The 70,315-nt window shown below is 51.4% G+C and overlaps 1 protein-coding gene across 1 annotated transcript; it reads left to right on the top strand.

Annotated features, from left to right (window-relative positions):
- Positions 1-15,246: 15,246 nt before the first annotated feature.
- ZBTB40 (zinc finger and BTB domain containing 40) lies at positions 15,247-44,622 on the top strand. The gene is given in 19 exon segments (XM_017831956.1): positions 15,247-15,652; positions 15,655-15,734; positions 15,736-16,007; positions 16,601-16,700; positions 16,702-16,729; positions 22,566-22,806; positions 23,326-23,468; positions 28,404-28,621; positions 29,138-29,172; positions 30,594-30,806; positions 34,764-34,861; positions 34,864-35,093; positions 35,095-35,174; positions 35,665-35,781; positions 35,784-35,933; positions 36,732-36,939; positions 37,981-37,984; positions 38,106-38,171; positions 38,173-44,622. Coding segments are annotated over 19 exon segments (2,973 nt in total). The 5' UTR covers positions 15,247-15,268; the 3' UTR covers positions 38,479-44,622.
- The last annotated feature ends 25,693 nt before the right edge of the window (positions 44,623-70,315 follow it).

Below are 70,315 nucleotides of genomic sequence, written 5' to 3'. Positions count from 1 at the left end.
CCACGTGAAAATATGATTAATTTTTGAGGGAATTCAGTGCCAGTGCCAACCGAGTCAGGATGAAGTTGCCCAGTAAGGTTGGTTGGTGGTGAGCTGGTTTCCCACATCAGAAAGAGCTGGGGGCTCCTCTGTGATGGCAGAGGGAGCTGGGGGTAACCCCTGAACACAGAAGATTGACTCCATCCTCCCATGCCCAGATTTCAGGTCATCCTTCCCCTTCCCAGAAGCATGTTTTCTTGGGGGACAAAGATGATTTTAATAATTTCTTTCCCCTCAGGGCCTTGTCATCCCCTCCACTGCTCCTATCCAGCTGACTGTGAGTGGTATAGAAAGCAGATGGGTCATCCCCACAGCTCAATCTTTAGCACAAACAAGGGTGTCAGCAGACCATGGGGACAGCAAGCTGTGGATGAGGATGGAGAGATGATCTTCAGCAACCCCATAAATTGATTTCCCCCGATAAAAAAAGCTTCCTTTGCAACACCACTTCCCAAAATGTCCTGCCTGGCATTCGGACTGGGATAGCCAAGGGGTGATATATGGGGTACAGGTTACTCTGCCTGTATCAGTTAGGGATGGGTCCCACCTCTCTAGATGCCAGCCAGCAGGACCTCTCCCACTTGGCCTCCATTGACCCTACAACAGGACAGGTCCCAGTCCATGAGAAAGGACCTTTGTGAAGTATTTGGGGCACAAGTCCTCTGTGATGGAGGCCTGGAGGAAGGATGCTTCCCAGGCAGGTGCACAGGGCACAGATTTATCTGCATGGCTGAGTGATGGAGAACATCCCCCTTGACAGGACAAGGGGGAATGGCCTTAAGCTGAAGGAGGGTAGATTTAGATTGGATGTTAGGAAGAAATTCTTCCCTGTTAGGAAGAAATTCTTCCCTGTTAGGAAGAAATTCTTCCCTCACCTTCCCAGGTGAGACCCTGGAATGGGTTGCCCAGAAAGGCTGTGGTTGCCCCATCTCTGAAAGTGTTTCAGGCCAGGTTGGATGGGGCTTGGAGCAACCTGGGATAGTGGAAGGTGTCCCTGCCCATGGCAGGGGGCTAGAAAGAGATGAGCTTTAGGGTCCCTTCCAACCTAAACCATCCTATGATTCTTTGCTCAAGCCCTTCTCTTTTCTGCAGCTCAACACTCCTGCCCAGGGAGGAGCTTGTGATCCAAACCATGATACTGCCTTGGAACCATCAGGGGACTGCAGGATGTTCCATCCCCCATTCCTCCAGCAGAAAAAGCAAAGCAAGGTGGTGGGAAGGCCGAGCACTCTCTTCCCTTCCAGCCAGCAGCAGGCACTGGTGTGCAGCTGCCTGCCTGTGCTGAGGGCCAAAAAGGGACAGAGAGGGATTGACCCCAGCAGGAACATGGCCCATGCAGCAACTGGGTTGGGACGTGCAGAGGGACATGTGCCATGGGGAGTCGTTTGGAGGGAGAGCAACTAAATCAGCAAGGCTGGAGCCCTGCCAGCACCTGCCACCTCTGGAAATAGCTCTTACAGAGCCCCGGGGTCCAGGCATCGAGCCCCCTTCCCTTGGGTTATTACGCAGCACAGGATACGTGAAACATGTTGGCAGCAGTCAGTCTAGGGAGAGCTGAGGAAGGGAGGGAGGCAGATTAATAGGAAAACAAATCAGCACCTAGAAACAGAGCAAATGGACAACATGTAGGGACTCAGACCACCGGGGATGCTGGATCGCAGACAAAGCCAGGCACACGCACGGAAGGGAAAACAGACTGTGAGCAGAGCTGACCACCTGGAGCAAAGGCAAGGAAATGAAAGGAAAACCTTTTATTATCTAAATGAGGACACAATTTCTGGAAGAACAGACTCTTCAGCTCAGGAATGGTGTTTGAAGCACTAGAACAGCTGAGAGAGGTGTTGATGGGTGCTGTCATGAGAAAAAATGAGAGTACAGAGATACTGGGCTTTACCTAAAGCCAAGGCACAGGAGAAAGAAATAGATACTCGATTCTGGAGCAGGGAACTCTGCAGCAGCATGGGCCTGTGGAGGGAGCAAAGCAGTGGAAGAACTGCATGTGCTCAGTGTCCAGGACAGTCTGCAGCTTGCAGATCTTGGAGCAGGGATCCTGCTAAGCCAGGATCTTGCTGCTCTGCTAACAGCAGCTATAGATAGGAAGGAGGTTGTGCTCAGACAGAACAGGAGCTGCTGACTGCGGCCTCTGGCCTCTGAACCCCCAGCTCACTGCATTGCAGATGCTGAGCGATCCCTGCTCACCAGGAAGCCCCTCCTGAGGAGCTTTGGAGATCAGTTCTGAGAGAAAAGAGTTCCAGCAGAGCTGGGCAACCCCTTCACCACACACGCAGATGGATCTGCAGGCTGTCACTTTGTGATAGCATTGGTGTGGCTGGAAGGAGAGACCCAAGGGGTGTCCCAAAGATCCCAGCATATGTGAGTACCATGGCAGGACAATAATTTGTACAGCAGGGTTGGTGAGATCACAGAAAATCAATGTGACAGGTACCAGTAGTTCCTACCAGCAGGTGAGGGGTGAGCTTTGGGTCGCATTTAGGGTGGGATTTTGCTTAAAAGAGGCCAGGCACTAATAGCAAGGGACTGGAGAGCTGACATCATGGACAGATGCCTAGGCATGCTGAGTGGAGGATGAAGGCATGCCTGGAGTGGTGCCAGGACTGGATATTGATGCTCAGCTGAAGACGAGTGCTGTGCCCCATTCTGAAAGGAATCTCTGCAGCCTCCTGAAACTCCAACCTGTCTGTGGAAAGACTGGAAGAAACCTGATCATGTTTAGGAATGGATCACAGATATGTGCTAGCTGCAATAGCAACCACAGAGCCTGGGAACCAGACTTTTCTAGAGGCCACAGAAGTCAGAATCTGATGGAGAAGGGGCAGTGCCCTTTGGAAAGCCTGATGTTCTCAACATGTTCTTCTCAGACACTGGGCCACCACACTCAGCAACAGTGGGCACAGTCCAGTATCCTGTGGGAACCTGGACACAAGACTTCTTTTCTCACATACCCCACAGAAGGGAGCAGGAATAGCAAATGCCACAGAGATGGTCTCCCTTGGGAATCCTTGCAATAAAAAGCAATGAAGTAAAAGCCAAGGAAATTGGTGGACCAGGAACTACAAGAGGGTATTACAAAGTCTGTCTGGGTGCCACCAGTCCACCTCTTCAGTGAAACCTCACTTTGGCTGGAGAGACACAGCAGTGAAGTATTCCAATCCCATTTACAGTCTCTTCCTAACGGGAACGTCCCCTTCCCCACATCATCCAACTCAGTTTTGAGGGCAATTTAGCTGGAATAACAGGGCAACTTACAGTCTCTGAGCACAACCCTGGAATTTGCTGGCGAAGGCAAGAGGATGGGGCAAAAGGGGAAATAGAGATTTCTCTGCCATAAAGCAGCTGCTCTAGTGGGAGCTCCAGGAGAGGGGAGGATTGGGGTGGGAGGAAATCTGGAGTTTGGTACAGGGAGAGTGCACTTTGCTTGGTAACTCCCAGCATGTCCGCTGGGACAGCTCGGAGGGGTTGTGCATGGTGTTCCACTCCATTAGCTATTACTTTATGCCAGCACATGTAAATAGTAATTCTGGCACAGGTTCCAGCAGAGAGCTGTGTGCACTGACCCTCAGCACACCCTGTGATTCCAGCTCCCTTGGAGACCAACACTGGGAGCAAGGAGATTTTTGGCCACACATGGACAGGCTGTGCCTCCTTGCATCAACAGTGCTTGGAAATTTAAAGGATCTGTGCAGGTGAAGTGTAATTTCATGTGATCAAACTCTCTGCTTCCTCTTGAGAACCACTGTGCAGCCCCGAGATCTGGCCCTCAAGAGAGAAGCCTTGGGGTTAAAAAGATGGAAGGGAGAAATGTTTACAGAAAAAGGAAGATAAATGAAGCCTGCGTGAGTCGATATTTTCTGTGAAAGGTTTTGCCCGAGATGGAGCGTTCAGGCCAAAGCTACGAACCCCTGAGAACAGCAGTGTTCCAATGGAAGCCACAAAACTGATGTGCCTCTGCATGGTGTGACACGAAACAAATCTTTCACGCACAAATCTGCCTCTTTCCGAACTCCAACAGTGCCCTCAAGTGCTCAAAGCAGGAGTCGCAAGCCAGGGATGGAGCTCGCTGCCACCCAGGCTGCGGCGCACAAGAGACTGTGAACGAGGAGGGGAGAGATGTGGTCGCACGGCCTTGAGCTCGGCTCGCTGCTGTCCCTGCCTGAACTAAGCTGAAATGTCTGTGTCTTTTCCTACTTCTTTTGCCCTGAATGGGCGAATCTGTGCCGTGTGACAGCCCATCTGTCACCAAGAGATGCTCCAAGAGCATCCAGAGCAGATCCAAAGTCTGCGTTGCCCGGAAAAGATGCACACATCACAGTCTGGTGAAAACAGCATGGTTTGGATTTCGCCACCGCAGTGATCCCACCCAGGAGACTTCCTGGACCCGCTCCCTCAGAAGACGTGACCTCTGGAGAGGAAAGGACTGCGCCCCAGTGTCCCAGCTCCAGAGGGGAGGTTGAGTTTCACCCCTTCTGACTCCCTGCCGTGAGCTTTTCAAGCTGTGTGGAGGCAGTTTTGGCAGCGCAAGGCAGGGCAGTCCTCACTCCTTCAGTGGGCTGGGTCTCAGCAAGAGGGGCTCTTTCCAGGGGCAAGAGATAAGGCCTGTTTGGATCTGTGGGAACTCTGACTCCACTCCCAGTAAGAGGGGGAGCTGGAGACATGCTCACCTGGGCTCCTTTGTGTGATGTTCAGGTGATCCTTGTCAGGATAGTGAACTCAAAACCAGCTCACCTCACTCAGGGCTTCCCCTGTGGGTTCCCTGGAGATTCATGTGGTACAGCTTTATCCCACAGTCCTACACTTTGGGGAAAGCAAGCACTCAATGCTATAGCTTCACTCACCAGGACTTGCTGCACAAGAATTAAGATGACTCCAAGGGACAACAGGGAGTTACTGTGGTGGGAATCGACAGATCTATACTGGGGCACTCTTCTTGTTTCCTGTTTCCTCACCCTTTTCCTTATTTGGGGAGGGTACTCCTGGATCATGGAACGGGTTTGATTTACACTGCATGGACCCAAATCCCATTGAGTTAAGCAGCAGAGGGGACAGAAACGGGGACATGGGGAAGGGAACTTCTGAATCTGTTTTTGTCCCTGCAGCCAGAGTGTCATGGTGCCCCTGACCACCCTACCCCAGCCCTTGGAGGAAAGTCTGCCCAGCTTCTCTGAAGGAATGTGTGTTGTTCTCTTCCATCAGTTCTCAACATGCCACTGTCTTGTCACCTCCTACACCACTGTCCATCCCCCACAAGGTAAAGACCACAGCTGCTCTCCCAGCAGGCTGCTGTCATCCCATCAGGCCACCCTGAATCACAGACACTGTCCAGCAAACAGCAATTTCAGCTGCAGAGCTGGTTTCAGCAAAGAGCCACCCCTTTATCACCTTTTGCTGCACCAGCTTGATCTGGGCAGGGATAGACATTCAGCTTTTTCCTCTCTCTAATGCTGGCGAAAAGCTGTTCCCACAGGTGCCTGCTCCAGGAGCTTGCTGGAAGTACCACAAAACAAAGCCACACACTACACAGGCAGGCTCACAAGCATGTAGCCAAAACCTCACTGCTTTTAGTGCCTGAACTGCAAGTTTCTCGCCCAAGGACCAAATCTCAAGGTACCAGAGACATCAGGACTCTTCTCTGCTATCAAGGATGGTCTTGCAGGAAAGGTTTTTCTGCTGCAGAGAAGGCACCTGATGCAACACACAGCTCCTGCTCATCACACCACAGACAGAATGAGATGGCCCTGCAGCAAGCACAGATCTGACAGTGATGGGGATGGTGTGCCTTGTGTAGCAGCCACTGCCCTTCGTCTCAGCAACGCTCCTTGTCCAGGGCCAGTCTCTCCCCACGGCAGCCTGGAGCAGGTCATCATCACAGCCAGGGCATCACCTCCAGGTCAGCTGCTGACAGCAGCCTCAGAGCAAAAGCCACTGGTGACTTCTCAGGGCTTCAGCATCCCCTTGCTTTGATCATCACCAGCCTGGGGATAAAAATAACCAGATGTGGGTGCAGCGCTTTCTCACAGGGATCCCTTCAGCATATAAAATAGGAACACTCAGGAGAAAACTGGTGGAGTGGGCACTGACAGCCGTAGCAGAGACAACTCAGTGCAGGAGACTGGCAAAGGACCGTGGTCTGAACAGGTCCCCAGGAACCTCTCTCCACAACTCCACAAGAAAACAGCCTGTCCTGCTTTTGTTGCATGCATCAAAAGTGACCTTGAAACCTACTGCTGCTATGCCATTTCTATTGTACTGGCAGAATAGCTGCTGTGCCACTCTCGGCCAAGAATCCTGGCCAAGAGGCATTTCCCTGGCAGAGAACAGAGGCCTCAGAGCAGAGCAGGTCTCATCATGACGTTGTGGGTTTATAATTAATACCCATTTGTCTGCAAGCTGATCTGCTTGACCACATGCCAGCCCCAGAATTTCATCTGCATCCCTGCGGAGAGGGCCTGGCAGTCGCCAGGACCCACAGTCCCAGGCCCTGCTGCCTGTCTGGTGCTCCTACACCAGGTCGAACACAGCCTAGGATATCACTCTCCACAACTCTGTGCACTTATCCTGCAATTAGCACTTGTTTATGCAAATGAGCGAGTTCATTAGCTCTCCTCCTCAATCTATCAGTAGATGGAGCAGATAACCCCCCTCCAGGCCTAGGAATGTGAATGGTCACACCTGAACCTGCTGCTGCTGCTGCCAGGCAAGGCTGGTTTGGGTTTTTTTTATTATTTTTCATGCAAAATACAGCCAAAATCTTTCTGCTTCCCCAGTGACACTAGCCAAAAACAAAGCTTCCCCAGAGCCCTGTCGCAGCCAAGCACAGAGGGACCGGCAGTTTTCAGGTGTCCAACCATGCAGAGCGCAGAGAATGCCCACTTGACGGTGGCACACGGGAGAGGAGAGGGGTCACATCAGCGCTGGCACAGGCACGGTCCCTGCAGAGCTGTGGCTCAGCAAGGCCAGCGGGGCGACTCGGTGGCCTCCGACTGTCCCCTGCACTGGCTGTTGGAGGCAGGGCCAGTTTCGCTCGCTGGGGCCATCTGGAAACTCTCAGACCTTCTGAAATGAAATTCACCCAGAGACCTTGTGTGAGCCGCGGGCCGGGTCTGGTTACTGACAGGGAGACCCGGAACATAAACACACCGAGGTCTCCAGGAGGCGCGAGGAGCACTCGTGCTATGGCAGAAATACAGATCGGGGTCTCAGGGAGGAACAAGGAGCGCCCGTGCTATGGCAGAAATACAGACCGGGGTCCTGTCACCCCTGCCCTGAGAGCAGGATGCCGGCGCACAGACTGGGAACAGCCTGTTCCCACCCTGCGTCCTGCTGCACGCCGACACACGGCTGACACGCACGGAACATTGGCAAGCACGGTGGTCTTCAGCATCTGAGGGCTCCTCTGCCCCTCGCACGCCCCGGGGGCAGCCATACACCCTGGCGTCCCTGCCTGTGACACACACACCCCCCTCACCACCCCAGGTTTAGGCCTGGTGCTGGGAAAGGCCTCTGGGATCAAGTCCAACCTGTGGCCCAACACCACCTTGTCAACTAGGCAGCGGCACTAAGCGCCATGTCCAGCCTTTCCTTGAACACCTCCAGGGACGGTGACTCCCCCACCTCCCCGGGCAGCCCGTCCCGATGTCTGTCCGCGGGGGCTGCCAGAGCGCCTGAGGCGGCGGGCACGGGGTGAGGGTGCGGCGGGAGGAGCAGCCACGGCTGGCGGGTCCCTCCAGGGGTGGTTGTTCGCGACTTCGGGAGCTCTCAAAGTACAGACACAGCGTTTCTAGCTCAGAAAGGAGCTTATGTTTATTCAGCTCAAGATGCAACGCGAAGGTTTCCGCAAACCAAGTACACCCAGGGCCAAAAAGCTACATCTTTTACACAGTAAAATTCGCATGGACCCGCCTATCTAACACATATTCTCCGCCTTCCTAATGCATATTTATTTGGGCGATGTGACCTCACGCGATGCTTGAAACGCAGAGTTCTTTCCCTCATTAAGCAACTTCTGTTGCAGAAGTTATCTGACTACATCAGTCGCCTTTACAAAAGGTGAGAAAAGTCAGCCTGGGAGGACAGAGAATTCCACTGAGGACACCGCGGGGAGGCGGTGGCTCCGCCGCGGCCTCAAGATGGCGGCGCCGTGAGGGGGGAGCGGGCGGGGCCGGGGGCGGCTGTTGCTGAGGGTGTTTTTGCTCCCTTCGCCGCCCGCCTCGTCCACCGCGCCGCTCCCAATAAAGGTAAAACCGTGGCGATGGGGCTCGGGGCCGCGACCTCGTCGGGCTGTCCCGGCTCCGGCCCCCTCCGCCCTCGCTACCCCAGACCCGCGCCGCGGGTTCGCCTCGTTCCGCGGGGCTGGGGGACGGGAGGGTCCCTCCCTCGCCCGCAAGGCCCCTGCGAAACCTTTCAGGAGGTTGAGGGGGGCCTGGGGGTGCCCCTGCCTGCATCCTGGCCGGGAGGGGAGACCCCCGCGGCCCACCCCTGGGTGCTGTGTTACATCGGAGTGAGCCTTTGTAGGTGCTCCGCGGGTGCCCAAAAAAACACTTTGCCTCTCATTTAAAACACTGCCCGCGTTCCCTCTGCCGAAGGGAGCTGGGCGATCCCATGTGGCAGGGGCTTTTCCTTTTGTAACCTGCCCATAAAAGATGCTCCCACCGGAATTTTGGCTCTACCTGCCCGCTGGGTACCTCTGACCCTCCAAAGGTGTTTGTCATTAGCTGTGCATTAGGGTGTCTTTGAGCTGTGACCCTCTCCAGGATGTTTTTTAAAGGTAGGCTTGGAAGGGGGTTTATCTTTTGCTTTCACACCTATGGCCACAGCACATTCCTCTCTAATCACATCCACTAATCACATCTGTTCTTTACCATGATCCATCAAGACCAGGCCTTCAAGAGACAAATAAATAGGTTTTTTGCACAATACCAAAGAGTGAGCATTCCATTTTTTCCTGTGTGATCTCCATCTCGACAAAGCTGCTACAGAGGAGCAGTGAGAAGAGAGCAGCAGGGCTGACCCTGTTCCCAGGTCAGGTTAGATGTCTTACAGAAAGGTGCTGTGGTGGGTTCTGGTCAGTGAAGCCCAGCTCTTCCCTACAGAGGGTGAGCCTGGGGGCAAGTTTCCTCTCCCGTGCTGACTCCCCTACATGACATAAGGCAGCAGGATTCTGTAGGGTTTTGATTAAGAGATGCCAAGCGTCTTGAGTTTGAGGAGGAATTTGGGTTAAAACCCCCATTGAAAGACCGGGTGATGCAGGAAACAGCCTGTCAGAGCACAGACTGGAACAGAGGTCCTCTCCCGGCCTCTCGGCCCTCCTCATTTGCTCATGTTTCATCTCTTTCCACTATATTTTAGCTGTCTCAACATACACTTAAAGAAGGTGCCAAAGATGAGCCCGTTGTCACCTGAAAAGCGGCTCAGCAGTTATAGAGTTCTTCCAGGAGGTGGAGGAAGCGCATTGGCTTCCTGGGGTAAACCCCACTTGGCTTTCACAGTGCTGGATCTTCCTCTGCTGGGTCTTAGAGCAGATTCACTCACGTTTGAAGAGCTGTTGAAGGGCCTTTTGTGTTAATGGAATTTTGTGGCTGAGAAGGTGCCTCGGATGGCCCAAAGCAGGTGGAGACAGCGATGGAAGTCCAAATGTCCATAGACTCAGCTCACAGTAATTGTGTGTACTTACTAAGAAGTCTGAGGGAATTGGACCTGTTTTGGGGTGACCACGCTTGAGAAATGTCATTTTCAAGCTTTTTTTTTTTTTTTTTTTTTAATTCCCTGTGTGCTTAAACAGGCCTTTGGATCAAGGCACCTCAGGGATGTGTTGAGCCATGTCTGCCCTTGGCTGTGGGAACAGATGTCTCCTGTGCTTCTGCTGATGCAAAATGGGTCCCAAAAACTGGTCTAGTGTCGTTTTGACAAGTCACAAATAAATTACAACACACAGTTCGCTGACGTAAACCTGCCTTACAAACAGCAGTTCAAATGTCCAGCTTCTGTTTTTTGAGGATGTTAGGGGAACCTGCAAAATACGATTAGCACTTTTCAGTGTTCTTGGGAACAGTGATCTGTGGCTGAGCAGTGACTGGAGCAAACTGGCATTTTTTTGGAGTTGTGCAGGTTTTCCACTGCGTGATTTTATTCGCTTTTTGAGGCAGCCCTCGGTTTGAAGCGTAACAGAAAACTTAACATTAAGAGTTGGATCAGAGCTGTTTGTTTTTCAATCTGTTTATATTTCTGTTCTGAGCATCAGTGCAGACAAAATGCGTGGGGTTCAAGCGGTATATTCTGCTGCCTTTAGAGACTGTGGAGCGCTGAATTTAGTCAAAGTGTTGCTTATTTTCCTCTGTTATCAGCCTGCACTGATGCTCTGAACTGCAACAAAATAGATTGAAAAACAAATTGGTGTGCCCTATCTCCTTGTGCTGGATTTCACATTATCCTCTGGGCGAGCTGCCTGCTCTGCCCCTTTGGAGCACCCCAGAGACAAGTAATGACCCCTCAAGCCTCTTTCAGCACTTCAAAGACTGAATTGCTTTTGGTGGGAGAGGTAAGAAAATTGAATTGCAGTCCTTGATTTTCTGGCTTTCCAATAACCCTCATTGTAAGATCATCATCTTGGTAACAAAAAAACAGGAAACCGGTAAACACACGCAGAAAATATTCAGATTGTGATTTAAGGCTGTCACTGCCCTTAACTCCTCAGGGATAAAAACAAAACATTGCCCCTCGTTTAGAGGCCAGTGTCATTCCCAGGGTCGAGGAAATGAGAGATGAATCCCAGCTTTCCATCCTGCTGAATTCACTGATTTCCATAAGAACTGTGAAATGAGCCTTTGAGTGGTTGCAAGTGGGCCGGGATGGGGTGAGCCCCTCTCACAGGGCAAGGAGCCTTTGTGGGCTGGCACCTGCTTCAGTGACCACTTCTGGTTTTAGCTCCCTGAGCAGAGGGTGCTGGGGAGCAGGAGGGTTGAGGGGTGCTCCTGTGAGCGCCTCCCGTCAGCTCCAGCAGAAGTGGCATTTCCTTAAGGCAGGGAAGTTGGATTCTTCCATTTTGCTTATCTCTTTCTGTCCACTTTGTGGTTTGTTTTGTTTTGTTTTCTGCCTGCTTTGGTTCAGCTTTTTAGAACTCACATAGGACTTGCTTTCTTCTACTTTCTCATCGGGTGTGCCGGCTGATTTTATGAAGCTTCATTATCCATGTGGGTGCTCCAAGTTATCCATCTCTGCCTGGCCCTGGGCTGTGCCGTGCCGGCAGCAGAGGGAGCAGCAGGCTGTGGGTTTTGTGCCTTTCAGAACCACTGTGCTGGGAGTGCTTCATTTTTTGGTAGTGTGCAGCAATAGTAGTTGGGTTTGGGTTTATTTTAAAGCTACAAAAAGCCTGCTCCAGGAGGAATTTCAGGCGTGGAACACATCCTCAAGCTGGCCACTGAGATCGATGCAGAAAGAGCTTTTGGTGTTATTAATGGCAGCAGCTGTGTTGACCAGCACCTTGCAAAAGTCTGTAGTTCTGGCAGTGAGGGACATACAGAATCCTTTTGCTAAGGCCACAGAGACATTAAAATTCTTTCTGTGCCTTGTGATGGGTGTTGTAAAGGTGTGGGTACTGTGGCAGCAGGAATTGTGAGGGAAGAGTGGTCTCATCCATGCACCTTTGGAGCACCTGTCTCTGCAGAGTCTTAATTGCTAAAGTGCTTGGTCCTAAATTTCAATTATCTTTTGATGAACCTGGTGATGTGGGTGGCCTTTGAATCTGTTGGATCTAGGTGGAAGTAATTATATGAATAATGAAGAGAAGTAATTTAATTGGGCACTCTTTTTTAGTTATTTGGATAGAATTGGGTGTCCATCTTTCCTCCTTCTCTGTGAAGAAAGGTTGTTGCTCTCAACAGATCTTTTTCCTGTTCTACTATAGCTTAAAGAAAAAGACACGATTCCTTCAAACTGTGGAGTTGTGTGAGGGCAGGAATACCTGGGAAAAGGTGGAATGAGCTGGAACTGAACAGTAGAGGGTGATGTTTGCTGCAGACCTGTTCTGGACCACCTCTGCTTGGGAGTTCAGAAGAAGAAGGGGCATTTTGCTGAAGTGGGTGTCCTGAGAGCAATCACAGATGGCAACTGCTGCTTAAGGATGACGGGGGACATTTATCGACATGTTGTCAAGTAGAGCCTTAGGAACTTTGGGCACTGTTGAAAATTTGGCTTAAATTGCTTATTTCACAGTCTCCCTGGAAGCTGGTGGAAGGAAAACTCTTAAGCCATCTTGGTGTTCTCCTTGGAAAGCTGGAAGGATGGGGTTTAAGATGTCCCATCAAAGGATTAATTTTGCAAAGCCCGTTTCTTGTGCAGGTCAGATGGGCAAATGCCCTGTCTCCTTTGTCCCCTTTGTGACTCAAGGGAGTCAGACTTTGTCTTGGTTTACTGGCAGTATGTCCCAGGAGGGCTGCAGAGAAGCAGCTTTAAGATGAAGACGTGACAGTTGGCTATTTCTTACCAGTGCTGCTGGCAGAGGCAGACAGCTCATGTTGTCAGCACTCATTGCTGCTGAAGGATCAGTTACCTGCTCTCAGAGATTCCCAGTTCCACCCAGTCCCCCAGCCAGCTCTCCCAGAAGTCATCCAGAGGACGGCTGGGAGATGAAGCCACACAAACTCAGGTGAGAAAGAAGACATGTAAATTAACAGGTAGAATAACTGTGGTGGTGGAGGGTCCTCCCCCTAAAAATCAGTTCTTATCATGACTAGGCACCTTGCTGGAAGAGAGGCTTTAGCCAAACCCAAGTTATGAGCCTGGAAATCTGGGAGGCAGTGATGGATGAGGAATCAGATTGCTGGTGTGGTCCCTTCTGGCTCTAAGCTTTGAATAAAAACCTGAAGTGTGCTCTAAGTAGGGGGCAGTTGCCTTGAGGCTGCTTGTTACAAATGCCTGTTCTCTTTGGCAGTACTGGGTTGTTGGGTCGCTATAATTAAAGAAGTAAAATGTATTTAAACAAATATGTCTGTGCTAATTGCTTAGGACACATTTTCCTGTGCTCTGAGTTGCTGTAATGAAGAAGGGGACACGCTGCTAGGCTGCTTAGAGCTTCACTGTTTCGAGCTGTCATGAGCAAATATGTCTTCTATATTCCTGCCAGGAATAGAGGGAGCAGACGGTGCTGCTGCTTCCTCCAGCTTGCCACGGTGCAAGCAATAGGTTTCATGCAGAAGGCTGTTCATGGCAAAGTGAGCAGACGTCTCTTCCAGGACATCAATGTTTCCTGCTTGTCCTTTTGTAGGAAGAGCCACAGCTATTATTATTTAACCAGCAGACCCGATTTCATCTCAGATACTGGAAGTCCTTCAGCTTCAGGAAAGAGTGGGTGGACTGAAAATGCTATTTACATTGAGCCTGGCAAAAGAGTCAGGTCTTTCTCTTCTCCCACGGCCAGCAGCGACTCTGCTCATGGCAGCTTGATGCCTCGTGATTTACAACAGCGTGGGAGGAGAGCAGAGCCCACATGTTGGATAGGCTGGGAGTGCAGGTGGCCAGCCCTGTGCATGGCTGAAGGGGTGGATCTGGTACAGCAAAGATGAGCTGCAAACCAGCCAACCTTTGGTAGCGGTGTGCCCGGAGAAGCTCTGTCTCTGAGAAGCAGGAGGCTGGGCTATCATTCCACTCAGGTTTTCCTGCCTTCCACAGAAGGACCTAACCACCGTGTGCTCTTGCTTCACAGCTACCCAGATGGGGAGCAGGACACCTCTGCTTTGAGGTGATGGCAAAACCATCTGGGATCTTCACCTGGTGATTGAAAAACGTGTTCCATAGCACTTCATCTTTAAAGCCTGTGGGAGTTCTTGGCCACTCAGGAGAGCTCTCCTGCGTGGCTGGGATCCACCAACCAGTTGCTCAGCTGTCTGTACCTCTGGAATGAGGTGATGCCTCTTGGCTTCTTCTGTCTTCCCACAGCCACCACAGGCAGTGCCACTCAGGACAGCTGGGGTCCTGCCTGCCTGTGGACAGGAAATCCTACTTCCCACAAAGGCTGAGCTCCAGAGGGGTTTGTGCCTTGAAGAAGCAAGGTGCCAGCTCAGCCTGTGCCCAGTGTCTGCTTGTGACTTGCAGTGCTGGGAATTGCTCCGAGCCTGCTTTCCTGAGAGGCAGCACTTTGAGGAGGAGTATGTGCTCCTTAAAGCTCATGGCCTGCTGACAGGCAATATTAGTCCTGTTCTCTGCAAGAGAGCAGGAAGCTGAGTGCAAAGATGTTAAGCGTTGAAGGTCATGTAAATTGTGTCCATCCAGGTGCTCTTTCTCTGGTGTTCATGCTGTTTTGTGGGCTGCACTAGTGTTAAGCATCCAAGTGTGTAGACAAGGCAGTGACATCTTTATCTTGTCTAGCTTAGATAAAAACTCCAGGTATCCCGCTGATACAGAATTCTGTTGGCAGATGTCCTGTATGTTCTCCCTCCTGCAACAGGGTGGGGAGGGGGGAAGTAAAAGGGAGGCTCTGGTAGATGAGATTTAGGGCTCTGGACTTCTGCAAAAAAATTACAGCTTGGGAACAAAGACTTCTAAATTGATGAGTTGGGACTGTGGTGTGCTGAGAAGGGGGTGCTGAAGGCCCTGGGCTGCAAGCAGACCTCTGTGTCTGATGTTCACGTGGCCCTGCTCATCTTACCAGTGATGTAGGGAGAAAATGAACTGGTCCCAAACCACTTAGTGCTTTGCAGATCAAAACTAGCTTCTCAGATTCTCCTCTGTGTTTCATAGATGATCTGAACAGGTCTTCCTGCCCTGCTTTCCCACCTGTCCTTTCAGAAACCAGCTGCTGAATTCAGCATCAGCTCCAGCCCCTGGCTGCAGGCACAGCCTGGCACTGCAGTGCCTGATCCGGTGGGCACTCACACCTCCGTGAGCTGTGTGGCACATTGGGGAGGCTCTGCTCCCTTTTTAAAGCTCCTGGGACTCAGGACTCAATCCAAATCTGCTCACTGAGGTTTGAACACTATCGAGGCTCTTTAGGTCTCAGGGTAAACTGCTGAATTCGTGGAATGTGAGTTCAGAACAGGGATCTTGCTGTAACCACAGAACTGCAGCACAGTAAACTACTGGAATGTGTAAACTAAAAAGTAGTTTTTATTTACTCTTCTGTCTTGCAGAGCAAAATGCTGACAGGGTCCCTTTCCTTCTCGTTAGCTGGGTTTTGTGAGAGCAGTGTGCAGCCCACGGTGAGAGGAGGCCAGTGAGTGCCATGGAGCTCCCCAGTTACAGCCAGCAGCTGCTGCCCCAGCTGTACACCCTGTGCAAGGAGCAGCACGTCTGTGACTGCACCATCTTTACTGGGGACGTGCATTTTAGAGCACACAAGGTGGTTTTGGCTGCTGCCAGCCTGCTGTTTAAATCCCTCTTGGACCGTACAGACAGCATCCCTATTGATGCTTCTGTGGTGATGCCTGAGGAGTTTGCACTCTTGCTGGAGATGATGTACAGTGGCAAACTCCCACTGGGGAAACACAGTTGCACCAAAGTTATCTCCGTGGCAGACAGTCTGCAGATGTTTGATGTGGCTGTTAGTTGCAAAAGCCTCCTCAGGGACCTCATAAGCTGTTCTCCTCGGGACCAGGTACACTGAGAGGAGTCTCCAGCCAGGCAGCAGATTCATCTGAAAACAAAGCTGAAGCTAATAACCTGCCCCAGTCTGGAAAACCCAAAGAAGAAAAAAACAGATATCCTCCTCACTCAGAGAGTTTTCCCTTTACCTGGCCCTGTAGAAGCAGAAATGGAAGCAGATGTTTCTCCTCCTGGCCAGGAACTTGCTGTGAATTGCACCTGGGTTCACGAGGACTTGATGTTGAATGTCTCCAGGTCCCTCCAGGAGGATTCAAGCTCTGGCCCTGACCAGCCTGCCCATGCTGAGTGAAGTGGCTGTGTGGAAGAGCCTCCAGAGCTTGCTGAGCCTCCAGAGGGGAAAGGGCCATCGAGGGATTTGGGTGAGACTTCACAGGCCTGGGCACAACATTGCCTCCTGTTGGCAACACATCGACTCACATTTTCCTGTTACGGGGTATCTTTTTCTCCGTGTTGGATCTTTTTAGTTTGCCCTGGGCTGGTAGCAACACCCTGTTCTGCAGGGATTTTCTTCCTTTGGCTTTTGCAGTTGTTTCACGCTCACCATTTTGCCAGAGCTGCAGTGAGCAAAATTTTTCATGCCTAGGTGTGTGAATGCATCTGCCATGCGGTGGGATCTGTGTTTGTGCAGGACATGGGGCTGATCAGACAGTCTGTCTAACAGCAAGTGAACAGAGTTGCCTACTAATGCTACCTTATCCTTTAAACTCCTATTCAGCATGGGAGGAAAACAGAGGCTGTACTGGGTTTAAAATAAATGTTCCATTTATAACTGGTGTTAAATAAACCGTTGGTTTTCCCTCCAGGCTGTGTGATGTCTTCAGAAGGGATTTGTAAGTCACAGTTTTCCTATTATAGCCAATGTGCTGGTTACAAACCGATGCCTTTCAGTCACATCGTGCTTTCTGCGAATCCCTTCAATTAGCAAATAACTCATCTTGTTTCTCTCGCACAGCAGCAGAGAGCAAAAGCTGTAAACTGGATTTCTTTCTTCGATATGAAAGTGTTTTCTCTGAGGCCCTTTCTGATGCCCAGGCTGTGCTGAAAAGACTCGAGCAGAGAAACTGATGCCTCTCAAAAGGAGGTAGGTGTGTTTACTTCCATAAATGATACAAGTTTTTCTTAGCCCATCCTGCTAAGGGCTAGGATAGTGTGCCTTGCTCAGGAAATTGTTGCATGGGAAACTGGTGCCTGGTTGTTTGAAGGGCACCATGTGCTCACCTGAGCACCACCCTGGAGAGAAGCATCTGTAAGTGCAAGCTGCTCATGCACACAGATAAAAAGTATGTCCTGCCCTGAAGACATCCTTGTGTTTTAGGAGAGCTCCAGCACAGATTTCTCTCCTCCTGTTTATGGCATTTGCTTCAGGAACTGCATCGACTTGTAAACAACTGACATATGAGATCCCAATATAGGTTTCCCAAGCTCTTGGCACTGTCTTGCTGTGGAGCCTGTGCTGCACTGTGGATGGCAGAGCTGCTGAGGGGGCAGTGGAATGGAGGGTGGAAGGGGGGTGCCAGGTGCTGCCCCGTGATGCTTCTCCTGGCAGTGTGCTGCTTTAAGAGCAGTCAGAGCTGGTGAATGATGCTTGGTTTCTGTTGGAGGGCATAGCTGAGTCTGGTGCTTGGGGTGTGCTGAAGAGTACTCTGGGCTCTGAGCAGTGGTGGCCACATACCAGCTCTTGTCCCAGCTCAGAGCCACCACAGAAACAGCAGGACATGGAACATTTTGGCCGTGGTGGCATTCTGCTTATAAAAGCCCAAGGCATTATGTCTGTTAGGAAAAAAACCCCAAAACATGTATGACAGCAGGGAGGAGAATTCCCTTGAGCTGGGGAGCAAAGGATTGTTTTCTGCTGAGTCCTTAAATGTTCATGGAGGGAAACCCGAGTTCCCTTAGCTGCTGGTTCTCCTGACGTTATTGAATGTAACATCTCGTGGCCTTTAGGAGACAGATTTCTATTTGCAGTGGCAAGCCCAAGCCTGGCTGGGCTGACAAGCACCTCTGAATGCCCTGCTCAGAGAAGGATTAGATTTTTGTACGTTTGTTTGTTGCTGTGATCAGATCAATATGGCAGCTTTAAGGTTTTACTGTTCTCCACCCTTACAATAGGAGCAGAGCTGGGGTGAGTGCTGTGCAGTGGGGATGGCCGTGGCCAGAAGGGATTTAGCAACTCGATGCCCCCGTGCCAGCAGCACCACCACTGTCTCCTGCCCCCCTTGCTGCTCGTGGCAGGGCAGAGTTGTGCCGGCAGAGTGCCCAGGCAGGTGAGGTGCAACTTCTGTGCTGCACAACGGCCTCGCTTGCTATTGCTTTGCAGTCACTGCTGTTTCATGTTCCTTCAGCACCTCAGACCCAGCAGGGAAGGTTCACAGACCCATTCGCGGCCCTTTGTGCTCCCAAAAGAGCTGTTGCAGCAGGAGCCAAGCAGAGAGGTTGTGGTGCTCAGAGCCGGTTGGGGTGTCTGACTGCAAAGCGGTAGCTGGACAATTTTTCTGCAGCTATAAATAAATGCTGAATAAATGAGAAATGGATTTTCTTTAAGCCTTCCCGAAAAATCACTTCTCAGCTGTGACAAGCATGAAAAGTGTCAGCCCCAGGGCAGCGGGGGAACAGGCTGCAGCCTGTTGTAAGCAAGGACTCAACCAGATCTGTCCCTCTCTGAGCTCCCCTCTGAGATCAGCGGGACCTCTGGGCACCAGCACTGAGTCTGGGCTCTGTTTGTAGCACACAGAACAGCTTTCCCAGAAGGGCCTGGTGTTTTCTTTAGGGGGAAGCACAGCGGTGTGTTTTTAAAGTCATGCTTGAAGTGCAAGTTCAGCTCCTAAGAGCCCAGCTCGGATGTGTAATTCAGGCTGAGGTTGTGCCAGTGGTAGATGTCAATGGATTTTCTTTCTATCTCCTTTTTTTTCCCCTCCCCTTCTTTGCATCCTTTTGCTAGTCATTTGCTTGAAGTCTTGGGTGGCTGGGGGCGAGTAAAAGCAGGTCTGGAAGCAGGTGAGATGTGGTTTCTTTGCAGAAAGCATTGCTGGGTGTGCTTGCCCTGCTGCAGGGGAGGTCTCCTATCCCTTGGGTGCTTCCTCTTGGGAGCCTTTTGGGGGTGGCTGATCTCTCTGAGCAAGCAGTGATGTGCTTTGGGCAGCAAAGCCTGGGCAGTGTGAGGGTTCAGGGGGGTTTTGCAAGCCTGCCTGTTGGCACCAAGGCTGTCCTGGTGTTCAGGCTCCTCTGGTTTCTCTGGGATTTGGGTTTGGATGCTTCTTTATTTCTTTTCCACTGCTGGTGAGCTCATCCCTGCATGGTGCCTTGTTCCCTGCAGCACTCCTGTCTGCTCCCCTCTGCTGTTCCTGCCTATTCCCTCCTGCTTCCAGTGGAGACTTGTTTGGTCGTGGGCTTTTTTCCCCAGAAGGTTTGTGGTACAAGGTTGGCTTTTGTGATAACTATTGCTTCTCTTCTGATTTTGGTGTTCTGTTCTGCTCCCCGAACTGAAAAATGCAGATGAATTGCTTTTCAGTTTAGGGAGATGTGATTTTTGGGCTTGTTTTTGCTTTAGAGTTTCTCTGTATATCTCGCATAAACTATTCCTATCTAATTTGGTTCCGACTTGGATGAAACCTGCTTGGAAATGAGAACAAGACTGAAATTGCAGTAATTTGGGGAAGCGTGGAAGAGCTTTGCTGGTGTCAAGTCTTATCTTCCTGTGCTCTCTTAGAGAAACTCAATTCAAATTATTGCACAGCTCATTTGTTCCCTGTACTGCTGGGTTCAGATGAAGTGGGGGAGCGTTGATGCTCCCACGTAGAATAAATGTCACTGTGCTTGTGGATCGTTTCCATTGCCTGTGGGCCTGTCCAATCGTTGGTTGTCGTCCTTCATTTGCAGCTGCAGGGATTTCTGGATGCAGCAGAAGAAAGAAGTTTCCTGTTATCTTCTGCATCCTGATTAGCAGTGAGAGCTTGTGAGGGTTTTGCTTTTTTTCCTGTCGTGGTGACAGAGCTAGGGAACTTTTTTCCACCCTATTCTGGTGTGCTTGTGTAGAAGTTTGGGCTGAACTTTTGCTCCTGTTGAGTTGAGCAAGCAGGAGGTCAGCATTGTCCACAGAGCCTTCATGGGGTCTCCCTCATCAGTCACATACAGAGGCAGGCTTATAAAAAAAAGCAGTTTGGGTTTCTGAAGGAGAAGGGGGAACACAGTTTTTTCTGATTATTGTATGCACAGTGATAGTTGATTGACTTCATGGTGGGGTCACAGCCAAGGAGCTTCTCTGAGAGCCAGGTGTGTGGAGCCTGTCCTGGGCCTGTGTGTGCACCAACCCTGCGAGTCTGTGCAGGTTTCCAATGACTTTTTTATATTTTTTTCACCTTCTTCACATTGAAAATTAACAGTATAAACCCCAAAGCAGCGTTCATTCACAGGGCACTGATGTTGTGGCTCTGGAAGTTTCCCCATGGTGCCCAGCCTCCTGTGGTGTGCCTGAGTGTCCCTCTGCTCACACAGGAGAAGTCTGAAGGGAGCCAGCTTCTTCTGCCACCCTGAACAGCTGCTTTTCAACCTGTCTCTTGCAGATCCCTCCTCACCACCCTCTGGAAGTTTGCATTCACTCTAAAGCCAATGCTTGAAGGAGATCACTCAGAAATAGTCACTGAAGTGGCTTTTGCTGGGATGTTGCTCTCACGGTGGGAGCAGGAGCATTGATAAAGCATGAAAAGCCATAACCCTGGTCTCCCACCTGCAGGGAAGAGCTAGTGGCCAGCTGGGCTAGTGACTGCCCTGCCCTCCCTCTCTCCTCACATCCCTGGTTAGTCTCAGTTATGGGCCACTGTGCCTTGCCTGGGGGATGTACATTGTTTGCCCATCTGGTTGAGGTCCTCTCTGGAAAAACATGGAAGATGCAGAGATAGGAGAGCTACCTCCTGGGCCCTTACCTGCAGAGATTCCTGTTCAGAGGTTGCCTTGGGGCTGCCATGGGCATGGGAAGGTCTGAGATGAACTGGGAGGGCTGTTCCGTGGTGTGTGACCATTGAGGTGTTGTGTGAGCTGGGAGTGTTGTGGCCTCCAGAACTGACATCCTCAACTGGGACCAAACTTCTCAGTCACCATGGAGCCTGTTTGGTGGCACAGCTCAAGCTTAAGGCAGGTCTTGGTGACTCAGTTTCCCTCTTGCTCCCATCTGGAAGCTGGATGTGTGCTAATTTGTGCCAACTTGGCCAGGAAGGGTTTTGCAGCATCCCAGGCAGTGAAAGCCTGATGGATGTGGGGGCATATTATGACTAAATGGAAGCTGGGATTCCACCTAGGATCAGTATTTCTCCATTTTTTCCGGGATCTTTTGGGATTGTTAGTGCTTCAAAGTAAGTATAAAATGTACTGTGTGCTCTTTCCTAGCAATGCCAAAAGGCTGTTGTTCCCACTGAGCAACATGTCTGAGGAAAAGTCTTCTGGAAAGAGCCCATAAATAGCAGATCAGTTACTGAAAAGTCATTTCCATTAACCAAGTCCATGCACTGAGGAAGGGATGTTGCCTGGGGCTCTGGGTAGCAATGCTGTGCTATTTTAATTAAAAAAATCCCAAAATTAAAAAAATCTATTGCAACAATGACAAGTTATTTTTCATCCATATTAGTACAAACATGGATTCGGGAGGATCTGAACACCTTCAGGATGGTGAGAGTGGAGGTATTTTGTGTTTTACAGGCTCGTTTTGATCTGGAAGAGGCCAGGCATGCAAACCTTGAGAACAAACATGATCTGGTTATCAAGTCTCATTACAAATTAATGTTTGCGTTAAAAAAAAAAATAAATATACCTTTAAGTTTGTTCTCCAGCGCATCTGCGACATCTCCTTTCTTCTTTACACCAGAGCCCTTCATGTCCACAGTCTCTGTTGGGCAGGAAAACCGAGTGGGAGAAGCTGGGACTCGTGCAGCTTCCCCTCTGAGGACGGTCACTGCACTGGGTCATTGCACTGCCTTGCTCCCCAGATCCAGGAGCATTTCCACCCTCTGGGAAAGCCAGCCCGCCCTCCCCCGGCGCAGCCCCGAGCAGTTGCATTCAGTCTTTTTATCACCGGCATAAAAATGACAGTGACAGCAGAAAATGGCCGTTCTCCCTGGAGCGGGGCTGAACTCCCCACTTCAAAGGCACCTTTATAGCATCCCTGGAGTCCCCAGTAAAGGCCGCCTGCTCCAAAAGGCTGGCATCTCTCCTGGAGAGCTGGGGAGCCTGTGTCTTCAGGGGCAGTGTTTACAGCACTAAAGGACTTGGGGGAAGTAGGAGCAAGAGTCCCAGCTTATTTCTTTGCCTTTTATTTCCATAACTGCACAGGCTCGTTTGCCTCTGGTTGCTGTTTCAGGTCACTGGAGTAGATTTTGGAGCTCTGGGTTTGATTGCCCGGCATGCTGGGAGCCCCCGGCACTCAAGAGTTTGTGTGCCTCCTCTCCAGAGCTCTCTCTAGGAGACAAAACTCCACTGTGACTGAGGTTGGAGATTCCTGAAAGTCCTGTTTGAAATGCTCTCTGCTTTCTATGCAAGTGATCCCTCCTTGTTCTGCAGTGAGATCCCGTATCCCTTGCCCCAGCCTTGGCCTTCCAAAGTAGTGGTTATAATCCATGGTTTATCAGGTCCCTGACACTTATTGGCCTGTGGCTATTTGGGGAAGACATGAAGAGAGGTTTGGTGCTGGAACCAGCTCCAGTTTGGGGGATTTGCTGTACAGGTAAGGGCTGGCAGCAGGGCTTGCTGCCTTCCTTCCCAGGGCTAGAGCTTGGGTTCAGTAGTGTGTGTCTATGTGGGGTTGTTTGGGGTTTTTTTTCTGTCTAATTTTGTCCCCTGAACAAAACCCCGGGGTTCTGCTTGTTATGTGTGTTTGTATGGGGCAGTTCACTCTGTTATCCAAGTCTTCTTGCATTTCTGTTCTGCTGTAGGCTCTGGCCGCCTGTCTCGCCGAGGCAGGGGAACAGTCACTGTTCAAGAAGTTGCTGAGCAAAGTGGAGCATGCTCGGCTCAGGGATACTCACACCCAGGATAGTGACACCCAGGACACTTGGCCCCTGGACGCTCAGACGCTCCTGTCTTTTCTGAAGCTGTTTCAAGACATGAATTCCAGGCTGAGAGCAGCTCTGCTGGAGAGGGAACAGGGCACTGGAAAAGCCCCATGGCAAGGAGGTAGGAAATTGGGTGCTGCCTCTTTGCAAATTGAGTGGGTAATCTTACAGGCAAAGCAGAGAAACCCTGTGTCCTTGGATGCAGGAGGTTTATCACGTGCTGGCCAAGATCCTGGAGCATTTCTGCCTGCAGCAGCAGGTGTAGCCGTGCAGGGCTCTCCCCATCACTGCCCGGAGGGCTGGATCGATGGCTGGCAGCTAACGTGGGTCAGAGCACAGCTGAGGCTTGGGATTGAAGGCTTCTTTCTTACTCGAACCTGACACAAAGCAGTGGCCTTGCAAACCTGGTGTTAACCTCCAGCTTGCTTTATGGCTTTGTGCTCTGTTAGATAAATCAGACATTTTCCTTTCATAGAGTTTAAAGAGAATAGTAAAGTGATTTTCCTCTGCTGCTTGTGCTTGGGATGAGCTTTGCTATTCACTTAGATCTTTCACAGAGTCTCCCTTGCTTCAGGAGCCTGTCAGTTCCTTCAGACTGACTTGTTTCTTCTCTTGTGCTTCTGAATCCTTCTCCCCCCAGAGAACAGAGCTGAGGAGGAGACGCTGACCGCTCGCTTGCTGGGCTGCAGGGAGGAGCTGATCCAGAGCGTGACACAGCTGAGCCCCATCGTGGAGTTCTTGGAGGCAGCAGAAGAGGGATTCCTGACCCCCTTGGAGAAGTGGGTAAAAACATCTGGAATGAGTGTGGGTGAGGTGGGATGTCGGTGGGATGCAAAGCAGTGTCGTACCGTGGTTTACCTCACCTGGCTGTTTCACCTGCCTTCTGCAAAGCACGTGTGTGCTCTCAGGTCCTTCTGTGCTGGACTGTGGGAATAGTGACAGCTGAGCAGTGAAGGCAACCTCAAAACCAGGATCTGTGTCAGACTGCCCCTGCACGTGGAGCCTGGGGCAGAGGAGGTGCCTGGTATTTCTCCTAGCCCCGAAAATGCCTTTTTGGGAGCATGGAGAAGGCTCTGTGGGGGAGTGTGAGCAGAACCACTCTGCTACGTGCTTGCCAGTTCCTGGTCATCAGCTTCCCTTTCAGCTGACTCCCAGCTTTAACTCTTTTTTTGTGGCTCTTACCACACAGTTGTCTGCAAGTCTAACTGTTTTGGTGTTACTTTTTATGTGTTGAAGGCAGCAGTTGGTGGGGAGGACTGTTGCTCTCCTTTCATGTAAGCAATTGCACTATGTGCTGATTTGCAGAAGCCATAAAGGACAAAGTTCTGTGTGTAACCTGCTTTCCTTTGTGTTTGGGGGGAGCTGGCTGTACCCTGTGCAGCTGGAACTTACAGGGTGCCCTCACATGCTGCAATCAGGACGCAGCTTGAGACCTCCTGTCCTAGTTTGTCACATCAGTTGGTTCCTCTGACACAGGATTATAGTGAGTGGAAAGTTGTGCTCAGTGGCATGAATGATCTCTGCTTTCTGTCTGAGTGATCCTGACCAGAGCCACGACAGCTGGGCTGAGAACCTCTGCCCGGCTCATGATCCCCTCAAGCAAGGTCTGCCTTGCTCCTGGTCCCTCACTGGATCCAGAGTGGAGCATCCCTGAGCACAGGCACAGCTGAGCACCAAGCTCTGGCAGCTTCATCAGCAGTGGGGAAATTAGTATTTTCATATATGCCTGTTCATGTTGCAGTATGGCCTCTCTTTTAAAGGCTGCACCTTTTCCTTGCACTCTTCTTTTTGTCTTCGTGGGATCAGGTAGTTAAAATTCAGCCAGTTTTTGCTTCCCTTCCCATTTTCAAAAACAAACACAACCCCCCAGTAATAACCCAAACCATTCTGCCATCGTAATTCTGCTCCTTGGGCACAGGATACAGCCTGTAGTTGCATCATCATGTGCTGCAGGGCTTCTGCCTCCTTTGGTGGAGGAGCAGTGTTATTCCGTGTTTCTTTTCATCCTTGTCAGTCACTGTGTGCTCCGTTTGCTGCAGAGCTTCCAAACCCTGCTCCGAATACCAAATCCTTCTTCCCTCTGTGGGACCCCTTCATGCTCTTGTTTCAGCCCACAGTTTCCCATCGAATAACAGATGTCTTTGGGGAGCACTCTGGTAAGGAGGGGGGCAGAGCTCTGTCCTGCTGTGGCACAGGAAAACAAGGCAGAAGTTGCCAAGCGTAGACTTGATCTTAACAGCTTTCCTGGTTTTCAGGTTTGGTTTATTTGTTTAATTCTACCCTCTCCCCTCAGACCGATGGAAAAGTGTTTAGTTATTCCAGAAAAATTGATTAAAATGGTGGGCCCATAGCACATGTGCAGGTGGGATCTCTGGTGTCTCAGGGACTGGGAAAAAGAACATGGAATTAGCAGCCACCTCTGAAGGTTTCGTCTTACCTGATTCAGCCAGTGTTGCACTGGGCTGGCAGGGATGGGATCTAGTTCTCCAAGGGTTCATAAAGATGAGGCTTTCCTTTTTCTTCTCACAGTCGCTGCCTCATTAGCTACATATTTATTCAGCAAGATAAGTGGTAGTTTCTCATGTAACAGCCTTTTTTCTGGGCAACTGGGTTCTTTCTGGGCAACTGGGTTCTTTCTGTGCCTGGTCTGAGCTGTGCGTGGAGCAGGTTTGATTTTCTTTGCTGGAAAATCAGTACACGATGTTTTGTGAAGCCTCTTCGTAAATCTCTGGTGTTTTTTTCTGGGGAATTTTTTAACTTAGCCTTTCTCTTTTTTTGAGTGCTTAACTTCTGTGGCTTTTTGGTGTTTCTGTAATGTGGGGAGAGGGGGCAGAGGATTTGGAAGCAGATTATCACCTAAAAGAAATAAAGCTGGATACAAAGGAAGAGCAGGTAACCTTTCATTCGTGGTGTCTCATGGCTTAGGTTGTTGCAGAGTTCAGTGACCACAGTGCAGCATGAGCTCCCCAAGAGATGCTGCTCTTGTACCTCTTCTCAGACTTCAGACTGAGGGATCCAGAGGCAGCTCGGTGTGAATTGGATGGGAGGATACATCAACAGGTTCACTAACAGAGTTTGGGCTACAAAAGGACGGATCTTTAGAAATGAGAGAAACTAATTAAGGAGTTCAGGTGCTCATTAGAGCGGAGGAGGAGCTGTTGGATTAGTTTCTTTTATGTTAAAGGTAGGAGAACTGTCTGAAGTTTGCATCCTGAATGAGAGAGAACTTCTGTAAGAGGTTACAGACCTGAATGAGTGAATAACTTGAGGGAAGGTTTTAGGACCTGCAGGGAATGGCCAAAACATATGAGAGGCAAATAAATGTACTGTAGAGCTGTGAAGAGGCTTGTGGCACATCAGGCTGCTGGGCATCATGGCAGATATCATGCACAGACATTTGTCTGATCAAGTAAAGAAAAAGGAGAGGAGAGGACCTGTAAACTCTTTTCTGAGCCTGGGGCCCTATCCAGGAGAAGCACAGAAACAGAAATTTCCTACAGCTGAAGGCAAATTACAGCTCAAAGGACATCTCTCAACAATCAGTTAAGAGCAATTTGATGCTTTCTGTGATGGCATGGCAGGATGGGGCGATGAGGGGAGAGCAGTGGATGGTGTCTACCTTCAGCAAGGCATAATATCCTCATAGGTAAGCTCAGGGGATGTGGGTTAGGTGAGTGGACAGTGAGGTGGATCGAGAACTGGCTGAATGGCAGACTCAGAGGGTTGTGATCAGTAGAGTAGAATCCAGTTGGAGGCCTGTAGCCAGTGGCATTCCCTAGGGATCAGTCCTTGGTCCAGTCTCATTCAACTTGTTTATCAAACACCTGGATGAAGGGATCAAATGCACCCTGAGCAGATTTTCTGATGATATGGAGCTGGGGGGAGTGGCTGGTACATCTGAAGGCTGTCCTGCCATTAAGCAGGACCTTGATAGGCTGGAGAATTGGGCAGAGAGAAACCAAATGAGGTTCAACAAGGGCAAGTGCAGGTCCTGCACCTTGGGAGGAACAACCCCAAGTACCAGCACAGGTTGGGGGCTGAATTACTGGAGAGCAGCTCTGCTGAGAAGGACCTGGGTGTCTTGGTGGGTGACAAGCTGTCCCTGAGCCGATGGTGTGCCCTGGGGACCAGGAGGGCCAGTGGGATTCTGGGGTGCACTGGGAAGAGTGTTGCCAGCAGTTGAGGGTGGTGATCCTGACCCTCTACTCAGCCCTAGTGAGGCACATCTCGAGTGCTGTGTCCAGTTCTGGGCTTCTCAGGACAAGAAGGGTAAGGAGCTATTGGAGAGGGTCCAGTGGAGGCCAGAAAGGTGGTGAGGGGTCTGGAGCATCTCTTGTATGAGGAGAGATTGCAGGAGCTGGGCCTGTTTAGTCTGGAGAAGATTGAGAGGGGATCTCATTAATACCTTAAAGGCAGATGCTGAGTCTTTTCAGTGCCAGACTCTTTTCAGTGGTGCCCAGAGACAGGACGAGGAGCAATAGCCATAAACTAAAACACAAGAAGTTCCACCTCAACTTGAGGAACAACTTCTTTCCATTGAGGGTGGCAGAGCACTGGAACAGCTGCCCAGGGAGGGTGTGGGGCTTTCCTTTCTGGAGACATTCCAAAGCCACCTGGACAAGTTCCTGTGTCATCTGCTCTGGATGACCCTGCAGAAATTTCTGTTCCAGTCTGGTTCAAAAAAGGTGAATTCATATTGGAACTTGACAGATCTGCAGTGGGAAGATCAGGGGAGTGGAGAAGCTGCTTTATGGGAGGAGCTGCCTTATGTAGACAAGGGAAATGAAGACTGAAAGGGAATATGATTGTGCTTCTATAATGAAATTGGAGAGGAAGGGTAGAGTAAACATCTCAGAGAGTTTAGAAGGCTTTTTAAGCTAAAAGATAATGCTGCACATGTACAAACAGGCATACACTAGCCATGAATAAATTTTAGCTGAAAATCAGAAGAATTAGCAGGGGAATGAAGCTGTGGAAGAGCTTTTCAACCAGGGGAAAGGGAGTAAAAATGTAACTAGTTTTAGGACAGATCTTAATAATTTTATTGATGGGACTGTGAAGTGTGTAGTGCTTTTGTCAGCAGGGAACTGAGCTGGTGCCCTGCAGAGGTTCTGCTCAGGAGCATAGCATTGATGGAGAGGAGGTCAACCTGTATTTGTTGGCTGCCTCTCCCTTGGAGGTATTTTAATGGTATCCTAGAGCTAATTGCATCTAATGTAAGAGATGTCTCATGTGGCCTCGTCAGAGAAAGAATAATTCAATTAATAGATGATTATTTAAATAAAGAGAATGTTTTTTCTCTGTCCATCTGGTTTTTGATGGCAAGCAGAAAAATCGGGGGGACAAGGGAAGAGAGACTCTCAATTTTAAAAGTATTTACTAAAAATGTTATGTTGGTTTGAACACTGTCTTTAAGTCTATTTTTGTTTCCTTTAAAAAAATGGTTTTTTTGCTTGTCAGCCACTTCCAAGAGCTGGACTTGGTGGAAGAACCCACGAGGGTGGTGTTTGAGCCGATGCACATCGGTTACACCTGGGACACGTGCAGGTGTTCCTGTAACCAGCACCCTGTAACACCTCCCAGTTAAACTGTGGAAGCAGTGGGTATGGATCTATTGCAGTACTGTGATGCTGCTCCTGTTTTTCTGATCTCAGCTCAGCTCCAAGAGTTTGTAGGAAGCTCTCACAGGCAGGTTTGTGGCTGGTTTTTTTGTTGCAGGTGGTTTTGGATTGCTGTGAAAGCAGCTCTGAGGGGGAAGCCATGGACAACCTGCTCAGGAAGGTGGATGAAGAGAAAACCCTGAATGTGGAAAGCTTGATCAAACTTCTGGGGGCTGTGAAAGCATCATTCCCTGGGCTCCAGCTTCTGCTGGACAACTTGGTGGCAGCAGCAAACATCTCTGATAGCAAAGGTATGAGTAGACTAAACTTCCACTGGTGACTTTAACTTATGGTACTGACTGGCTTTGAAAGCAAATAGCTAAAAATTCCCCAAAATTGTAGATGTTGACATTAAATACAGACAGTCTCATACCTGGAATTCCTTGTGATGGAGGGAGATGGGGGCGAAATTTATGTGGGCTGGGCTCCTGTCCTTGTTCCAGGTGGCATTTCAGCTCGTGCTCTCTTATGTGGAGCAGAGTATGCTGATGGGAATCCCACACTTAGTGTCCCTGTTAGACATCATTGTCTTGGATGGCCATGTGTTTATTTTGGTGGGGTTTTATTGTTGCTGCCTGCCTGTGATGGTTCAGGGACTCGGGAGCCCCCATCCCTTGCCTGGTGGGACAGTCTTCCAACTTTGGGTGTGTTTAGACACACCCCGAGCAATTCACATCGAGAGGCTCTGAAGTCACATAAAAATTAAAAACTAAATTAACATGCAGTGAAATGTAAATGAGTGTTTAATAGAAAGCAAAACTGTGCTCATAATGCTGATAATTTCCTCTGTAGCAAACATTCCCGACAGGCACTTTGCTTTGTCATTTGTTAAGCACGATTGCTTTCTTGAAACACCAGACTCCCAGCATGGTTAATTATCTCGTGGTAATACCCATTCCAAGGAGGAGCATTCCTTAATTACACAGAGCTGAATCTCCTCAAATTGCAGCTTGAACAAACAGAGGCACAAATATTTCTTATCGTGGAAATGAAGAGGGAGGGAATGATTTGATTTTCCCGGCGACTGATGGATTCGCTGGTGGCACCTTTGGTGTCACCATGCTGTCCTGCTGATGGTGAGGAGGAGGTCCTGCACCTGGCACAGGGCACACTCTGGCTCTGGAGCTCACCTTGGCACGGCAGCAGAGCTGAGAGTGCATTCATAGCAACTCAAATTTGCGTCATAAAATCAGAAGCATTCTGATGGGAGAAGGAGGGAAATAATTCACCTGTGAATTTCCCTTGGCTTTGCTGGGGATCAGACTCGTGTCTCCAAGAAGTCTTTGTTCAGGGAGCTTTTCATAATAGCTCAGAATCTTTCCTTTATTATTCCCCCAGCCTGCCATTGCCTCCTTCTCCATCCCAGAGAGTTTTCTCCCCTTACCCGGCACTCTGTGTCTTCTGGGTCCCAGAGACTTTATCTTTCCTCCCCATGCTGTGTGTGTTTAGCTGTTTTTCTCCCAGATAGTTCTGTGAGAATCATGGATTGTTCTTGTTGGTACTGAACCAGAATGATTAAAAGGCAGAAGTACAGAAACAAAAATTGTGCATGGATGTCTTGGATAAATTATAAGGTTTGGGTTTGGTTTCTCCTACAACTGTGCATCGTCTTCAATTTAGAAACTTCAGTGGTGAAAAAATCCTTCTTGGATTCATCTGTTTGGCAGTTCTTGACAAGGGCTTGGCTCACAGAAGCAGTGAAAGAGGTATGAGGGGGTGCTCTTGAAGATGGCATGGTTTGGGGCTCAAAGGGTGGACAGGCCCTCATAAGCATTGAAAGCCATCCAAAGTTGGAAGTGCCTCTCTGCTGAAGTGAGTGTGTTGGAGGCTTTATTGGGTGTTTTATATAAATGAGGGCCTGCAGGAAGGCTGGAGGGGGACTTTTTGCAAGTGACAAGACAAGGGGAAATGGCCTTAAAATGACAGAGGGCAGCTTAAGATTAGATATGAGTTGTGATGAAGAGACCTGATGAAGCACAGGTTTGTGAGTTAGGTGAGCTGGTAATGTTGCCAGGTGTTGAGGAACAACCTCTTTTTCCATGCAAAGGTGGTTTAAAGTGAGATAATACCAAAACAGAAAGTCTGAGAACTTCTCTTAACCCTGAAATTCTCTCAACTCATGCACAGTGGAGGGACAGACGTGTATGGAAAGGGATTTCTTTTCTGGTTTCTCAAAGCAGATTCCCAGCAGTAGAGATGAATCAGGAAGGATGTGCCCTCACTCCCAGACCAGCCTGACCTTTCACAGCCCAAAATCTTTCAGGTGATCTTGTCTTCTTATTATTTCTCCAGCTACTGAGTATTTCTGCTCAGAAGGAAAGTTCAGAGGCCTCCTTGAAAGCGGCTCTGAGCAGAGCCCAGGAGAAGTGTGTCCTGACCATGAAGATCTACCAGGTGCTGTGCAGTGTCCATGAGTCCTTCCCAGACCTGCAGCCAGTGATGCAGGAGCTGGGCCACGTGGGTAAGAGAAGCACAGGCTTCACCCTTTTACACATGGTTGTGGGTGACAGTTTGGTGGTGGACCAAGTGTCCTGGTGGCCTGATGCCCTGGCCAGGTGTTGGGGTTGTGCTTGCAGGAGGATTTGCAGGGGAGATCTCTGGTTCCAGGCACTGGAGTGTGTGTTTCTCCTGCTGGTAACATGCACCATGTCGAAGTTTTGTATGTTACAAGGGTTGTGGAGCCCATAACTGACCCTATACTGGTGTTCTTTAACTGTGTTTGCATTTTTCCACCCCAGCCCTTGCTCTGGAAGCATTTAAGCAGCTTAGTTCTGTAATTTGTATCTATATTGGATTATTTTTCAGAATTATTATCCTTAAGCTGTGAGGTTTCATTGGCTCTTCCTGTGCTGTTGGATCTGTATCAGTTTGGATTTAGATTACAGTCACTTGCCTTTCTCTATGTGGATTTTTCACAGGCTGCAGGAAGATCATGGCAGAGCACACTTGTCATGTGCAAAGATGACCATGATGGCGCAGTTTGCAGTCAAAGACTATTTTCTGAGTTAATTTTCTTAGAATGCTTTAATTTAGCCTTGCTCCATATGCACTTTACAGAGCAAATGCTCCCCTGTGAGGATCTGTGCTAGTTTTAAAACTCAGCAGGAAGACCAAGCCCACTCAAACAGTGCCCTTTTCGATAGCAGAGGAAAAAAACATCCTAAGAGGATTACAAATTGGAGTCACAATACACTGGAGAAATTGCAATAAACACAACACTAATAGTAAAAGATTGCGTGGAAGAGGGAATGGTTTAACCAACCAAGACAAGCTGTAGCCTGGCCCCCCCAGGACAAAACCAAAATGGAGTCTGTTCCTGTGCTGTGTGCCATGTGCCACCATCCACCATCCCATACAGAGAGCAATTTGATGAACTCCAGAACAAATGCAAAGCTGTAACCACGTGTGAGCCCTGCCCTGAGCTGTGGGAGGCTTTCCAGCTGAGCCCAATTGTGTCTTTGCATTTGAAGGGAAAACGCTGAACTGGATTTGGTGCTTTAATGACAGGGATAACAGAGGTCCAGGGAGGTAACTGCAGGTGTGCATTCTCCTGGAAGAGATGCAAATGTGACTTGCTAATTCTGTTTGCTCACATACATTTTCATGGCATCGTGTTTCCGAGTGCATCCAGATTTTTTGGGCTGCGGACTCCACTGGGATGTGCACAGTGTGGTTTTTATCCAAGCACAGGCTCAATCCATCCCTATTTCCTTGTGTGGAAATGCCAGTAGATTGCTGGGGAGTTAGAGTAAGCAGGTTGCTATTAATGTCTCCTCTTTTTTTAGGGATAGAAAGTTGAATGACTTGGTCTGAAAATATGGGTCAGGGCCATCAGTCTTTAAGCCTCGTGGCTTTGAAACTCACCCTCACTCTGTGTTTGGCAGGGACAGACAAAGCCTGGCCCCCTGTGCTGGGGGCAGGTCACCCTCTGCACCCTGGGGGTGTTGGTGTCCCCACAGTCTTGAGTAGTGAGGAAATGTTGCTGGAAGGTGGGACTGGGTGTCTGGGAGCAGGGCACAGGTAGAAGAAATCTAGGATCTCAATGACTGTTTTAGCTGTAGGGCTTGGAGGGTGACAGCACATGCTCTGCTCCCCTTCCTTGCCTCAGTGGACTCCTGAGAGATGTCCTACACCCAGTTCAGATCTAGGTCCTCTCTTCTAACTCCACCAAGAGCTGCCACCAATCCAGCTCTGATTTCCAGAGAAGAGGTGATTCTTTCTTATCTGCCTTTCATTCTGTCTCCTTCTGATCCTGCAGGCACTTGTCCCACCCTGTGTGGCTATGCCTTGTGCCCTGATGACTGTGGAGCAGGTCAGCCAGCAGTTTATGTGTCTGTGAATGTGCAGCCCACACGAGCTCATGGACACCTTGCAGTGGGGACCAGAGGGGCCTGGGGAGCTGCTGCCATGGCTCTGGCAGATCCTGCCTCTCTGGCAGCAACATCAGAGAGAGCAGAACTGCTGTCACTGAGTGTCTTTGCAGGGAGTCAAGCCAAGGTTGAGACGAAATCAAGCAAGAAGCAACATCAAAAACAAAAGCCCTGGAAAATGGTATTTACTTGGCAAAAAAACATCTATTCTGGATGAAGTGTCCAGAGGAGGATTGCCAGGTACCATCCTCTTTCTGGCATCCTACAGATCTTTGCACTGAACCTCAATATCTTAATTTTGAGGCTCCTCAGCTCCGACACCACTGCTTACCAGCCCCAAATGTTGCAGGTGACTTTATGAACCAATAGCCATGTGGCTCTTGGCATGAGATATGAGTGGTAGCTCTGGGCCTCATGTCTCAGCGGTGTGAGCTTCCTCTGGAAGCTGAGGAGACCTTATGTTTCTGAGAGCATTGTTTGCCACATGGAGATGTGGACAGTCGCATTTCCACTTGAAAACAACAGGTTTTGCATCTCTACTGCAAAAAAGCCCTCGAAAATTTCTGGTAATTCATGTTTCAATTTCAGGTGAGCTGAAGCACTTGGAGTGCCCCGTGGAGGAAACTGCATCCATTCCCAACCACGCTCAGCATTATCAGAGTAATGAGTTGATTCTTTTGGTGGAGGTACAACGTGGAATCTCTTGGCTTCTCCTTGGGGTCCTGCTGTAGTTGGAGCACTGTCAGTGCTGGCAGCTGGTGCATGCAAGGACAGGGTTTGGCTTTTTCAGCCAACTCCATAACCTCCTCTCCAGCCATCTGCTTTCCAGTGCTCTCTACAGTCACTTCTTGGGAGATCACGTTTGTCAAGATAGGTCTCACTTTCCAGTCTCAGAAATGTGTCAAAACTCTACGAAAAGTCTTTTCTTCTTCATGGTCTTATGTTTAAAAAAAAAAAAAAAGTACAGTTATCCTTCTTCACTTGGGTCAGAAAAAACTGACAGTGTTGATTGCAGGGATGTGGGAAGAAACCTAAGAGGTGACAGGTCAAGGCAACCTTGGCAGAGCAGGACAAACTGGAAACCAGTCTTCCAGTCTGCTGTAAGTTCTCCCTTGATGTGTTCACAGGCTATGGTTCACCACTTGGCATCTTAAGATTTCCAGGTCTGTTGGAATATATCATTTAGTCTCTAGTTGGTTGGACATCTGGGGCAGTAGTGGTGTGTGGGGAGACACTGCTGAGTTCTTCCCATAGTGAAGGAGGCAGAGATGAAGTTTTGCAAGCACAGGGTGAATTTCCCGTACTTTGGCAAAGGGAGAAGTCTGTGCTGGTTTCCATGGTCACACAGTTTCCTGGTTCTCATTATAGCAAAGAAGACAAATGTATCTGTTTGTATTTTGATTTCTTCCATACGTACATTCCCTGTGGGTTTTTTCTGTAGATTGAGATCCTGGGTGAATTTTCCAGCTTGTGCTTTTTGAGATGATGGTGTTACAGGGACAGGGAAAGCATTAAGCTTTGTAAGAAATGAACATAATGAGCGATTTAAAATACCTCAGGGCCCCAAGCAGAAGACTCAAAAGGGTCATAGTAAGATTATCTGTTCCCTTTCAAAGAGTTTGTGTTTGTGAAGTGTTTCTGAGACTTCTCGTAATTAAGGGCTGGATATCCACTCTCAGTGGCAGATTTAGGCAGTATCATATCTGAGGCTCAGGTCTGCAAACATTTAAGCATGGCTGTAACTTCATGTGTCTGAGCAGGAGGCAAATGCTTGGAAGCAACAGTTTGAGGAGAGCAAGCTTTTAGGAAAATCTGGCCCTGGTATGTGTGGTGGAGAAATTCAAGGATCACTCTTTATGCATCTTTACCACGCACGGCGAGAGCCACTTTTGGGCAGAGCCATGTGGCACCATTGCAATGGGCAGAGTGTCTGATTGCCTCTGTGCAGGACAAACTGCCTGTGTAGGAGCATTCAGGAGATGTGAGACTGAGGAGCAGGTACCCAGTCCTACTGGTCACCACCGAACCAGTAATTGCTATTTCCATAGGTCTCTTGACTGAGAGAAGTGGGGAGAAACCCGGGATCAGGAAGTGGAAGGTGAACAGTGAATCCCAAGTTAAATCTCTGGACAAAGATGAGGACAGGAGGCAGGAGGAGCTGGTGCCAAAGAAGCAAAGGAATCCCAAGACAAAGCTTAGTCCAAGAAGAGTTTTGTCTGCAAAGCCTGTGATAAGACCTTCCACTTCTGCTGCTGCCTGAAAGTGCACATGAAACGCTGTCGGGTGTCCAGAGGGAAGCAGATCCAGTGTAAAGAGTGCAGCCAGGTCAAACTGACCAAGAAGGAGCTGGAAAATCATCAGCTGGAGGTCCACGGGGTGGGTGGGGATGGCCAAGGAAAAGAAGAAGCGGCTCCCTGTGGCGTGCGACATCTGTGGAAGAGAGTTTGCTCATGCCTCAGGTAGGGTTGGTGGGAGCAGGATGTTTAGGCAGAAGTTTGGACACTATAGTAAAGTGATAGTCTGAAACTTCCTCCTCCTCCCTGCAGCTCTGTGAGTGCCATGTGTGAGAAAACGCAGCTCAGCTCATTTCTCCTGCCCCACTGAGCACAACCACTTTCTGATTAGTTCTTCCCTAATTGGTTTTCCACATGGCTCATCAAGGAAAAGTGGGGCTACTGGCAAATTTAAAAGCCTCCAAAAATAACCGAGCTGTTCCAGTTCCTGGCTGCTTTAGCAGGACAAGTAAGAGGAGCTGAGTCTCTTTGCCCTCCCCGGGGCAGCTCACAATGTCCTGGTGGACTCCAGGCTGGAGGACACCAGTGGACCTTGGTGTCACTGGTGGGCTGGTGGACCCAGCAGTACGGTGGAGTGGTGCCTCTGCAGCAGGGTGAGGCAAGGCTGGCACCAGGTCCCACCAGTGCCACGCTGGTGTCCTGCCTGCCTCCCCAGGGATGCAGTAGCACAAGCTGACAGAACACTTGGATGAGAAGCCCTTCTCCTGCCAGGAGTGTGGGGCCGGGTTCGTGGCAAACTCCACGCTGAAGAACCACCTGCAGCTGCACACGGGGGACGGCCCTTCCTGTGCAAGCACTGCCTGATGACCTTCATGCAGGCCTCGGCCCTGGCCTACCACAGCAAGAGGGAGCAGGCTGAGGGTGAGCTTCCCCACAGGAGCCCAGCCATGGGCTCAGCTTGCTCCATCTACCCCTTTGTGCCCTGTTCCTCCCTTTGCCTCCTGGCTGCTTCTCCATCCTTTGGGGGCCTCCTGTGCATTGGGCTACTCCCAGACCTCCTTCACCTGCATGGGTTTGCCTGCAGCTTCCCACTTTGCCCTTATCCAGCTCCTCAGATTAGCCACGCAGTCCTCCTCTCCTCCATCTTCCTTGTTTTTCTCTTGAGTAGTTCCTCTCTGTCCCATCACACCTAGACTCCAGTGATGCATCCTTCCTCTGGTTATCCTAGTTTCTCCTGCCCTTCCCTCTGGCTGAATCCCACATATTTTTCATGCCCTTGCTGCTCCTGCCCCTGCACTCAGTGCCATGTGCTCCCAGGGCTGAGACAGGGCTCTTCTAGCTCATGGGCACAGAGAATGTATTGATGTGCCCATGTAAAAAATGTCCTTGGCTCTATTTCCCACTGTTCCACAAGTGTGATGCAGTTGGGCAATGCATTTTGAACATGAGACACACCAGTGTGAAAGTGTGTAGTACCTCTGGATACCTGAGGTCGGTGCTAATTTAATCCTCCCTGTGCAGGCGTGGAAAAGTGAGACTTTAATGGTTTGATGCTATGAGTAGGGTTATCTCAAAAATAATGGCAAACAGGCTGCTGGGAGCTCACCATGGAAAAGCTGTTGGTTTGCAGGAACAGTAAAACCTATATGTGAAGCCCAAGCTCCAGTTCTAGTTTCCACCTGGAAAATAAAATGTCCCTCCCTTTTTTTGACTGTCTCTTAAGTCTTCTTTTCCCTTGATTTCTTTGCCCTCTGTGGTTTGTGCTGTGTTTCTGGGTGGCAGACACTGAAGATCCCTACAGCTGCAAGAAGTGCCAGATGAGCTTTGCCACCCTGCAGGAACACTGCAGGCATGTCCATGAAGAACCTTCCCGGGAATACCAGCCCTGCCCTACCTGCTCCAAAATCTGCAGTGCCCCATCACTCCTGGAGCACCACGTGGTGACCCACACCGGGGGAAAGCCTTTGGAATCTGTGACAAGACTTACCAGGTGAGCTGGTGCAGCCAGGAGTTGGTCTCACATGCAAGGGTTGCTGTTGCCTGTTCCTGCACCAGGATGTCTCTCCAGGCCATGTGCAGCAGTTTGGGGTTGGCAGAGGGATAACTTGGACAGAGGAGGCAGAGTCCATAGGGAAAAGGCAGGTCCACGGGGAGAGATGGGCTGTGACTGTGAAGGGCTACATATCTCATTGACCCAAGTTTCTATCTACCAAGAGGTGTAGGAATTAAAAATAGTCATGTTGCAAATGGCATGCCTTGGAGGGAATGTGTGTGGGAGCACATTGCTACAAGGGAACAAGAATTCACACCAAAAGGAGACCTGAGACAAGGATCAGGGATTCAGCTGTGCTCAGCTCCTCAGGGACAGTTGAGAAACAGAGTGAGGTGTAAGTGCTTGTCCTGTGGGAGGAGGATCAGGTCTTGTATCTGCTGAGCATAATTCCCCTGTTACTTCTGCTTTCTACACGGTTCTTGCTGTCATGATGCCCCTGGAACTGAATCATAGAATCCTGGAGTGGTTTGGGTTGAAATGATCCCCCATTTTTAGAGAGGTCTGTGATGTAAACTCCCAGTCACAGCACTCTGGCATTTCTGTGCTGGCATGAGGAGGTCTTGCTGGAGGGGAAGCAGCTCAATCCTGGCTTTCAGGAGCCGAGGAGGGGGATTGGCAGGGTATGCAGAGGTGCCTGGCTACTCACAGGCTGTTAACACCCCGATGACACCCCACGAGACTACAGCTGTTCTGTTGGAGGCCCAGTGCTAGGTTTGAACCCAGCCTCTTCCTCTTCAAAATCTCAGCCATCAGTGGAGAGCAGTTCCTTGGATGAGAGAACCCAGTGTGCAAGATTCCCTGGGATGGCATTCCTCCAGTGGATAATCACAGAGTGTTTACTGTCTACAGCTGCTTGTGGAGCTAAATTATAGCAATTTTGTGGAGAGAAATATTCAAATTACTCTCCTGTCTTCTCTTGCATCACTGGCATGTGTGGTTTGGCGTTTCCCATTAGTCTCATGCCTGTTGTAATTGCAGACCTGTGGCGTGGAGCTAAATGTTATTACCTGAGCTGAGGCTGGGGAAAGGGTGGGCAGCAAAGGGATCCTGGGGAAAGTGGTGCTGTACATGTCTGACTCTTGCACCATCTTCCTTCCACACAGGTGATTCCGACGTCGAAGCAAGGAGCAGCAGAGCACATCATCTCATCATGTTTGATCAAACATCATGTTTGATGGCACCCAGCTCGTTGGCTCCCAAGTCTTTTTGATGTTGCCTGAATCCCATGTGAGCCAAAGTGGCTCTGAGCAGGTGGCAGTGACTAAGGAGGACTTGTTTGATGACAAAGTAACTCTGATTTGTGAAGAAACCAAGCGGGAGACAGTGTGGGGGGGGCTCCAACTGCCACTTGGTATCCCCTGGACTTGTTCAGGAGCTCAGTGTGCTGCTCCAGCTCGGAGATCCAGGGCTTCTCTGGGAAGGCAATCCCAGGCAGGCAGCAAGCACAGAGTGACCAGGGACAGGAGAGGTTCATAGACATTCACTGCCTGGGAAGTCTCCCTGCATTAAGCAGCTGCCAGCTCAGGTGAGCTGGACCACCTGTCTCTCCCAGGTGAGAAATAAAGTGGAGGAAAAGAATGGGAATTGGGTGTGACCCTCTGCTGCTGGGAACGGAGGGGAGGGGACTAGTGCGGGACAAAACTGGGGGGCATGGGTATGGGAAGGAATAAAAAAAAAAGCTGTCCTGAGAACTTAGGATGGAGATTTTTATGGCTGAATCAGTGATGTAGTCACAGGTATCTTCTCTGCAGGGTGTGTGAGGGCTGCTTTGTGTCTTCTACTCTCACCTGTACTGATGTGCAGCCAGAGACCTCCAGCACAGATCTGACCTTTGGGTCTCTCTTCTCCAGCAGGGACTTCCTGGGAACTGGGCTAAATGACTTCAGTGCTGTTTAGGTAGCACCTTGTGCAGCTTCTGATCCCATCCATATTTTTGCTGTAACTGTCTGTTAGGAAGGAGGGTCCAAGGCAGATCTGGGGATCCCCATCCTCTCTGCAAGCAAACAGCCCTGAGATGTCCCACCACTCTCTTAATTTACCAGGAACATGCTGAAAAAGGAGAAGGAGTTGTGCCTGCATGCCAGGGTCCCTCATTACTGGTGACAGTGGCTTGGCACTAATAAAAGTATGTGAGTGTGGGATAGCTGCTGTGACTGCAAGTGGACATTCCCCTGCCACACGGGGGGCACTGCCTTGTAAAATGCATTCTGGTGCCCACTGTAAAGTTTGCTTCTCTGGTGCCAGCAAGATGCAACAGCTTCATTGCAGCACACCAGTCCCTTTAAGGCTAAATTTCATAAAGCTTTTTTATCTGCAGCTTCCTAAAATATAATCTGATAATTAATGGTTTGCTGGATCCATTATGAAGTGCAATTAGATAGATGCAGGGTTCCTGTGGCTCTGAGGGGACTGGTAGCATTTATCTTCCTTTCCTTCGTGCCAGAGAAGGTTGAACTCTGCCACTGCAATATTTCCACAGGGAGCGGTGATCCCGCCGGATCTCAGAGCCTGGGACCCCACGGTGAGCAGTGTGCTGTTGTGTCCTGCTGCCCAGAGCCACGGGGGATGAACAGATTGGAGTTTTCCAGCAGCATCTTGTGCTGGCTGCTCACTGCCACCAGGCAGAGATGGTGGCACAGGAGCGTGCCAAGGTGGCTGTGCCAGTGAGAGAGTTTGTTCCCATTATAACTTGGAAGGAACAGGGAGCAGCAGAGCTCCCAGGAGAGGGGCTTGGGGGAGCTCATGACATTGTGTGTGTGTGTGTAGCAGCAAGCATATGACCCTGCTGAAGTGGTGCACGTGTCCTGAAGGGCTCCCACATATGGTTTGTCCCCCCAAGCTTTTCAGGGATGGCGACACGGAGGAAGCATGAGGTTAAGCTGCCACTGAATCCAGGAATGACCAGGAGATGGTGCTCAAGGCCTTGAGGATTAGTGCTAGTGGCCAGGTGCCTCTGCACCTTTGTGGAAGCTCCTCTGAGCCTTCCCAGGCCTTCCTCAGCTCCTGGGCTGCCAGCCATGGAGAGATCTTGAGCCACTGCCAAGCTGAAGGAGAACTCCAAGCCCTGGACAGGTCACTTCCAAACCCTGGATATCACTGCTTAAAGAGCCTGAAGCTGGGTCTTGGCCACTTGTAGAGAGGGTAAAATGCACTTGTTACTGAGGTGAAGAGATGAAAAAGCCTGGGATCCCCCTTGAGCAGGAGAGGGGCCAGAGGGGGAGCTGCTGGAGCCCATCTCGTGTGTGGCATGTGTGCATGGCACTTGGGCTGAGCTTGGGGATAATGACACAACGAGCAACTGTGTCTTGATGGTTTCAGAGCAGATGTGTTGGGAGGAAAGTAGTGGATTTTGTCCCACAGGCTGGTGGAGTTGGAAGCTGTCCCCCCTTTTCTGACTCCATGGGAGCTGGGAGCTGTGGAAATCCCTCCCCACAGGCTGTGGGGAGGCTCTGGAGTGGGGAATGGATTGTCCAGACAATGCTTTGCAGGTGTCCTGGCCTTTATGTGTGAGCCAATATCTGCAGGGAGAGCTAAGGTGAAGCTAATGTCCATTTGTTCCTGAAAAACTGTGGAGGGGGGGGTAAAGGTTTAGCAGGGCTTGTGGAGAAGTTTTCCTTATTTCTGTCCATCTCACAGGGCAGAGCAGGTGTTTGGGGCCTGTTGGCTGTGATACCTTTGGTCCCTGATTCCTCATTGTTGTTACAGCTGGAGGGGGACGCTGTGGATATCACTTCAGGGGTGGTTCAGACTCACCTCTCCTGTTTGGAGCCATCTCTCCTGCCTTTCTGCCCAGCAAGATCCTGTGTGGACATATCCTCAGCAGAATCCTGCCAGCTCCACACACCCAGTGAGAGCTCTGTAGCTTGACAGAGCCCATCAAGTATCTGCTATATCATTATGAGGAGATAATAACTTACTTCCCCCCATTCCAGTTCCTTCTTGATAGATGAGATTTGTACAGCAAAGCAAATTGCAGCATTAGCAACACCCATGTCCTGCCCGGGAGGGAGATGCATTTCCCAGGACACCTCCTGGTCTGGTGTGCACCACACTGGAGATGCTGATTGCTGGTGATTACTTGTTTTCTCTGTAAAAGTAAAACATGGAGGAGGAAAGATGTATCTGCAGAGTGTCATTTGAAGCAATTCACTGGAAAAAAAAACCTTCTTGTGCTTGAAAATATGATTTTTTTCAAATCTTCCCCCAGGTGCTGGGTGACCCACTGGGTTTTGGGTCCTGTGCCCCCCTTGACCTTGGTGCCATCCTCTAAGGAAGCAAGTCAGGCTGGAGCAAGGGACCATCCTGCCCTTCACTGTGTCCTCCTATTGGAGCTGCCAGATGCTTTTGGGAAAGGGGCAGAGTGCCTCTAACAAACTGAGAAGTGACATCCCATGGAGGACTTTAGGTCAGGTACTGGTGGAATGACAAGGTGAAATGGCTTTAAGCTGGAAGAGGATAGATTTAGATTGGATATTAGGAAGAAATTCTCCCCTGTGAGGGTGGTGAGGCCCTGGTTCTGACCCCGTGTCTGTCCTGTTGCTGTGGGATCCTTCGGAACGAGGCAGTGTGCCTTGTGTACAGCACTTGACCTTTCCCATGTAAAGTGTCATTTCACAGCCCCAAGGTGCTGTTTTAACAGTGCCTGCAAATTCAGTGCTCTGGGCTTCATTTTTGGGTTGAGGTTTTTGTTATTTTTAAATCCAACCTGCCTGTAATTAGGGGCAAAGATGCCGCTGCTCACCCAGGAGTTAAAGAAGGAGGTGGCAGGAGCATGGAGGGAGTTTGGACAGAGCTTGAAGCCTCTTGTGGGGGAGAGGAAGAGGAGAATGGGCACTAATGGTCTGAAAACACTGTGTGTGTGGTTCAGGCAAGCCCTGGCAGCCCCAGGTGATGCTGATATCTTGGCAAATGTTAATGTTGGTCTGGCAGGCTGCCAGCATGTCCCCAGTGAATTCAGGCACTGGAGAAGGGAAGTGATGTCTCCAACGGCCTCCATCCAGCTCAGCAAAACCTGAGTGCCCTTTCACAGCACGGAGATGAGACACGTCAGCAGCCAGAGGGATCCTCCCAAATTTCGGTTTGCTGCAGACGGTGAGAGCTGAGGCACTTCCCTGGGACATGGGCTTGGTAACCTTCTGTCCTGGGATGAGCAGGCTGGCTGATGGGGGGCCTGGCTGCCTCCCCAGCATCAATTCCTGAGCCCCAGCACCGTCAGCTGCACGAGGCCTCCTTACAGAAACCTCCACAATTCCCGATTTCCTTTTATGGGGTCTCCAGCCAGCCTTCTGCACAAGCAGAAGCTCTCACTCTGCCTTCCCTGCACCCTTTATGATCACTCAAAGCAGGAAATCTACCCAGGTTTCTAATCATGTTTAAGCAGACCTGATAAAGTGCAGTTCTTAGTCCATTTAACATCAGACACACGGATGCTGTGTAAGCTGTGGTATAAAATCTTCATCTACAGTGGGAGTGGGGCTGGGAAGCACTCGTGGGTCAGACCATGCCACTGGTTTCTGTGACCTGCAAGGAAACAGAAAGCCCTTGCTGGTGAGACAGAGGCTGGAGGAGCAGTGAGGAGCAGTGGGGATCTGCCTGGCATCACTAAGTGTCAGGCTGTGTGCCTGGGAAGGTGCCACGCTGGCTGAGTGGGGACAGGAGGGGACTGGTTAGGATGTGTGACAGCGTCCTGAGGGCTGCTGGTTGGAACAAGAGCCCTGAGCAACGTTTGGGGGCTTTAGGAGCTGCTTTTGGCAGAAGTCTAGAGGAGTTTGCTGTTGCCCCTGCTCTGAGCATTGCTGCAATGAGATGTCAGTGCTCACCCACAGCAGCGTGTGACAAGGGAATGACAAACTGAAGGCTCTGCAGGAGACATCTACCTGACAGCACAGTCAGGAGGTGGGAAACCTGTCTTGAAGCACGAGAGCAAAGGAGCTCTCACTGCTCTGCATGGCTGAGGAGTGACCCAGTGGTAGCTTCACCCCCTGTGCTGGGAGATGGTGCTCACTGCCATCTCTGCACTCTGGCAGAGCATCGATGTAAGTCAAGGTCCATTTGTACAGAGCACAAATACTTAGCTTGGCTTTATTTCCCTTTTCTTGGACACCCTGGAAATGCCTGGCATTGTGGGTGGTCCAGACAGTGACTTTTCCACTCCTGACAGGAGCAGTCAGTCCCTGTCTTGCTTCTGAGGAGCTCAGGGTCAGGTTTGTTGGCCGATATTCCTTCATCCCGTGGATCAGGGATGCTTAGGGCCCTGCAGCATATGGGAAGCCTCGTCTGGGCAGGCTGGCTGCTTGTGTTCTCTGCGCTTCCCAGACTTTCTCCTGCTGGCCCCAAAGCCTCCTGCAGATGGGGAGGGCTGGCCGGGACGGGTCTGGTGTGCACATCCTCCCTTCGAGCACCAGGAGGAGCTGCCAGCAAATGGGTCTGTCCTGATAATTAGATCTATCTTGAGGCTGTGCAAAATCATCTCAGCCCACAGGTCTTCCAGCCACTGGAGGCTTCCTGCTGGAGCTGGAGTTTGCTCTCTTTCTCTTGGCTGCAATAAGGTGAGCAGAGCCCTGCCTCAGGTTTCAGGCTGCCTGGGGAGATAATCCATGCCCCTCCAGCTGTGCTGAACCTGCTAATGGGTGTGATGATGGCTCTCCCTGACATGTGAATCTGGCTTTCCCTGCCCAAGGAGGCCAAGGCCATATGTCACCTCCTCCATGGCCTTGGCCTTCCTGGCCAGCACTTTGGTGGGGAAGAGCTGAGCTCCAGTCTTTGCCGGCCGCCCTCATCCCTCAACTTTGCTGTCCTTCACCTGGGCTAGGTCTCCCTGCAGGTTCACCCCCCAGCCCTCCACCTACCTTCCCCTGATCTGCCATCACCCAGACCTTCTTCCCCAAAGCTCATCCTGCAGAGGTGTGCCTGCACCTCGATGTGTTCCTGCCCCATGCAGGGTTTTGCTCTCTGTAGAGACTACGTGTGGGGGCACATCTGGAAAGTCTCCAATTGCAGGTATATAATTCCCATTCTGATCTTCTGCAGGAGTCCCAGGGGGACTCAGTGCTGGGTGGAATGGCTGTAAGGACCCCACGAATGTGGGGGTTGTTCCCTTTGTCCAACTTGTGTGTTTATTTTTGCAGCTCAGAGGCTCCAGCGAGACACTGTTTAGAGCAGAGCTGCCCCATCCACTGATACTTAATGCCATAATAACATCACATTGGTTCAGCACATTGCACTTCAGACCTGTAGTTGTTTCTTTTGTCCCTGAGTGTTTAAAGCTGTTGTTATTGAGCTGCCCAGTGACACAAGGGGCTTTCTCCAGCAGGGTTATAGATGATAGTGAGTTTGGTGATACACAGGAGCAGGTCAGATGATCTCTGTGGCGTGTGTGAACTCCTGTTTATCAACAGCTGGTCTCTGTGAGCAGTGAATTCCCTCCGCAGCTCCCTCCAGCCTCTCACATCAGCTAACCCAGATAATCCTTTGCTATCTGCCACATCTCAGTAGATCTATTAAACACACACGAGTTCTGGTGTCCTTGTGCATAACCAGGGTATGCTGCAAGATTTCAAATCCCCCAGTGCAGGATTCTGTCAAAGTTTTGTTGAAAGTCTAAATAAATAAACCCCCTTTTACTCATCCATTTCTCAGTGGTTCTGAGGGCTTTTTTGTTTTAAAGGTGAGGCACTGCTGTTCCCCCAGCAGACTGCTTCACACTGTTGGTGGTACAGCTGGCCAGGAGCTGCTGCAGCTGATGAGACCCTGTGGTAGGTGATTGGATTTGGGATTCCAGGAGCTTTGCACAGGTGAGGTTGGGTCTCCCCACAGCTCTAGTGGAAGATGAGGACAGATCAGACTTGCTTTGGGGGTTCACAGTGACTCATTTCACGATGAAGAAATCAAACCCTCAGCCCTGCCATGTGTCCAGCCTCTCTGGCTGTGTCCCTCTGGGATGTGCACAGGTGACTGCCAAGCACTGGCACTCCGGAGGGCCAGCAGAGCAGGTAGCACAGAGAGCACATTCCTGCTGCTACTCCTCTCTGTGTCAGTACCTGTCCCCCCCGCCCGGCTCTCACTGCAAAAGGCTCTACCACTCCTGCATTCCTAATGCAAACATTGCAGGAGGATGATTCAGCACTTGGCAGAGAATTGCAGATGCTCCAGAGATGATTTTGAGCATCTTGGAGTGGCTCTGGGAAGCAGTGGGGTGATCAGTGTCCCTGCACTCTTCCCTGTGTCAGTCGAGGCTCTGTGCAGGGATGTGGGACGCAGCACTGGGCAAGCCCAGCACGCTGCCCTCCTGTCTCTGAGCCTGCTTTCCCCCTCCCAAAACTCTGCAGCCCCGGCAGGGATCCAGTGCTCCCCTTCCCCCTCAGGGAGCAGACAGCTCATCTTGCCAAAAAGATCGAACACAATTTCCTTTTTCTGTGTCACAAGCTCATTCCTGGGGCTGTGCTCAGGCCAGGTGCTTGCAGGGAGAGGTCTCCTGTTGGGAATAATCCCTTCCACTGGGCTGGGGGGATTACTCAGACCTGTAATTTGAGTGGGGACTAACTGGTTTTGGTTTAAATGTGGAAACTGCTGTCTGCCATGATGGGAAGCAAAAAGAATCCAAAAGCAGCTGGAATCAATGGGCTGCAGCTCAAGGGGATGAACAGAGCCCCAAGCTGCTGATGGGCCTCAGCAGGGGCTGTAGGATCTGCCTGTCCCTTGGGAACAATGGCTGGACCCTGAGGGCTTGGACATTGGCATCTCTATTAATCCCTGATCCCCAGAGCACCTCTGCTGGCTTGGCCCTGTTCTCCCTCTGAGCCCTTGCACTGATGGTGGTGCCTTGGGGGAAACCACACTGCTGGTGCTCTGGAGACCCCAGACAGGGGGTTGGCAGTTTCACCCACAGAAGCTGTTTAATTTGGGGTGGTGGTGAGGGCTGGGGGCAACCTCTCTCCCTGCACTGTGGGGAGCTATCCCCATCCTCTGCTCTGTGTGTTTGGAGCAGGTCTCTGCTCATCAGTGGGTTTCTCTGTTTTCTTCTGGACCTGCCTGTCGTGCCACATCCCTCCCTTGCCTCAGTGAGCTCGCTTGGCAAGCCTTCCTCCATGCTCTGTGTGCTCTGTACTGCATGGGCTGGACAGACTGGATGAGTTTTCCCCTCCCAACCTTGTGGGAGCATGACCAGAATAACTGTCTGCTGAGACCACGGGCCTCCTGCCCTGTCCTGGACAATGGGGCCATTGGCACTGAGTGCCAAGGAACCAGCCTGGTCCCTCTCCTCTGGAGGCAACACCGAGGGTGACGATGGGGGCCCAGAATCTTCCAGATGCCTGCCCAGGGGATGGTCTAGGAGGGTATCTCACATGCTCAGGTGCCCTGATCCACCCACCTGGTCTGCTCTGGATAGCTTCAGCAGGAAAGGGGAGAGGAGGGAGGTGCTCACATGAGGCCGCCTGGTCTTGGAGGAGGAGCAGAGTGGAGCGGCTGTTGCTGGGCAGAATGATGGGAAAAGGGGATTGTGACAACCAGTATTACCAGGGAGTGTTCCCCATCCTCCCCCACCACTCCCCATCGCCTTTTTCTTTTTTTTCTCTCTAAGCTCAAATAATGCAGAACACATCCACGGAGATTTTGGCTCACTTTTCCCCCCCAAAAAAACCTTTCGTCTGAGATGAAGCCTGAGACATCTCCAGCACAAAGGCTTCTTTTTTTTTTTTTTTTTTTAAAGTTGTTAATGCTTTAAAAGAGGGGTTTAGGAGAGAATGACCTTCGGTGTCGGTTCTAATCTCACTGCACGAGTCTCTAATATCCCTTGCTCACACAAATACATAACACCCAGCTTCCTCCAGAGCATCCTTCAAGAAAATCGATGAGGAAATGGGATTTGCCATGCTGGTCCAGCTCGCTCAGGGCCCTCTCTTCAGAGGTGACTGGACTCACGCACCAAAGGTAAAAATCCTCTGCCACCCACTTCTGCAGCAGCCTGAGGGAAAAAGAAATCCCTTCAGAGCATGGTTTCCCCTCCAGATTTTAAATAAATATTTTGGCCATCCCTGTTGGAGGGCCAAACCCTGTTACACTGCTGCAAGGCCTAAAGTATCCAGGTGGGAATGAATTTACAGATCGCTTGGCAAGACTTGCTTCAGGCCCCTTGCATCCAGGGGAGCAGCTCCAGGAACTTCCAGCTGTGAAATCACAACCTCAAACAGGGTGAGACAGAAATGACATCTGATGGGCACTGTTGATGTTGTTGTCACCCACAGGAGGACTCCAGCTGTGTGTCCTGCTGTACCTCTGTGCTGTTACACCCTGTGGTGTGACCAGCTACGCCAGCGTGGCGTCTCTGAGGGCTCAGTGATGTCGGGAGGAAAAGGCCCAGCAAGGGTTTGAGTAGGGGGGCTGTGGTGAACTAGATGATATTTAGAGTTTCTGTCCAACCTCAACCTGTTCTGCAATTCTGTGATTGCAATTTTTTGGCAGATCTCTTCCGTTTTTCCTGAGGATTGAGTCCATGGCTTTGGCTGGGTTCCCCTACTGCAGCACAGGCCACTGTCACAGAATTACAGACTGGTTTGGGTTGGAAGGGACCTTGAAGTTCATCTCATTCCATCCCCCTGCCATGGGCAGGGGCACCTTCCACTAGCCCAGGTTGCTCCAAGCCCTGTCCAACCTGGCCTTGGACACTTCAGGGATGGGGCAGCCACAGCTTCTCTGGGCAACCTGTGCCAGGGCCTCACCACTCTCACAGGAAGAATTTCTTCCCAATATCCAGTCTAAATCTATTCTCCTTCAGCTTCAGGTCATTCCCCCTTGTCCTATCACTACATGTCCTTGAATGAAGTCCCTCTCCAACCTAAGCAAACCCTAAACTCAAGAGTGCTGCTTCCATATTTCTGCTAGTCTAAAAATGGACTAAACCCAAATACCTCTGGTGTAGGCTCCAGTGCAATCCTAGTGCATTGGAATGAAGCAGGACAACTCAAGGTGGACATTTTGTCTCACCTGGTTCCTGAGGGAGGAATATCTGACTCCCAGTTATGCCACTTATCCAGAAAGATGGGTGTGTGGTACTTTGGTCTGCTCTGTGCAGAGCCTGGGAGGTTCCCTGTAGTTTGAGTGACCATTTGACAGCTCTGTGCCCAAGGTGGTAGCCCTGTGAGAGCACTGTTATGACCTCTTTCACTTCCCACAGGTCATACCAGCTCTGTCTTACTGTGAAGACGATTTGTACCCAGCTCTGGAGGTATCAAACTATAGGTTCCTCTGTCCTGGACCACACTGCCCTCTTGTCCCAGTGATATTAATCTGACCGTGCAGCTTCCACAAGTACCCAGACATCCAGCTGGATGGCAGCCCCATCCTGCCAGCATTGCACTGTTGGGGCCTCAGGCTTGTTGTCACAGTGCAAGACACCACAAGGTAGGTCCTAGAAGCTGTGGGATCCCACACGTGAGCAGTGCATCCCTGTGAGCATCCTGGGGGGCAGGCAGAGATATCAGCTCCTCTCTCCGTGTTCAGCCTCCATGCAGGCTGTGGCTGTTTGCCAGCCTGATTCTGTCCTTCCAGGAGTTTCCTTTCTTTGAGGAAGCTGGTGTTACTCAGTAGTAGTACAGCTTGATGCTGTCCCCTTTTCCCTGTCAGGGTCGACCATCCTCCCGCCCGCATGGTTGCTGCAGCTCCAAGCCACATCCTCCATCTGTGCCGGGGACACAGCGGCTCTCGCTGCCTGCAGGCACGTCCCAGCACTCACAGAGCTGTTTTAACTTTGCCCTTCTGCCTTCTGTTCACCAGCTTCCAGATCTGCCCTTTGGTTCTCTCCACGTCTCCAAGGCTTCCCCAGCTCTAGGATGGTGTCTGGCCTTGGATGTGGGACATTCCCACTCTGCACTGGCTCCAGTCTGTCCTTAATGGGAGTGAAGAAAACTCTCATGGTAGCAAGGCGAGCAGTCTGGTAGTGTTCACCTCGAAAATGCATCACTTATCCAAGCTGTAAATGCTCTGGAAGGGACTTAAAGGCTCTTCTCCTTCCAGCCCACTTACCATGGGCAGGAACACCTTCCACTAGCCCAGGTTGCTCAAAGCCCCATCCATCCTTAAACACTTCCAGGGATGGGGCAGCCACAGCTTCTCTGGGCAACCTGTGCCAGGGCCTCACCACCCTCACAGCCAAGAATTCCTTCCCAATATCCCACCTAACCCTGCCCTCTGTCAGCAGGAAGCCATTCCCTGTGTCCTGTCACTACATGCCCTTGTTAAAAGTCCAACATGCTGCTCAGAGCACAGGGCTGCTGACTCACTGCTGGTAACAAAACTGGGCTGCAGAACCCATCCCCTTGTGTCCCACTGCTGCTGCAGAGCTCCTGCTGCACCTCCACTGGGCAAATCCAGTCCACTTGCAAGATTTCCTCTCCAGCTGGGCACACGGAGGCACGTGCATCTTCTGATGACAGCTGAGATTTGTGAGTATTGACTTCATTATTCAGTGATTAAAATATTCCAGCCTCGTTGCGACAAGGGGGTGCATTAATGATTTATAGTATTGCATTTTGATTCGACACCTTTAAAAGTGGCTTGTGCGGTGGATTCTGCTGAAATTTGGAAATGAAATCTGGAAATTTACCCGTTTAATTGGCTCGAAAGGTAGGACAGTGGGCTGGATGCACCACGGAGAAAATAATCTGGAAGTGTCTTTGGACAGTGCCTGTGCCCCAGAGCAGCGTGGCTGCACCCGAGGGGGTGGCACTGGCTGGGGTGACACCACCCATCTCCACACATGACAGGAGGCTGGTGTCTGACCCTCTGTCATTCTTCTTGAGGCAGCTTTTGCAGAGTTTTAAGTCTCTTATAAAGTGATGGGTCCCGGGAGCAGGGGGGCTTCCAGGAGTGTTTACGGGTCACAGGGGCTTCAAGCTCAGCACTTCTCTCCATGCCACCGTCCCACCTTCCTGTGGGACACTGCAACCATCTGTCCCAACAGACCATCCCAGCCCTTCCTCTTGCTCCTCTGGTGGAGGAGGCTGGGAATGAGACACAGTTGCCTGTGACTTTGCTGTCCCTGCAGGGAATCCATCACTGACCGTCCATCTCCATCCTCAGCCTCACCTGCTATTATCAGCAAACGCTCTGAGACCTGTTTGTCTGAGTCTCTTGTGTACGGTGGGGGGCCCCATCGATCGCTTTCTCTCTTACCTCTGCTCTTAGCAGACCCCTGGGGCAGTGTCTTTTCCTCTTGCCCGCGTCCTGAGACGAGGAGGAGGGACAGCAAGGGGTGTGGGGGTGTGGTGTGTGACCTGCAGCGTGTTTCAGAGGGATGGACGGGAGAAGGGATGTTCAACTCCAGGCATTCCCATCGCAGGATTTCCCCCTTGAACTGATGCCGGCAACAGCCTCAGCGCCTGGGGACCCCCAGGTCTCTTTCGGGAGTGTCATCCCATCCCCTTTTATCTCCACTCCTTCCCAGCCCAATTAGCTGTTTAAGGTACCGCGGACCTCATCCGATAAGTTTACCTAATTGCTTCACTTAAGTTAATTACTTCTTGGCTGAACAAGAAAGCAACATAATTGATGTCAAAGCGTATTTGTCACTTCCATTAACGTCCTGGGAGAGGGGGATCTCGTCCCTCCCCGGCACCCTTCCGTCCTGGCTGCAGCCACAGAGGCAGCCGGCAGCACCCCGCTCCTCGAGGACTTCCCTGAGTCCTGGCTGTTCCCTGGGAGTTGGGATAGCCGGCAGTCAGGACAGCCGGAATGCTGGGCTGAGGTCTCTCCTGCTGAGTAAGGCTGGCAGTGATTGTCAGGAAGTTTGCACCCGCTTCTTTCTTTTGGAGGGTTTTTTTTATTTCTCTTCCCTTTGCATGTGAAAGGATTTGAGGTAGTAGGTTAGCTCACAAAAAGCTTTCCCTGGGAGCGGCTGCCTGCCGGACTGGGGGTGAATGCCCCGGAGAAAACGCCTCCCACTCCAGTGAAATCTTCCTCCCGTGACCTGCACCGAGAGGTGAACTTTTGTGCGAGAGAAAGATAATCCCCTTCGCTCACCGGGCCTGAAGGCGCTGTGATAAAAGCTTTATTCAAGATCAAAGACATATGCTGCTTTTTTTTTTTTTTTTTTTTTTTTTTTTTTTTTTTTTTTTTTAACTACTACCTTAAACAAAAAGTTTGGTTTATGCTGGATTGAAGCTCGGAGCGGTGACAGCTCCGGAGCTCATCTTCCCGGCTGTTCAGTGCCCGCAGGGAGCGGGGCAGTGTGAGGATGGAAGGCACCGGGACCATTATCCCCGCACAAAGAGGGTTCGGGGGCTGCGCTCCATTTCCCAGTGCACGAAATCACTCAGGGTTCAGGTTCCCTTTCAGTCGCAGGGATTATCGGGCAGCTGGAGCAGGCGGGGGGGGGAGCCTGGGGAATGGTTTGCGTTTGATCTTGCTCAGCAGTTTCGTCTGCGCGAGTGTCCGGCGGGGGCTTTGCTCGGGGGTCCGGGAAACCTCCTGCGCTGGAGGTGACATAAAGGGCTGGGGCTGTTCTCGGGGTGAGCAGTGCGGGGTGTCGTGCTGCTCTGCACTTCAAAAGCCACGAGATGGGCTTCCAAAGCCCTGGGCTCAGCCACAAATTGCAGGGTTGTTTGTTCGTTATCTGAGCCCCAGCTTCTGGGACCTTTGTTGTCGCTTTCTGCCCAGCTGCAGACATTTCCCTGCAGCCAGGCAGGCTGGTACCCGGTAAAAATCCACCCAAAGTGTCTGTTCTCAGGGTGCTGGATGTCCTGTATCAACACCTGCACCCTCAGGACTTCCCATGCTCCGGGCTACCTTGCAATTTCGGACACCTTGTGTGGTCGGGTGTATCACAGGGCACCAACTGCAGGACTCCCCACATCATGGGACACCCCAAAAACACATCCCCTGTGTCCCCAGACAACCCACATCCCGTCCTGCAGTACAGAAGAGCAGCCACAGTGTGAGATGCTCCATTGCCAAGACCACGTGTTTCAGCCAGTGAAATAAGTCCCACGTAACCCCGATTTCACCCCGGCACTGATTTTCACATCACAGCCGTGCAAAATGGCAGAGGATCTCTCACTTCCACTGCTACATCCTCTCCGTGTTTAGCCCTTTGTAAAATGAGGGATCACAGGTCGAACTGTGTGCTCAGGATAACTCCTCTGAAGCTAATGGACTTATTATGGTCCCTCGTTTCAGACCTAAGCTCAGCAAACCTGGTCTCGGGGTGGAAAAAAAAAAATCTCTCCAGGAATGAAATTCACTCTGTCATGTGCGACATGTTTTGCACGGAGATAAAGCTCCCTCTGTGTGGCTTCTGCAGGGCCTGGTCCCTGTGCTGTCCCCAGCTCTCCAGGCACTGCTGGGCAGGCAGCCCACAGCCCAGATTCAGCTCTGCTGCACGTGGAGCAAAGGGCTGGGTCCCAACTGTGCTAAGCCAGGGACGTCAGATGATGTTTGCCATCTTGTTCTGGTGAAAATCTATCAATCCTCAGGCCAGGGCATTGGAAAAGACCTACTGCCTTACACTGATAGAGAAATGAAACCATTTAGAGAGTCAGGGTTGACCCTGATATATCCACTCTCCAGTATCCTCCAGCTGGCTCAGACACAACTGTCTCACCAGATCAGCATTAGGCTGGGAGAAGATCCTCCCCGGCAGCACCATGGAGCCAGGAAGGGTGGACCAGCAGCTGTATGGCTGATAGGATGTCACCACCTGCAGTTTGAAGCCTCCTTTACCTTATGCTCCTGCTGCACAACCTTCCCTTGCACCCACAAGCAGATGGCAACTTGGATGTGTGAACATGGCTACTGAGATTGAAATGAGGGAAGGAGGAAGCCCAGGGTGCTGTCTGAGTTTGGGACCCCATGGCCCAAGCAGAGGGAAGGGGTTAACCCACAGAGATTTGGGAAAGGGGGACATTTTGGCTGTGCAGGCCATGAAGACCATGACCATGTCTTATATATTTGGAGAGGCTGAGATAGAGATTGCTCCTGATCCCTGCTGGGAATCCACAGAGCAGAGTGGAAAATCAGCACAACGCTGTCACAGAGGACTCCTCCAGAGCCAGGGCTGACATGAACACTGAAGGGTTGCAGGGCTTTACCTTGCAGCTCTGAAGTCTGTCTTTAATTAAAGGGGTACAGCTGAGTTGGTATAGTTCCCAGAGCTTGGGGAGGACTTTTCTTCCCTGGAAAGAAAATGCAGGAGGTTTGTGATGTGGGGAAGGGTTTCCTCTGAGGGCTGGGCCAACATCAAGTTCTTCTGCTGTGTCCGTGAGGTGGAACAATGTCCCACTCCATTCTGGGCAGCAGCTTGTGCCAGAAAGGCTGCCAAGGACGTGGCCATGAGCCACACAGAGCTGCCCAGGAGCAGTCAGGGAAGAGGTGGGCAGAGGAAGAGGAGAGGGTCACAGCCCAGACCTCCTCTGAGGGAAATTGTCCTTTTATTTAGAGTCAAAGCTGCACTGTCAAAGGGGTCGTTCTGGACACAGGGGACCCGGCAGCACAGCAGCTGATGGAAGTGCACTCTCACTGGGTAATCCAAGAGCTCTAATGATCTGCCTTTGATCTCCTATTCAACGGGGAGATTTATTACAGCTTTCATTTCAAGTCAGAACTGATGAATTTCAGTGGACCTGTCGAGTGGCTACAATCTGGAGGCATTTATCTTTCAGGAGGAAGAGACAGTCTCCTCTCTTTGTCTCTTTGAAATGATGGGGAGAGACGTGGTACCCAGCTAGGGAGGGTCAAATGATACCTGCTGCATGGCAGCAAGGTCTGCCTTGCTCAGGGCAGGCTCCCTGCTCCAGCTGTGGCACAGCAGCTGCTTCAGGGGCTTTTCTGCTCTGGCACAAAGTTAATCTGCTTAATACATGTTGCTCTCCCTCTTCCCTGCTTCTGCAGAGAGCCCAGAGGGGCTGAGACCCAGCATCATGAGCTCCCAGGGCTCTTTCTCTGCAGCCATAGATCCTCTGGATCTGGAAGATGCCTCTGCTTCTCCAGCAGAAGGTGGCCTGGAAACCTAGTATGGAAACCCACCTTTTCTGGCTTGAGTAGTGCAAGGGAACTCTGTTGCATTTAAACTATTTTCTGCTATTTAATCAGAATCAACACATTTAGGGTGCTGCGGGAAGCCCATTTCAGACTTTTCATGTAAGTGCAGTTTACCTGTGCCATCTAACCATATTTTCACTTGGCACCTCTCTGCTGACACATGTCTGCAGCTGCAGATCCCTTATATGAATGATGGCCTGTGCCTTCCTGCAGCACAGGAAAAGCTGGGAATCTTTACTAAACAGTGTAAAATTTATCACAGAAGGGCTCTCAGGCACTATTTTCAGTGTCTTCTCAGGCTGCTCCTTGTCAGGGCTAGACCTGGGCACCTCTTGGTGCTGTTGCTGCTGGTCCTTGCCTGCACCAAGTGGCTGCAATGGCAGGAGGGTGTTTCTGTTACACATTGGCACTGGTTTGGGATTTGCACTGAGAGGTGCAGTCCCATCATTTAGCATCTGCAGCGATTTCTCTCAGTCTCCAGAACTGGTCTCATTGCTTTGGTTCGCCCTCTACCCCATCCTGTCCCCATCTCTCCCTCTGAGGAAGAGGCTTTCCCTTGGTCAGAGCTTTTCCCTCCTGATGCTCTGTCTCAGTGCAGCGACGTGTTCCCTGGGAGGGTGCACAGGTGACTGCAGCGTCCATGCAAGCTCCCACTGCTGTCCTGACCACACCAGTCACCTTGGCCCTGCACCACTGGTTCCCCTGTGCAGCTCTGTGTCGTGTCCTGGCAAGCTCTGCCTGGCAGTGGCACCTTCTCAGAGCTGTGACGCTCCCTCCCATGCACAGACAACAAAGAGGCTCCGATGTGCTTCTGTTCCTGAGCAGTGATGGGCTCTCCTGGGATGGGAGAGCTTGGCTGCCTTCCCTGGCTCGTCTCTGCTTCACCAGAGCTTGGCTGAGTACATTGCCAGCCCTGCAGACTCCGTGTCAAGTCCTTGGTCCTTTGCTCCAGCGGGACCTGTGGTGGCAGCAGGAGATCTTTCCTCTCCCTTCTTCTCTCATCCCTTCAAGGACCTTGCCTGCAGGAGCCCCAGGGGCAGGGACCAGCAGGATGCTGGGTGTCTTCGGCTCCCCTTGGCCATGCATGGCCCCTCAGGACCCTGCTGCTGGTGCTGGTCACACGCCCCAGGGAAGAGCCTTGTCCCCAGGCCAGCACAGCTCAGCAGCATGCAGGGGTTTGGGTGAGGATCTGGGCACCAAGTCCCGATCCAGCCAGGGGCAGGAGAGGTGCATGTGGTCCATGCAGTCAAAGAGGAAGGGCTGTGCAGAAGTAGCACCATCCCAAGGGGCCTTGGGAGGAACCAGGGTGCAGCCAGTGCTTAAATTACCCTGATGCATTGCACAGTCATAGAATCATGGAATGGTTTGGGTTGGAAGGGACTTTAGGGCTCTTCTCCTTCCGGCCCCTTGCCATGGGCAGGGACACCTTCCACTATCCTAGCCCTGTCCAACCTGGCCTTGGACATTTCCAGGGATGGGGCAACCACAGCTTCTCTGGGAAACCTCTGCCAGGCCCTCATCACCCTCACAGGGAAGAATTCCTTACTAACATCCAATTTAAATCTACCCTCCTTCATCTTAAGGCCATTTCCCCTTGTCCTATCACTCACTGCTCTTGTAAAAAGGCAATGGGGTGGACACTGGACTCTGTGGCAGCAATGCCTGGCCCAGCTGGTTGCACCTCTCTAGCTTTGGTTTGCTGGTTTTGTCTCTGCAGCTGGATAGACTAAGCAAATTTAAACCCGGGGTGCTGAGCTAAACCTTTCCCTCAGTGCGTTTTCTGCTTACAGTGGCACTGCACATGACTTGCTTGGACGGGTGCTGGAGGCATCATACAGTCAGCCCTCTACCATGCACCCAGGACTGGCCCAGCACCATTTGGGTGGTGTGTTGTCCTACTGTTCTGTGTCCAGGGAGCACATGGTGCTCTCTGGAACCTCGGGATGAGGAAGCCAACGCTGTCCTCCAGCACAGCCCTGAGCTGCACATGTGTAGTGTAAAGCACACGTGTGCACAGGGTGTGACATGGTCCCAGTGCCTGATCCCCATCACCCACAGCTGCTATGTGAGTGTGGGGGTGACAGTGGCAGGGGAAGGTTGTCACTCTGTCCCTAATCCATCCCACAGACAAGAGGCTGCCTACCTGCCTGGCAGCTTGGAGAGCTGTCACTCCCTGCCAGGGATTGCTAAGGAGCAGCCACCACATTGATTGGCCCTGTCACTGTGTGAGGGACGTCTGGGATGAGCAGCCTCTGGCATCAGCAGTCTGCTCAGGTGTTGGCTGCATCAAAGGGCCACCAAAGTCCCCATCCCTGCAGGTGCAGCAGGGACAGAGCTGGTAGTTGCACTCAGCAAGTCCTACCCAGACAGCCAGACCCCAAGGATGGCTGAGGGATCCCTCAACAGAGCAGGAGTGGGAAGGAGAAGTCCAAGATGGTGTTGTGTCCTGGGATTCAGGAGATGAGGGGAGGCTTTGTAAGCACATCTGGTGAGGTCTGCATGGGCACGTGGCAGAGGTGTGGATGCTTCCAGGTCATGCTTTGTGTCTGCTTGATTTGATGGTGTCTTCTGTGGGATCAAGGATTCAGAAGGGTGACTGAGGCCGGACAGTTTAGGGGTTTTTCCACAGAAAACGCTGATTTGCTAATCTTGAAGCCATTCAACAGTAGTTCGGGCAAAAATACCTCTTTTGAAAAAAATAGGATTCAAAAGGTTCCAGATTTCTGAAGTGGCCCTCCTTTGGGAGCCATCAGATTGGAGAAGCTCAGGGTCTCTGTTAAGAGCTGGTCTGTGCTTCAGCAGGAAAATGGTGATTCTGATCCTGCCTGCAGGTGCAAAACTCATTCACAGTTCTTCATGTGCACCTGGTGTTTGCTGGGCCTGTGCTGTTTGCAGATGTTATTTCTCCTTCTGGAAGAACAGTGACCCAGGAACCATGAGAAAAGTTGGGATGTGCTGCACCAGCCTGTCTATGCAGCATCAGGCTCTGGGCCAGCCTCTCCAAACTCTGCTTGCTTGCGTTCACAGGTTGTTTATTTGTCTCCTGAATGAGAAAATAAGATATATGTAGTTTTCTTTTTCATCTGCCCCCTCATGAAGATGATGCTGAGCAGGAGAGCAGATCTGAGCGGTGCTGTCAGACTTCATTACAGGGCTCCAGCCCAAAGAGACACGTAGCTCTGGGAGCTCACTGCCAGGCCATCCGTCACACCAGACCCAACTGTCCCTGGGCAGACAAAATGTCAGACCCCAGCAGGGAGAGGGGAGAGTGATTCCCTCGGCCCAGCACAGACCGAGCTGCTCCCACCATTAATTCTTCCAGAGAATGTGGCTCCTTTCTTCCATAATTGCCTTAAGCTGAAGGGGGGCAGGTTTGGATTCGATAGTGGGAAGAAATTCCTCCCTGGAAATTCTGGGTGGTGAGGCCCAGAGAAGCTGTGGCTGCCCCTGGATCCCTGGAAGTGTCCAAGGCCAGGTTGGATGGGGTTTGGAGCAACCTGGGCTGGTGGGAGTTGTCCCTGCTCATGGCAAGGGGCTAGAACTGGGTGAGCTTTAAGGTCCCTTTCAACCCCTATGATTCTTGGGTAGCATTAAAGAGATCTTGGTTTCCTACTTACCTATCTGCATTCCTGGTGCAGTCACCCCATTTCTGTCTCTCCAGCTGCCTCAGTGTACCCTGGATTATTCACCACCAGACACCCAGGCTGATGCCAAACCCAAATGGATGATAAGGCTGTTCATGAACACTGTGGCACTATGTTTGCCCTTGTGACAAATCCTGCCTTTGGGCAAGACATTTAAGGGATGCTCTGCAGGTTGTTGTATGTGTTGGTGTAAAGGTCCCCTTGGAGCAGCAGGTGGTAAATCCTCACCAGCCCGCAGAAATTCAGATTAGTTCTTCCTTCCCCACAGGGAACAGACCAGATCCCACCCTGAAAACAGCTGGAATTCTTCTCCATACCCACCCTGCAAACCCAGGCTTTGTGCCCTGCCCTGGGAACAACCTGCAGCAGAGGGATTAGCTGGGAAAGACCTCCAGAAGGAAAGCTGTGGCTGTGGATATGCAAAATGAGGACACAAACACCAGTGCAATGGGCAGCAACTTGGCCCACGGTCTGTGAGGATGAAGTACACAAGATCCCAAGGTGAGAGATCACCCTGTAACCACCACTGCTTCCCAAAGGGTGTTAAAGCCACTTTGTTGTCACTGCTGCCGAGGATGGGACATTGTCATCCTGTGTCCCCTCTGTCACACACAAGGGATTCTGCTCAGAACACTTGGGCGCTGCTGGGTGCTTTCTTCATCTTGGAAATGGCATTAAATAAATCCCCTTCCCATTCATGCAGTCTTCCAGTGAGGTTTTACATCGATTTCCTGCTTTTTAATCTTACCAACAGGATCTTTTCTGGTAAAACAAGCAGGTTTAAATGGAGAAGTCTCGAGATCGCTTCCAGATGAGAGCCTTGTGGGATGTTGTGCCATCATGCTGGTCCCTGGACTGACACTTGTCCATGCCTGGGACATGAATTTCCCACTCCTCCTCTCCTCCAGCCCACTTCTCCGTGTGATCCCACGGGAAAATGATCTTGTTCTCCTTAGGGGCTTTTCACATCCTGAGGAAATATCCCAAGAAGTGTCTCCCGTGGCACTGAAGGCTCCCTGGGCTCAGCAAAAGGGGATATATGGGGAGCTGGTACTCAGGCTGGTGGGATTCTTTTGCTCTTGCAATGCCCATGTGCTGGAAATCTCCCCAGCCTCGGGCTGGCAAAGCAAGTGGTGCTCAGTGTGTGTCACCCCTGGGTAGTTACAGCAGAAAATGGTGACATTTAAAGCCTTTCTCCCTAAGAGGAAGTGGCACTCACAATGAGGAGTTAATGACTCTGGGCTCTGCCCTTCCCTGCCGCCCTCTCTGCTCCCCAATTAATGCCGTGGCCGGATGGCTGGGCTGGGCTGTGTTTGCCAAGACAGGAGGCAGCAGGGCAGGGATGGATCAGAGGAGGCACCAGCTGCTCCTCCTGTCACATGGAGCAGATGAAAGGAGCGATCCTCCGTGTGTCTGCTAAGGGAACAGAGACCCTGCACTGCCTCCTCCCCTCCCGCTGCAGCGGCTGCCTCAGAGCTGTTCCAGCGGCAGCAACAAGGAGCTCGGCAGCTTTTGGTGTCGATGCCTGGTGTGTTTTGGTGCTTGGGTGAGTGAAGATGTCTGCCCCATCTGGGCAGGTTGCTGCTGCCCTTGCCCCAGGCACACTCTAGTTGGCACTGTTGGTGTCCGTGGAAGGATGGTGAGATGCCAGGGAAGAACAAAGCAGTTGCAGCCTCTGGCATCATCTTAGAGAGATGGCAATTAACAGCCCAGAGCTGCAAGAAGCTTTGTTTCTGTCATGGCTTTCCGGCCATCCTACTGCTTTCCCATCCAGGCTGCTGGCAGCCAAGTGACAGGATTTCTGGGGGAATGCAAGGGGACGAGGTGAGACCTTGAAAACCAAGATCAGAGGTTTGAACTTCCAGCTGAGGCAGTGCCTTGCTTGAGGTGACTGAGATGTGATCCACCAGTTGCAGATCAGCTGGCCACCTGCTTGCCAAAGCTTGAGAGCTTTGGGCTGGGTTTTAGGAAAAGGTTCTTCCCCCCGAGGGTGTTTGGGCACTGAACAGGCTCCCCAGGGCAGTGGTCATGGCCCCAGGGCTGCCAGAACTCAAGGAGCATTCAGACTATGCTCTCAGGGACAGGGTGGGATTGTTGGGGTGTCCTGTGCCAGGATTTGGACTCAGTGATCCTTGTGGATCCCTTCCAGCTCAGGATATTACATGATTCCATGATTCTATGATACTATCAAAAACAACAGTGGTGGATGTGCCCAGTGATCCCTGGGCACTGCTTCTCCTTCCAAGCTGGAGGCTGGTGACCCCTGGCAAACTGCAGTTGCTGCTTCAAGTTTCCTCCCACGCAGGGGATTTGGGGTTGCATGGCAGAAACACATGCTCCTAACCCTGGCATGGTCCTCCCTGCTTGCTGCTCCTGCTTGAGAAATTGTGGTGCTGGGCTCTACACAGCACATGACCTACAGAGCATCCCCACCCCATCCAGCACTTTGCTATTGGGCCTGACCAAGGCTGGGAAATGCAGTTAAATGCCAGGAACTAACCATGGTGGTGGAGAAAAGCCTTCTCACTATGCACCCTGATGGGTGTATTTGCTAGGTTGGATCTGTGCCTCTTCATGCCCCTTTGTCAGAAATCTGGGGAAAATCACAGTAAGGAGCTAACGACTTGGAGAACACGCTCAGCCCTGCACGCTGTGACCTTTCTGACAAAACCCTCAGCAAAAGCCTCTGCTCAGCCCGTGCCACCACGTGTGCTGGCGACGGCAGGAGCTCAGCTCTCCACCTGGGTTGGTGCAATTTGCATCAGCCCAGGAAAATGTCACAGGTTACATGCTCTGGGGCAAGTTCTGCTCTGCCTTCTCCTGCAGTTCAGCGGGGAATTGGCCACACTTCCCACCTCTGACCTGCTCCCAACCCCTCTCAGAGCCCTGTGAAATCCGCAGCTGATAGCTCTTGGCTCAAAGATATTCCGTGTCAAGATGCAGGAGTGTGACTAGTGCCACTCTAAATCCCATCACATCAGCTCAGGAATGAAAGAAACAACTCCATCCAACAGCAGCTGTCTGCTGGATTCAGCCTGAGGATTCAGGCTGACAGGGAAACCTCTGCTTAGAGATTCAGGGCAGGCAGAGGAAACTGGATGTCCTTGCCTGTGGGGCTGGGAAAAGGGGGAGCAGTGTCTGACTGCCTCCTGGAGAGCAGGAATGTCATGCTCAGCCCCCCAGGAGAGGGTAGGGTGGTTCTGTGCAAAGCCTGAGAGATGAGAAGGGGGCTAGTACTCATCCTAAGAGAAGGTTTCTGGGCAAATGCCTGGTTGGACTCAACTGGAGCGGGATGTCAGCCCAATTTTGTCTGTGTTGGAAATACCCACTAATGGCAGATGCTGCAGCTGTTCTTGGGGCAACTGGTTACCACCCCACTGTGGCCAGTCACTGGTTTCCAGTGTCTCAGGGAGCTTCCCTTAGTCCCACCACATTCTGTGGCTCACAAAGGCTGTGAATACCTCCAACAGGCGTCTTTGGGATGCAAGGCACCTGGGGTTCAGGTGAGGAGAAGCTGTTGCTGGAAATGATCCCCTTTTTCAGTGCCAAATAGTCAGGGGTGGTTCATCCAGGGCTTCCGCTGGCACTGCGGCAGCTTTCCAGGGATGGTCTGGGGATCTCCAGGGCCCTTCCTTGGGACTCAGTTCCCTCTGGGACAGCAGGATTCTGACTCCAGTCCGTCTGGAAGGCACTGGAATAAAGCACAGCATGTAAGAAGCCTGGGGAGGGGACTGCCCCTGCTTTTGTGAGGTTGATCCTGGCTCTGCACCCCCTCAGGGCTGTGATGAGCTGCATGTCCCCAACATCCCATCAGCTCTGGGGACAGGAGTGGAGAGGAGCCCTGTGCCCTCCTCACCACTCTGGCTTTGCTAACGAGGCTACAGTGCTGTCGGCTCCGAGGGCACAGACACGGGGACAGCACTGACCTGCTTTGCTGCCTTCCCTGCCAGCACCAGACCGGCCCCCTTAATGGGAGCTTTGAAATGACTCGTTCATTTAAACTAATGCAGTGAGAGCTCAGTTTGAGTGTGGGCTTTGTGTGGGAGCAAACTGCCTCTGCTCTCTGGAAAGGCAGCATTATGCTGTCTCTCGCACTCCAATATGCTAATACACCAACTCCCTGCAATTTCATTTTCAACAGGGACTAATTTAAAAGAAATGACCAGCCTGCCAGTGGACTTCAAAGATATCTTTTGATGAGTTTTAGCAGCTTCAGCAAAACTCTAATTTGAATTTCAGTGGCTGCCGTGTGATTTTCTCGGTGACAGTTAAGAGAGATGATAGCGCCAGCTCCATCTGTCATTGGAGCCTCTTCTCTTCCCTCTTTTCACTGATTTGTTACAGAAGGGGGGAAAGGAAAGAGGGGAAAAGTTGAAAGAGAGGGTGGCTAAATTCTGGTGCCCTCGTGCAGAGGTGCACAAAGGGGAAATGTGGAGCTGAGGGGCGGGAGGAGGCAGAGGGTGGCTGGGCAGCATTCCTGCCACCACGGGCAGCATCCCAGCACAGGCAATGTCCCTGCCCACACAGGCAGCAGGCTCAGCAGCTCCAAGGGTTTGACAAGATGGTGCACTGGCTCAGGCAGTCCGGATTAAACTGATAATGGCACAGAAATGCTTTCACAGGGAAATTAGCGATTGTTTCCTGTCCCAGTTGGGTGCCCAGGCCAGCAGCCCGGTCAAGGTGAGAAGCAGGGGAAGATAGCAGGCAGGTTTTGGGTTCATCTGTCAGCAGCTGCCCCCCTGCCATCCTGCACCCTGAGTGCTGCAATGCCCTTTGTGTTCAATACATTTCACAGAATCACAGAATCACACTGAAGCACAGAATATGCTGAGTCGGAAGGGACCCACAAGGATCACCAGGTCCAAACCTTTAGCCCTGCACAGGCCCATCCCCAAGAGTCACCCCCTGTGCCCCAGAGGATCATCCAAATGCTCCTTGAGCTCTGTCAGCCTTGATGCTGTGCCCACTGCCCTGGGGAGCCTGTTCAGTGCCCAACCACCCTCTGGGGGAAGAATCTTTTTCTATTTCATTTGGGGTTGCAGCATCAGGCAGAAAGCTCCAGCAGCTGGAGTCATGGCCAGACTGGGACAACGTGTCACCCTGTGCCAGTGAGACAGGGAACAGGGAACCACCGGGCAGTGGGGCCAAGGCAGGGTCTGTCTCCATCTCCCCCTCTGTCAGTCCTCACCCCACCACTGCAAGCTCCGCTCCTCACAAAGGCGGCCGAGCCTCCCGGGTGGATGCAGCACAGCTCCTGCTCCTCCTCTCATGTCTGGAGCTGCCCCTGCTATGGTTGTCACCCGTGATTTCATGCTGCCTCTTACATCTTTAGCTTCCCTTGTCAAACACAGCTTCATCGCTGGCTCCCCTGAGCCCTGGGGAGTCCTCTCACGCTGAGCTGGCAGCTTTGGGGGCAGAGGCGCCGCAGCCTTTTGTTCCTGGAGACCTGGATTTACATCCTCGTGGACAGAGCCATGGCCGGGCACATTCAGGGCCAGGCCCAGCATCCGAGCTTGCCCTCCTCTCCCAGGGAAGCCCTGGCCCGGATGACAGGAGCCACTCGGGTCTGCTTGGGCTGCTCCGGGCAGTGTGGGAGCGGCTGTCAATCCCACTGTAAGCCCCAGGCAAGCTGCTCAGGACCTGTTCAGCTCATGTAAAATCTGGGATTAGAGACTGGTTCATGTGCCCCTGTTCCCAATTACAGCTGCTCCAGAGACCTAGGCCAGGAGTCACGCTGGCAAAGCTTTGTTGCTCTCTGGTACCCTGCATTGCTCGCTGGTCCCCAGGAATGGTTTGATCCCAGTTTGGGCTTTTTAGTGGTGAGCATCCTGCCAGTGCACACTGATGACAGCATGATGCCAGGTCTCTGCCCTGACAGAAGAGCCTGGATGTGCCCCATCCCATGTACTGCTCTTGCACTCTGGAGCTGTGCACTTCCAAACCTCTGGGAGCCCAGCGCTGCAGGGGTCAGTGCCAGGAGGTGCTCCTGTGGGACATGCTGTGCTGCCAGAGTGGGCAGGAGCACCCCGAGAGCTGGAGATCTCTCTGCAGGCCCTGGATGCAGAGGGCACTGGAGATTTGATGAGAATCATAGAATCATGTAATATCCTGAGCTGGAAGGGGCCCACAGGGATCATCGAGTCCAACTCCTGGCCCTGCGCAAGATACTCCAGCAATCCTACCATGTGCCTGAGAGGGTTGTCCAAACACTCCTGGAGCTCTGGCAGCCCTGGGGCCGTGACTACTGCCCTGGGGAGCCTGTTCAGTGCTGACCACTTTGAGAACCATCCTTGGCTGGGCTCGGCTGCATGGATGCCATGCCAGCTTTGTGGGGTCTTTGCACCATGTGAGAAGATGACACAGCAAGGGAACCTTGTGAAAAGACAAGTGAGAGTGTCCTGGATGGCAGCTGCAAGGCCAAGCAAGGGTTGTATTCTGCACCTGCTGAGCCTGGGAGGTGTTCAGGCCAGGACTGCCGGTCCTGACAGTGGAGGCAGTGGCACTGCCCCGTGTTTCTGAGCGTTCCCCTCTTTCAGCTTAGCAGAGCTACTCCTGCTGACAACAGCCCAAGGATACAGTGCTGGCCCATTGCAGCCCTGAGGTGGTACCCCAGGAGGATGTGCAGGTGGTGTCCCCCTGCAGTGCATGCCTGCCGCTCCCATTGTCCCCTGCTGCACAGAGCCGGGGTCAGTGGCTGTCTGAGCCCGTGTGACAGCGCTGCCGAGGCTCCCCGGTGGAGATCCAGCTCCCAGCCAGCCTCCGCTCTGAGAGCCTCCGTGAAATCACTTTGACGTTAGGCACTTCCTAATAAAGCTGTCACAGACACCCCCATTATCTCCTGGCTCAGCCCCCTGCCCTCTGTTTAACCAGATAATCTGCTTTTTAAAAATACCTTTTCCTCTGGCTCAGTGGAAGCTCAGGTCTGTCCCAGTTCCTTGTCACCGAGGCGCACTGAGGAATTATCAGCACGCAGGGCTTTTTTATTTTCCTTTGTCATTGTGTGATACTGAAAAGTCTATTTTGTGGCTAATTATGCTGGCATCTGCATGCCTCCCTCAGCGTGCATCTGAGCCTGTCCCTGCTGCAGTGGAACAGCCTGTGCGGGGAGGCTCCTCTTTCCATTAGACATGGAGAGATCAGACCTGAAATTTGTCCCAGCCCTATGCACAGTGCTGATGCTCCAGTCCTTACACATCCTTTTGTCCTCGACCCTGGGAAATTCCCATTTCTCTCCCACAGTCTGGGGGATGAGCGGGTTTTCTCTCCAGCAGCCAGGTCTGCCACCAGACGGTGACTGTGGGATGTGTCAGGATTTGAGAACATTCCTGGGATCAATCCGCAAATGTCACTGTGCCACTGTGGTCATTCCTTCCTTTACTCCAGCCTGGCCATGTCCCCCACTGTCCCTACCAGGAGCCAGAGCCTGGCTGGCCACAGGACTGCGGGCAGAGCCAGGGTGTTCCCCTACCACTCCCCATGCCCATGGTACCAAGGTGGGACCCAAGTGGGGCAGTGCCACTGCAGATGTCACTGCAGATGTCACTGCAGATGTCACTGCAGATGTCACTGCAGATGTCACTTCCCCTTATGTTCACCCCAAGGACCATGGTGTGAATCTCTTGCCTTCTCCTCTGTGCCCAGCCCAGGAACTTGCCCATAGTGTGATTGCAGGCTCAGGCATCGGGGGACAGTTGAGGACAAACAACACAAAGGTTGTTCCCACCTTGTGGAGGATCAGGACAAGCATTATGCTCACTGATCTCCCACGAAGTGCCAAGACACTCCCAACTGTAAGGTCTGACCTTCAGAAAGGCTCCCTGAGCCCAGCAAGTGTTTGGGCAGGGCAGAGTCTCCCTGGGCTGTCCTCAAGGCTCACACTTCCTCTCTGCTTTGGACACCTGGAGTGACCTTTCCTTACCTGGCCTGGCTCTGCCAGAATGGGACAAGGTGGGGAGGGTTCACCTGTGCTTTCAGTTTTGAGTTTTAGCTGGGAGTAGGGGAGTGGCAGGAGGAGCCACCCTTAGCCCCACCATTCCAGGCTCTGCTGGTGGTGTTGGTCAGGCTTGGTGTGCATGACACCTGGTCATCACCTGGAGACCACATTCAAAAACCCCTTGGCCATGAACTGGCAGATCCCAAAGCCTGGCTGCAGTTGTTAATGCCTTGGTTAGTCACAGGGGACATTGGTGTAAAGCACTGTACTACGCTCTGAGGGTCATGTGAAAAGTGGCATATCAGCCTTCAAAAGAGGCTGATTTATATTCCAGGACTGAGCTACCATCTCCTGGGAGGATGATGTCTCTAATCCCTCTCACCTTGCTGAGACACAGCACCTGTAACACCCACAGCCCTCGCAGAGCTGGAGGCAGCTCCAGCTATAATTACCCAAGTTCACACCAACATGTCCAGGGTTAAATTGCTGCTTTGGAGAGCTACTGGAGCAGCACTGTGGATTTGTGTCAGATAAGAAGTGTGACATTGTTTTGCAGAATAAAAAAGAGCCTTATCAGGAATGTACCAGCCCAAGTGTTTGTTCAGCTCTTCGAGCAGCTCGCTCTGTGAGTGGCCAGGCTTGGTGGTACCTGGGGGGGGCTGGATGATGCTGCATCCCAGTTGGGAGAGGTGCTGCCCTGCAACAGAGACAGGTCCCAGCACCTCTCTCTTGGGTGTAACAGAGAGGCTGAGCCAGGCAGTATGAGCCTGGCCTGGAAAAGGTGCTGTCAGCATGATGCTGGCAGTTCTCTGGTGGCTGAGACAGGACCACACCACCCATGACCCATAGCTGGAGATGCCTCTGCGCTGCTGCATTCCCTCTGAAGGGATGGCCAGGGTGCCATGCTCCTGATATGCAGGAGTAAACTGGTGAGGAACCACAGAGAGACACGTGGTGCTTCTTCTTATGGCAGTGTGAGACGATGAAAAGACAGAAATTAGAGACCAATGTAACAGCTAAGAGGAGGATCATCCGGAGCTGGAAACAAGACAAAAGTGTTTCCAATGCCCCTCAGTCGACACAGGGCCTGGGAACAGCAGCAATGAGCTCTCACCGGGGGATGGTATCGCCACTAAAAGGGAGGAAATGAGTTTTTCCACATGCATTGAGACAAGACACGTCAGCGTGAAGGCAGATGTTCCATGGACCCAGAAATGCACAGAGAACTGCTGCGTCCTGGCGTCTCATCACAGAGGATACGGCAGAAAGTGGAATCATGAAAATGATAATGGGTGGAGAGCGATTTCCACATGAGATGAGAGGAAAAAGGAGCTATTTAGCTTGAGAAGAGATGAATGAGAGAGAACACGGTGAGATGGAGAGAATAATGAATGGGACAGGGGAGACATATCCACCACCCTCCCACAACAAAACAAGAGGTGCCTGGGGAGCTGAAAGGGCCATTCTTGCAAATGGATACGGGAAAGAGCTTTCTCCAGGGTTCAGGTGATCTGTCCCTGGGATCCAGAGCAGCAGGAAGTAGAGGAGAAAGTACCAATGCATTTCTACTGGTTCTGCCTGCAATGCCTCCATATCCCTCCACCTTCCTGCCAGCATTGAGCAAGGCAGGACCTCTGATCTGCTCTGTCTGTGTCTCAGGATGGCAGAGATGCCCAGCAGCTCCTAGTGTGGTGCTTTCCTCTGGTTTCACACCAAGCAGGTTGTGGCTGTGGCTTCTCAAAGGCTCAAAGGCCGTGTGATGGCCACAGGGCTCTGACACATTGCAGACAAGTCAGCCAGGTATGAAATGCAGCAGCTCTAAGATAGTGCTGGGCATCAAATGCCTTCTGAAATGACTCTGTGACCAAGACACAGTGGACATATCCATGGGGATCAGAGTGCCCCCACCACAGCTGCACATTCCCACCTCCCCACGTGGCGCATCAAGGTAGTGAGTGCAGGTTGGAGTGAACTCAAAGACAGTCCCCTGCTGAGTCCTGGCCACTCAGTGCTCTGGAAATTGGGAAATACTTCCTGAGATGCTGTTGGGGACTCCAGAGTAAAGGTGGTGGGTGATGATGAGCTGGCTGGGGGGGAGCTGCGTTGCACAGAGGCTCAGAGGTGGGTGTGATGTGGAAACTGATATCCAGAGGACCCCTGTAGGATTTAGGAGCAGTCAGAAGGGAGTTACCCACACAGAGTGAACGGGGACTCAAAGCAGCATCACTACCATCTTTTGTATATTCCTTCTGTTCCCTTTCCCTCCAGTCAGAAAGCAATGTGTCTCCAGGGGCTTCCCAGGGCATGAGGAGTTGCTCTGTTCAATCCCTGGAGCTGCCAGGTCCCTGTGCCCTCTCCCTGCTGCACTGCTCTGCTGGGCACACAGAGCATACTGGGCATACTGGAAGCCAGCATGAGGCTGGTGGAGGAGCCAGCCCACAGCCCTGTACCCCTGAACCTGCCTGGTGACAGTGACACGGGACAGTAATGCTGTGGACAGTGATATGGCGCACGTTGCTCCCACAAAGCTCCATCAGGATCATTTTGGGGTGGTTTCCCTGGGTCTGCTCACTTAACAGTCCAAAAGGCTCTGCTGCCCCCGGGAGGTGCTTTCCACTGCATTTCCATCCCAATCCGTGTCCCCTGCTGAGGACTGCCTGTGTCCCAGCCTCACCACCCCTTTGGGCCAAATGGAGCAGCTGGGGAAGGAAAAGATCTCAGGGCTGCTCCTCCTCACTGCATTCCCACAGCACCCCCTAAGGTTTTCCGAGACACGCTCTGCTAAACAGCACTGCCTTGTCTCGCCTCTGTGAGAAGCATCTTCCCTGCCCCGTGGCCTGGCTGGGGTGGGGACAGCAGGGTCACAGGGGCAGGTCCCCACCAGCAGCCCCCCAGCCCCCAGGAGTGATGCTGGCAGAGACCTCGGGGCAAGCCCAGGGGAGGCCTGAGTGCTGCTGCCTGCAGAGCTGTGTCCTCCCAGGATGGTGCAGGTGGATCAGAGTTCAGTTTGCTGACAGGTCTGGAAACTGAGCCTCTAAATCAACACCTGGGACCTGTCCAGAATGACACTGTTTGTTTTTGGTTTTTTTCCCCTTTTTTTCTTTTTTTTTCTCTTTCTCTCCCTCAGCATTTTCCACAAAACAAAAACAAAACAAAAAGTCTTTGGAAGGGTTAAAAACCCATGTAGATACAGTGCTTAGGGACATGGGTTAGTGGTGGACCTGGCAGTGCTGGGTTAATGGTTGGGCTCAGTGATCTTAGGGGACTTTCCAAACCACACTGACTCTATGATTCTAAGTTGGTTTTGGGGTGAAGTGAATGATTTTTGTACTTCAGCATCACTTAAGGCTCAGGGGCCTCAGGAAAAAGGATACACAGTCAGGGAGCTGGTTGAGTTTTAAAGCCAGTGAACTTTGCAGATGCCTTGCCGAGGAATGAGAGGACACAGCCAGGAAGTTGCACACAGCCAGGAAGCTTCACAAGGGGATCCATTGCATCCTCGGGGATCCATTGCATCCTCAGGGATCCATTGCATCCTCAGGGATCCATTGCATTTGCCAGCCACAGCCTGCAGCACGTCATCTCCTTACCTGAGGGGATCTGTGCTGGAGCTCCTCGCCGGTGAGGTGACCCCCAAGTGCTCTTCTGGATCCACTAACAGGCTGGGGCTTAGCCAGTGTGCAGGACTCTTGCCAGCCCCTCATCTGCATCCACAGGGAAGGCGGGGTGCAGCACATTCCAGGGTCCAGCGCTTTGGTCCCTGTACTTTCCATCTGGGAGTGCCTCCACTTTCCGACACTGACAGGGTAATTGCAATATTGTCATGACATGCGGCAGATCAAAGGCTGTGTGCAGGGGAGGTGGCAATGGTGGTAAGAATGACATGCAGTTTGCATTTAGAAAGCACTTAAGAAGCAATTATCCAGTGCTGGGAGCCCTGGCCAGAGAGTGTGGCTCATGTATTTTAATGTGGATTTCAAAGAGACGAAGACTGGTGCCCAGCGGGAGGCCTGGCAGTGCAGAGCAGCTGTGTGCAGTTTGCTGCAGGCCAGGCTCCACTGCAGTGGCCTCACGGGAAGCTGTGGGCACAGGTACAGGCAGCTGCCCTCAGCCCTGCCCTCAGCCCTGCCCACGATGCTCCGCTGCATCCAGGCATCCCTCCCCTTCTTCTTCCCCCTGCAGTGCCATCCACAGGACAAGGGAGGAGGAGGAGGAGGAGGAGGAGGAGAAGGGAATCTTGCATTGACCCCCCTCTCTGGGACAGCTCCTTGTCCTTCCAGAACAAGGTAGGGTTGTCTGTGCAGGGCCAGGAGACTTCGATGATCCTTATGAATCCCTTCCACCTCAGGATATTCTATTCTATTCTATTCTATTCTATTCTATTCTATTCTATTCTATTCTATTCTATTCTAATCTAATTCTATTCATTCTAATTCTAGTTCTAGTTCTAATTCTAATTCTAATTCTATCCTGTTTCAATTATGATTCCATCCTATTCTATTCTATTCTATTCTATTCTATTCTATTCTATTCTATTCTATTCTATTCTAATCTAATTCTATTCATTCTAATTCTAGTTCTAGTTCTAATTCTAATTCTAATTCTAATTCTAATTCTAATTCTAATTCTAATTCTAATTCTAATTCTAATTCTAATTCTATCCTGTTTCAATTATTATTCCATCCTATTCTATTCTATTCTATTC

Source organism: Lepidothrix coronata, unplaced genomic scaffold, assembly GCF_001604755.1.
Source record: "Lepidothrix coronata isolate B3197 unplaced genomic scaffold, Lepidothrix_coronata-1.0 Scaffold198, whole genome shotgun sequence".
In the NCBI taxonomy this organism is placed as follows: domain Eukaryota; kingdom Metazoa; phylum Chordata; class Aves; order Passeriformes; family Pipridae; genus Lepidothrix; species Lepidothrix coronata.
This window is presented reverse-complemented; position numbering and strand designations above follow the sequence as displayed.